The 70126-nt window shown below is 43.8% G+C and overlaps 1 protein-coding gene across 1 annotated transcript; it reads left to right on the forward strand.

Annotated features, from left to right (window-relative positions):
* Window positions 1-3478: 3478 nt before the first annotated feature.
* Window positions 3479-47277, forward strand: LOC126456635 (leukocyte elastase inhibitor-like). Its single transcript, XM_050092379.1, has 5 exons — window positions 3479-3556; window positions 15043-15222; window positions 26263-26385; window positions 32686-32824; window positions 47108-47277. Exons 1-5 carry the CDS (start codon window positions 3479-3481, stop codon window positions 47275-47277), a joined length of 690 nt encoding a protein of 229 aa, XP_049948336.1.
* Window positions 47278-70126: the final 22849 nt, after the last annotated feature.

The following is a 70126-nucleotide window of genomic DNA, read 5'->3' on the forward strand; positions in this document are numbered from 1 at the left end:
GGATATAAGAGCCGTCGTAAGAGCAGTTGAACGAAATGGACAGTGTGTTGAAAGGAGGATATAAGATGAACAACAACAAAAGCAAAACGAGGATGATGGTATTTAGTCGAATTAAATCAAGTGATGCTGAGGGACCTAGATTATGAAATGAGGCATTTAAAGTAGTAAAGGAGTTTTGGTATTTTTGCAGCAAAATAACTGATGATGGTAAAGACAGAGATTATATAAAATGTAGACTGGCAATGGGAAGGAAAGCGTTTCTGAAGAAGAGAAATTTGTTAACATCGAATATAGATTTAAGTATTAGGGAGTCTTTTCTGAAGGTATTTGTCTGGAGAGTAGCCATGCATGGACGTGAAACATGGACGATAAACAGTCTGGACAAAAAAGAATGGAAGCTTTCGAAATGTGGTGCTACAGAAGAATGCTGAAGATTAGGTGGGTAGATCAGGCAGCTTATTAGGAGGTACTGAATACAATTGGAGAGAAAAGAAATTTAGGGCACAACCTGACTAGAAGAAGGGATCGGTTGGTAAGACACGTTCTAAGACATCAAGGGATCACCAATTTAGTGTGGGGAGTAAAAATCGTAGAGCGAGACCATCGGATGAATACAGTAAGTAGGTTCAGAAGGACATAGGTTGCAGTAGTTACTCGGAGATGAAACATTTTCCACAGGATAGAGTCCCATGAAGAGCTGCATTGAACTAGTCTTCGGACTGCATGTCACAACAACAACAAAAAGATGGTTAGTGAGGGAAGTCGACCATTTTAAATTCTTATGACTGAGAATGGGTGAAAAGGTTTCCTGGAGGTATCGCGTTCAACATTTAGTGCAGAAACCGAAAGCTGATCTCTTCACCATAAGAATGATCTCCACTGTCTGAGTCGCTGAAACAGTGCAGATTGTCTACTTTGGTTATTCTCAGTCTAGTACCTCAAAGATTTCGGGGTAGCGGTGTGTACTCACCGAGCACATTCGTAGGCAAAAAAAGAGCGATCTGAATGGCCTGTGGCGTCAGACAGCAAACTCCCTGTAGGCCATTGTTAAAATATTTCGGAATTCTACTCCGCCATCCATGCACACAGATTGCCGGAACAAAAGTGAGTACATCCGGGAAGACGACATCGATTTTGATCCGACGACGGCATATGCCAGCTGGGGGGTAGTAGATGCAATGATAATGCTTTCAGCGCTGTCTGCCAACAGATAGCGTATTGATACAGCTACCAGAGCGCCATCTGCGTTTACGCTCAATAGGAAACGCTCACAGCCACAACACTCGGTGTAGTGCAAACGTGTGAAGCAAGCAGGCAGCCATGCCACACAGAGGCGCTAATGCTTCCTACAGCCAACTGAGCGAGTTTAAAAGAGGTCAAACCGTGGCCTTCCGAGTGACGGGACGGTCCTGCAGGAGAATTACTACACAAGTTGGGTGTGCTGTGACAGTTGTGCAACGATGCCGGTACCAGTGATCACGTGAATATCCCCATACCCATAGACAAGACTCTGGTCCACGCAGCACAGACGCCCGCCAGCAACGTCGCATTTGAAGGGCAGCGATGGCAAATCATACAGCTACCACAGCAAAGGTAAGAGGTCTTGTGAGCCCAGACGTAAAAACACGAACTGTTGCGAAACGGTTATTAGCAGTGAGACTACGAGCGCTCACATCTGTAGCCAGTCTTCCACTCATGCCACAGTGTCGATGGGCATGGCTCGACTGTTGGGGTCAGAGGATCATTTGGAATGGCGCGCCCTGGTCTTCAGCGATGAAAGCAGATGCTGCCTGTATGCATGCAATGGTCGTTTGCATGTACAGCGTAGAGCTGGTGAGCGCTGTCTCTTAGAGTACATTCGTCAAAAACGCACTGGCTCCACCGCAGGTCTTAAGGTCTGGCGCCGGCTGCGGTGATCTCGCGGTTCTAGGCGCGCAGTCTGGAACCGTGTGACTGCTGCGGTCGCAGGTTCGACTCCTGCCTCGGGCATGGATGTGTGTGATGTCCTTAGGTTAGTTAGGTTTAAGTAGTTCTAAGTTCTAGGGGACTGATGACCACAGCTGTTAAGTCCCATAGTGCTCAGAGCCATTTGAACCATTTTTTAAGGTCTGGCGGGATAAGGTATAACTCCCATTGGTGTTTCTGGGGAGGGGAGTGGGGCGCTAACCAGCGTTCGGTACGTGCAGAATGTTGTTTGACCCGTTCCTTTGTCGTTCTTGGAGCGGGAAGGTGATGTGTTGTTCCAACAGGATAACGTTTGCCCACACACTGCACGTGAAACTGGATGCCAGGTTCAGCGTATGTTTTGCTGCCCATGGAGGGTACACCATGTGTACTAAGATGGATGTTTCAGAATCGGTAGATACCTGATAACTCAGAACTGCTTGTGCTTGTTGGTCTCCATATGCACTGTTGCAACAATAAATCTCGAGTTAATTGGAAACCTCTAAACGAAATACTAACTTTTTCCAGCAGCGTAGCCGGCCAGTGTGGCCGTGCGGTTAAAGGCGCTTCAGTCTGGAACCGCGTGACCGCTACGGTCGCAGGTTCGAATCCTGCCTCGGGCATGGATGTGTGTGATGTCCTTAGGTTAGTTAGGTTTAATTAGTTCTAAGTTCTAGGCGACTGATGACCTCAGACGTTAAGTCGCATAGTGCTCAGAGCCATTTGAACCATTTTTCCAGCAGCGTACATTCTGTCATAAGATTAGACAGTACTGACTCATTCAGAAGAAACTGCAACATTAATTCACTCTACCGCAAAAGATCTGCACTTGGATAGCACTCCCTCATGCACTGTAGAACACCAGCAGAACTCAAGAAATAGTCATAAACTCCAAGTATTTAAAATTTTTCTTGTATCACACTCCTAATTTGTACTAAAGTTCCTCACAGTAGCTCAGAACTTTTCTCTGTAATGTGTTATTTATTCGTATACGCTCCCATTTTTTTATTAAATGTTTTGTATTTTCTAAACTATGTACTGACTTGTTCCATGAGAAAATAGCTTTGGTTCGCGTTGTCACACTGAAAAAAATGGTTCAAATGGCTCTGGGCGCTATGGGACTTAACAGCTAAGGTCATCAGTCCCCTAGAACTTAGAACTACTTAAACCTAACTAACCTAAGAACATCACACACATCCAAGCCCGAGGCAGGATTCGAACCTGCGAACGTAGCGGTCGCGCGGTTCCAGACTGAAGCGCCTAGAAGCGCTCGGCCACACCGGCCGGCTATCACACGGAACTTGATAAATAACTAAATATAGTAATTAAAATTCCAAGTGATGTTAGTAGTTTTATTCTGTTAGTAACTAAATATCTCCACCAGTTTCAGGTCGTTTCATTTTCAGGTACTTAAGCGTTATTGTTAGCCTGGATATACAAAACATTATTAAGATGAGTATTTTTAGGGAATCCCTCCTATTTACATGCAACTTTTTCTTGGCTTGTCTTAAGGTGGCTATTAACTGTAGACGCCATGGGTGACGCTCGCGCCGTAGCTGCTCTCGATGCCATATCCCATTCAAACACCGCCTTCTCTGTGGATCTGTACAAGGTGAGTATAAATTTTAAACGGACTACTCGTCGGATACAGACGCAACGTCATTTTCTGAAATTCGTGTAGTCTGAGTGCAAGACTCTCTGGCGCACATGGGTCATTACTCTGCAACAATGTTAATACCGCATTCTCACTTGAAAAATATAGTTGCTACCTCATGCAAAGCGTCACTGGCTGCACCGTCCCTTTTTGTTTTGCACTAGCAGTTCCGCAAAGCAGATGGAGTATCATGGAGTGAAAATTGACAGATATAACACATTTTCATAAACAGGAACTACAGGAACTGTAGTCATTATAAGTCCGATTCACGAACGATGGCGGTTCGCGCAGTTCGAGGCAATTGCATTGTTGCCGGTTCCAAGTTACAGTTGCCACACGCGCAAGCACGTGGTTTGTACATGGAGAAAGCGTGTATCCTGCAAATCACGTCTGTCGCTTACTCATGGAGCAATAAAAAGTCCCTAAATAACGCGCTAAGATCACTTTTAATAATCGCATTGGCTACAGCATTCACAGCACAGCGCTCAGAACAGTAATGAAAGTTAATTGGCTGTCGAAGAGAGCGTGACGTAGGTGCACAAAACAAGCGTAAACTCGACCGCCATCGTTCGTTATTCCAGCTTTTTTTTCTGTAGTCTGGTCATCGTAAGAAAGATTCTGATGTAAGCAAACGCAATGCGGCGATTGGTCAGCGGTCGTAGCACACGGGTGTTATTATGCCACTGGAAGTAGACCAATATTATGTAATGCTGTTTGTGGGTGAAGCTGGAGTTATGTTATGTTACCGCTAATTAAACTTTAAGACGCTCTGAAGCATTCACAAATAGCAGTGGTTTCGGTCATCACTATGCAAATTGCTTACTCTATGACGGCGGCCGAGCGATTCTAGGCGCTTCAGTCCGGAACCGCGCGACTGATACGGTCGCAGGTTCGAATCCTGCCTTGGGCATGGATATGTATGATGTCCCTAGGTTAGTTAGGTTTAAGTAGTTCTAACTTCTAGGGTACTGATGACCTCAGATGTTAAGTCCCATAGTGCTCAGAGCCATTTGAACCATTTTTTTTCTTATTCTATGTATTTCCTATTCCAAATCTCAGTGTACAGTCGCTTTCTCTGAACAGTTTCGTGCACGATGTTACTGCTAGTTCTGATCGGAACCTGACAGCTGGGTTTGTAAGTATTCTCTCAATTTCTCCTTTAAACATGAAACGTCGAAACGCTTAAGTTTTTAGCTTTTTAATTAATTTGGGAAATGTAGTTGTTGTGGTCTGCAGTCCTGAGACTGGTTTGATGCAACTCTCCATGCTACTCTATCCTGTGCAAGCTTCTTCATCTCCCAGTCCCTACTGCAACCTACATCCTTCTGAACCTGGTTTGCGTATTCATCTCTTGGTCTCCCTCTACGATTTTTACCCTCCACGCTGCCCTCCAATACTAAACTGGTGATCCCTTGATGCCTCAGAATATACACAACCAACCGATCCCTTCTTCTAGTCAAGTTGTGCCACAAACTTCTCTTCTCCCCAATCCTATTCAATACTTCCTCATTAATTATGTGATCTACCCATCTAATCTTCAGCATTCTTCTGTAGCACCACATTTCGAAAGATTCTATTCTCTTCTTGCCCAAACTATTTATCGTCCATGTTTCACTTCCATACATGGCTACACTCCATACAAATACTTTCAGAAACGACTTCCTGACACTTAAACCTATACTCGATGTTAACAAATTTCTCTTCTTCAGAAACGCTTTCCTTGCCATTGCCAGTCTACATTATATATCCTCTCTACTTCGACAATCATCAGTTATTTTGCTCCCCAAATAACAGAACTCCTTTACTACTTTAAGTGTCTCATTTCCTAATCTAATTCCCTCAGCATCACCCGATTGAATTCGACTACATTCCATTATCCTCGTTTGGCTTTTGTTGATGTTCATCTTATATCCTCCTTTCAAGACACTATCCATTCCGTTCAACTGCTCTTCCAAGTCATTTGCTGTCTCTGACAGAATTACAATGTCATCGGCGAACCTTAAAGTTATTATTTCTTCTCCATGGATTTTAATACCTACTTCGAATTTTTCTTTTGTTTCCTTTACTGCTTGTTCAATATACAGGTTGAACAACATCGGGGAGAGGCTACAACACTGTCTCACTCCCTTCCCAACCACTGCTTCTCTTTGATGTCCCTCGACTCTTGTAACTGCCATCTGGTTTCTGTACAAATTGTAAATAGCTTTTCGCTCCCTGTATTTTACCCCTGCCACCTTCAGAATTTGAAAGAGAGTATTCCAGTCAACATTGTCAATGGCTTTCTCTGAGTCTACAAATGCTAGGAACGTAGGTTTGCCTTTCCTTAATCTAGCTTCTAAGATAAGTCGTAGGGTCAGTATTGCCTCACGTGTTCCAATATTTCTACGGAATCCAAACTGATCTTCCTCGAGATCGGCTTCTACTAGTTTTTCCATTCGTCTGTAAAGAATTCGTGTTAGTATTTTGCAGCCGTGGCTTATTAAACTGATAGTTCGGTAATTTTCACACCTGTCAACACCTGCTTTCTTTGGGAATGGAATTATTATATTCTTCTAGAAGTCTGAAGGTATTTCGTCTGTCTCATACATCTTGCTCACCAGATGGTAGAGTTTTGTCAGGACATGCATTGGTATCATATAACTACAAAAATATCACCAAATCTACACAGTTGTAGTATCGTAGTAAACACACTAACGGACTTGTGTACGAAAGCTTGTGGGTTCGATGCCATTCCACGTTATCTTTTTTTTTTTTAATGTTTAGCGAAATGACATCCTGTGTTGTACACTTGAGAGAAAGAAAATCAACCTTTGTGTGTGACAGTGCAGTATTCACGATTTCTCAGTTTGTAAGTGGTGATTTTCCTATACAGGAGCGTTCAGTTGTTTACGTCATTCTGAAGAAAGATACGACGGCATGAGGGTGCAAAGAACCTCTCCTGTTGTGAGAATGAAGATGATGTCGGTAAGTCTCCCCCCACCTTCCCTCCCCTTCCCCAAATTGCTTCTCGACTAACATGCGGGCAGTCACTGTGGCGCTTCTCACTTGTTCGTGTATACGATGTGTATGGTGAAAATGGCTGACACTGCGTCGTGTTCTTGATGGACTGACACCCCTGTTAAAAGGTGCCGGTAAAGCGTTGTGCATTGGACTATCTCCACGGAGTAGTGTGGGCGAGTTACGCTGTCGCATAAAACGTAAGGTTATTATCGTGCCCGAGAATACACAGCTGAAACTCAACGGGAAATAAAATCCAATGACGTAACAGCAACAACCCCCCGCCCCCTCCCCCCATGAACCATGGACCTTGCCGTTGGTGGGGAGGCTTGCGTGCCTCAGCGATACAGATAGCCGTACCGTAGGTGCAACCACAACGGAGGGGTATCTGTTGAGAGGCCAGACAAACGTGTGGTTCCTGAAGAGGGGCAGCAGCCTTTTCAGTAGTTGCAGGGGCAACAGTCTGGATAATTGACTGATCTGGCCTTGTAACATTAACCAAAACGGCCTTGCTGTGCTGGTACTGCGAACGGCTGAAAGCAAGGGGAAACTACAGCCGTAATTTTTCCCGAGGGCATGCAGATTTACTGTATGATTAAATGATGATGGCGTCCTCTTGGGTAAAATATTCCGGAGGCAAAATAGTCCCCCATTCGGACCTCCGGGCGGGGACTACTCAAGAGGACGTCGTTATCAGGAGAATGAAAACTGGCGTTCTACGGATCGGAGTGTGGAATGTCAGATCCCTTAATCGGGCAGGTAGGTTAGAAAATTTAAAAAGGGAAATGGATAGGTTAAAGTTAGATATAGTGGGAATTAGTGATGTTCGGTGGCAGGAGGAACAAGACTTTTGGTCAGGCGAATACAGGGTTTTAAATACAATGCCAAATAGGGGTAATGCAGGAGTAGGTTTAATAATGAATAAAAAGATAGGAGTGCGGGTAAGCTACTACAAACAGCATAGTGAACGCATTATTGTGGCCAAGATAGACACGAAGCCCACACCTACTACAGTAGTACAAGTTTATATGCCAACTAGCTCTGCAGATTATGAAGAAATTGACGAAATGTATGATGAGATAAAAGAAATTATTCAGGTAGTGAAGGGAGACGAAAATTTAATAGTCATGGGTGACTGGAATTCGTCAGTAGGAAAAGGGAGAGAAGGAAGCATAGTAGGTGAATATGGATTGGGGGGAAGAAATGAAAGAGGAAGCCGTCTGGTAGAATTTTGCTCAGAGCATAATTTAATGTGTGCTCCCTGCCGCCGTTGGATAAGCAGCTGCAGCAGCAAGTCGTATACTCCTAGCTCACTCACTTGTTACATAGTTTAATTCTTAATTTCTTTGCATGTTTTTGGTACTTGCATTGTTTAATTCATAAACTTCGGGCGTATTATAGTATTTGAGAGTTGTAGCATCGTGTTTTAGTACCTGAATAGTGTAAATTCGCGTAGTCGTTTGTCTTCTGTTTTTCTTTTGAACGGCCAGTGTCGGTTGGTCACAGTCAGGGTACTACCTGCCGCCGTTGGATAAGCAGCTGCAGCAGCAAGTCGTATACTCTTAGCTCACTCATTTGTTACATAGTTTAATTCTTAATTTCTTTGGGTGTTTGTGGTACTTGCATTGTTTAATTCATAAATTTCGGGCTTATTATAGTATTTGAGAGTTGTAGCATCGCGTTTTAGTACCTGAATAGTGTAAAATCGCGTAGTCTCCTCCCGCTGCCGAGCAGTGCGTCAGCAGTGCGCAAGTAGCAGCATTACTGCATTTACTAGGCAATCTTGTATTTTAATAACCGTTTAAATTTTGTGTCGATTTGCTTGCGCTCTCTGTTGATTAGTTCAGACGTTCTTTGCACAACAGTTTTTAGCATGGATAGGGACTGCAACTGCTGTGTTCCGATGCAGGCTGAAATGGCATCCCTTCGCTCCCAGCTTCAGGCAGTGTTGGCTTTGGTCACACAGCTTGAGGCTGTTGCCAATGGGCATCACTGTGGGGGTCCGGATGGGGGTTTGTCGGGGACGGCCAGCTCGTCCCACGCATCCCCCGATCGGACTACGACTGTGGTTGCCTGGGATACTGCCCGCATTGAGGCTGATCCCTCACCTGTGGTAGAGTGGGAGGTCGTCTCAAGGTGTGGCAGGGGGAGTAAGACATTCCGGAGGGCTGAACGGAAGGCTTCTCCAGTTTGTCTGACGAACCGGTTTCAGGCTCTGTCTCAGGCTGACACTGATCTTCGGCCTGACATGGCTGCTTGTCCTGTTCCAGAGGTTGCCCCTCAGTCTGCAAGATCCGGGCGGTCGCAGAGGGTGGGCTTACTGGTAGTTGGGAGCTCCAACGTCAGGCGCGTAATGGGGCCCCTTAGGGAAATGGCAGCAAGAGAGGGGAAGAAAACAAATGTGCACTCCATGTGCATACCGGGGGGAGTCATTCCAGATGTGGAAAGGGTCCTTCCGGATGCCATGAAGGGTACAGGGTGCACCCATCTGCAGGTGGTCGCTCATGTCGGCACCAATGATGTGTGTCGCTATGGATCGGAGGAAATCCTCTCTGGCTTCCGGCGGCTATCTGACTTGGTGAAGATTGCCAGTCTCGCTAGCGGGATGAAAGCAGAGCTCACCATCTGCAGCATCGTCGACAGGACTGACTGCAGACCTTTGGTACAGAGCCGAGTGGAGGGTCTGAATCAGAGGCTGAGACGGTTCTGCGACCATGTGGGCTGCAGATTCCTCGACTTGCGCCATAGGATGGTGGGGTTTCGGGTTCCGCTGGATAGGTCAGGAGTCCACTACACGCAACAAGCGGCTACACGGGTAGCAGGGGTTGTGTGGCGTGGGCTGGGCGGTTTTTTAGGTTAGATGGCCTTGGGCAAGTACAGAAAGGGCAACAGCCTCAACGGGTGCGGGGCAAAGTCAGGACATGCGGGGATTAAGCAGCAATCGGTATTATAATTGTCAACTGTCGAAGCTACGTTGGTAAAGTACCGGAACTTCAAGCGCTGATAGAAAGCACCGAAGCTGAAATCGTTATAGGTACAGAAAGCTGGCTGAAGCCAGAGATAAATTCTGCCGAAATTTTTACAAAGGTACAGACGGTGTTTAGAAAGGATAGATTGCATGCAACCGGTGGTGGAGTGTTCGTCGCTGTTAGTAGTAGTTTATCCTGTAGTGAAGTAGAAGTGGATAGTTCCTGTGAATTATTATGGGTGGAGGTTACACTCAACAACCGAGCTAGGTTAATAATTGGCTCCTTTTACCGACCTCCCGACTCAGCAGCATTAGTGGCAGAACAACTGAGAGAAAATTTGGAATACATTTCACATAAATTTTCTCAGCATGTTATAGTCTTAGGTGGAGATTTCAATTTACCAGATATAGACTGGGACACTCAGATGTTTAGGACGGGTGGTAGGGACAGAGCATCGAGTGACATTATACTGAGTGCATTATCCGAAAATTACCTCGAGCAATTAAACAGAGAACCGACTCGTGGAGATAACATCTTGGACCTACTGATAACAAACAGACCCGAACTTTTCGACTCGGTATGTGCAGAACAGGGAGTCAGTGATCATAAGGCCGTTGCAGCATCCTTGAATATGGAAGTTAATAGGAATATAAAAAAAGGGAGGAAGGTTTATCTGTTTAGCAAGAGTAATAGAAGGCAGATTTCAGACTACCTAACAGATCAAAACGAAAATTTCTGTTCCGACACTGTCAATGTTGAGTGTTTATGGAAAAAGTTCAAGGCAATCGTAAAATGCGTTTTAGACAGGTACGTGCCGAGTAAAACTGTGAGGGACGGGAAAAACCCACCGTGGTACAACAACAAAGTTAGAAAACTACTGCGAAAGCAAAGAGAGCTTCACTCCAAGTTTAAACGCAGCCAAAACCTCTCAGACAAACAGCTAAACGATGTCAAAGTTAGCGTAAGGAGGGCTATGCGTGAAGCGTTCAGTGAATTCGAAAGTAAAATTCTATGTACCGACTTGACAGAAAATCCTAGGAAGTTCTGGTCTTACGTTAAATCAGTAAGTGGCTCGAAACAGCATATCCAGACACTACGGGATGATGATGGCATTGAAACAGAGGATGACACGCGTAAAGCTGAAATACTAAACATCTTTTTCCAAAGCTGTTTCACAGAGGAAGACCGCACTGCAGTTCCTTCTCTAAATCCTCGCACAAACGAAAAAATGGCTGACATCGAAATAAGTGTCCAAGGAATAGAAAAGCAACTGTAATCACTCGACAGAGGAAAGTCCACTGGAGCTGACGGGATACTAATTCGATTCTACACAGAGTACGCGAAAGAACTTGCCCCCCTTCTAACAGCCGTGTACCGCAATTCTCTAGACGAACGGAAGGTTCCGAATGATTGGAAAAGAGCACAGGTAGTCCCAGTCTTCAAGAAGGGTCGTCGAGCAGATGCGCAAAACTATAGACCTATACCTCTGACGTCGATCTGTTGTAGAATTTTAGAACATGTTTTCTGCTCGAGTATCATGTCGTTTTTGGAAACCCAGAATCTACTATGTAGGAATCAACATGGATTCCGGAAACAGCGATCGTGTGAGACCCAACTCGCTTTATTTGTTCATGAGACCCAGAAAATATTAAATACAGGCTCCCAGGTAGATGCTATTTTTCTTGACTCCCGGAAGGCGTTCGATGCAGTTCCGCACTGTCGCCTGATAAACAAGGTAAGAGCCTACGGAATATCAGACCAGCTGTGTGGCTGGATTGAAGAGTTTTTAGCAAACAGAACACAGCATGTTGTTATCAATGGAGAGACGTCTACAGACGTTAAGGTAACCTCTGGCGTGCCACAGGGGAGTGTTATGGGACCATTGCTTTTCACAATATATATAAATGACCTCGTAGATAGTGTCGGAAATTCCATGCGGCTTTTCGCGTATGATGCTGTAATATACAGAGAAGTTGCAGCATTAGAAAATTGTAGCGAAATGCAGGAAGATCTGCAGCGGATAGGCACTTGGTGCAGGGAGTGGCAACTGTCCCTTAACATAGACAAATGTAATGTATTGCGAATACATAGAAAGAAGGATCCTTTATTGTATGATTATATAATAGCGGAGCAAACACTGGTAGCAGTTACTTCTGTAAAATATCTGGGAGTATGCGTAGGGAACGATTTGAAGTGGAATGATCATATAAAATTAATTATTGGTAAGGCGGGTACCAGGTTGAGATTCATTGGGAGAGTGCCTAGAAAATGTAGTCCATCAACAAAGGAGGTGGCTTACAAAACACTCGTTCGACCTATACTTGAGTATTGCCCATCAGTGTGGGATCCGTACCAGATCGGGTTGACGGAGGAGATGGAGAAGATCCAAGAGCGGCGCGTTTCGTCACAGGGTTATTTGGTAAGCGTGATAGCGTTACGGAGATGTTTAGCAAACTCAAGTGGCAGACTCTGCAAGAGAGGCGCTCTGCATCGCGGTGTAGCTTGCTCGCCAGGTTTCGAGAGGGTGCGTTTCTGGATGAGGTATCAAATATATTGCTTCCCCCTACTTATACCTCCCGAGGAGATGCCGAATGTAAAATTAGAGATATTAGAGCGCGCACGGAGGCTTTCAGACAGTGGTTCTTCCCGCGCACCATACGCGACTGGAACAGGAAAGGGAGGTAATGACAGTGGCACATAAAGTGCCCTCCGCCGCACACCGTTGGGTGGCTTGCGGAGTATAAATGCAGATGTAGATGTAGATGTAATCATAGCTAATACTTGGTTCAAGAATCATAAAAGAAGGTTGTATACATGGAAGAATCCTGGAGATACTAAAAGGTATCAGATAGATTATATAATGGTAAGACAGAAATTTAGGAATCAGGTTTTAAATTGTAAGACATTTCGAGGGGCAGATGTGGACTCTGACCACAATCTATTGGTTTTGAACTGTAGATTAAAACTGAAGAAACTACAAAAAGGTGCTAATTTAAGGAAATGGGACCTGGAGAAACTGAAAGAACCAGAGGTTGTAGAGAGCTTCAGGGAGAGCATTAGGGAACGATTGACAAGAATGGGGGAAATAAATGCAGTAGAAGAAGAATGGGTAGCTCTGAGGGATGAAGTAGTGAAGGCAGCAGACGATCAAGTAGGTAAAAAGACGAGGGCTTATAGAAATCCTTGGGTAACGGAAGAAATATTGAATTTAATTGATGAAAGGAGAAAATATAAAAATGCAGTAAATGAAGCAGGGAAAAAGGAATACAAACGTCTCAAAAATGAGATCGACAGGAGGTCCAATAAGGCTAAGCAGGGATGGCTAGAGGACAAATGTAAGGATGTAGAGGCTTATCTCACTAGGGGTAAGATAGATACTGCCTACAGGAAAATTAAAGAGACCTTTGGAGAGAAGAGAACCACTTGTATAAATATCAAGAGCTCAGATGGAAACCCAGTTCTAAGCAAAGAAGGGAAGGCGGAAAGATGGAAGGAGTATATAGAGGGTTTATACAAGGGTGCTGTACTTGAGGACAATATTATGGAAATGGAAGAGGATGTAGATGAAGACGAAATGGGAGATAAGATACTGCGTGAAGAGTTTGACAGAGCACTGAAACACCTGAGTAGAAACAAGGCGCCGGGAGTAGACAACATTCCATTAGAACTACTGACAACCTTGGGAGAGCCAGTCCTGACAAAACTCTACCATCTGGTGAGAGACAGGCGAAATACCCTCAGACTTCAAGAAGAATATATTAATTTCAATCCCAAAGAAAGCAGGTGTTGACAGATGTGAAAATTACCGAACTGTCAGTTTAATAAGTCACAGCTGCAAAATACTAAGGCGAATTCTTTACAGACGTATGGAAAAACTGGTAGAAACGGACTTCGGGGAAGATCAGTTTGGATTCCGTCGAAATGTTGGAACACGTGAGGCAATACTTATCTTACGACTTATCTTAGATGAAAGATTAAGAAAAGGCAAATCTACGTTTTTAGCATTTGTAGACTTAGATAAAGCTTTTGGCAGTGTTGACTGGAATACTCTCTTTCAAATTCTGAAGGTGGCAGGGGTAAAATACAGGGAGCGTAAGGCTATTTACAATTTATACAGAAACCAGATGGCAGTTATAAGGGTCGAGGGGCATGAAAGGGAAGCAGTGGTCGGGAAGGGAGTGAGACAGGGTTGTAGCCTCTCCCCGATGTTATTCAAATGGTTCAAATGGCTCTGAGCACTATGGGATTCAACATCTGTGGTCATAAGTCCCCTAGAACTTAGAACTACTTAAACCTAACTAATCTAAGGACATCACACACATCCATGCCCGAGGCAGGATTCGAACCTGCGACCGTAGCAGTCGCGCGGTTCCAGACTGAGCGCCTAGAACCGCTAGACCACCGCGGCCGGCCCGATGTTATTCAATCTGTATATTGAGCAAGCAGTAAAGGAAACAAAAGAATAATACGGAGTAGGTATTAAAATTCATGAAGAGGAAATAAAAACTTTGAGGTTCGCCGATGACATTGTAATTCTGTCAGAGACAGCAAAGGACTTGGAAGAGCAGTTGAACGGAATGGATAGTGTCTTGAAAGGAGGATATAAGATGAACATCAACAAAAGCCAAACGAGGGTAATGGAATGTAGTCAAATTAAATCGGGTGATGCTGAGGGAATTAGATTAGGAAATGAGATACTTAAAGTAGTAAAGGAGTTTTGCTATTTAGGGAGTAAAATAACTGATGATGGTCGAAATAGAGAGGATATAAAATGTAGACTGGCAATGGCAAGGAAAGCGTTTCTGAAGAAAAGAAATTTGTTAACATCGAGTATAGATTTAAGTGTCAGGAAGTCGTTTCTGAAAGTATTTGTATGGAGTGTAGCCATGTATGGAAGTGAAACATGGACGATAAATAGTTTGGACAAGAAGAGAATAGAAGCTTTCGAAATGTGGTGCTACAAAAGAATGCTGAAGATTAGATGGGTAGATCACATAACTAATGAGGAGGTGTTGAATAGAAATGGGGAGAAGAGGAGTTTGTGGCACGACTTGACAAAAAGAAGGGATCGGTTGGTAGGACATGTTTTGAGGTATCAAGGGATCACAAATTTAGCATTGGAGGGCAGCGTGGAGGGTAAAAATCGTAGAGGGAGACCAAGAGACGAATACACTAAGCAGATTCAGAAGGATGTAGGTTGCAGTAAGTACTGGGAGATGAAGAAGCTTGCACAGGACAGAGTAGCATGGAGAGCTGCATCAAACCAGTCTCAGGACTGAAGACCACAACAACAACAACAATAGCAACACGGAAGAATAAGCTGTGTAATGTTTACATCAGGATAGGTCTTTCAATGAACAGACTATAATGCTGAAGGCTTCCAGAAAGACAATAGGTTTAGACAATTAGCATTACAGCAATGCAAACTCCAATATGTAACTGCATAATGCCATGAGAATCATGTGCGTATGATTTCAGGTGCTGGGGAATGAACCAGGGAATCTGTTTTTCTCGCCCCTAAGCATTCAAGTAGTTCTCGCTTTGGTATATTTCGGAGCAAAGGGCAACACAGCAAAGGAGTTACAGAGAGGTTTGCACCTGCCCAGCGACAAGATGATCACAGACAATGGAATTAATGCCCTTATGCACCGGCTAAATGTGAGTACAAAGCGCCAGTTTAGCTTCATTTCAGATTAAATCTGCGAAAATAATAATAATTAATATTTAGTACAGTAACAAATATTGCTGTCTGAAAGGCTGTGATTATTATTATTATTATTATTATTTCTATGATAACGTATTGGGTGACTCATTTTTATTCACGGTATTCGTATGACAGTAGTTTAGACAACATTGTTCCTAAGCTAACTATGTTTTCTGCAGGAGTTCTTCACAAATGCCTTCTGCAGGTGCCATCAAACAAGGTTACAGTTTTAGATCCAGTATGCTCTTTGGCTTGGTGGTAACCACAGTAGGAATCCGCACGTCTCGAGTTCGATCCTCGATTAAATATAGCATTTTTATGTGTCGGTTATCACTTTTTTCATCTCTGACAACGTCTGTTGATATGAAAAGTGCGGCATTACGCCATGGTTTGGAATACATGTTAAATTGGAGGTCCCTTCTTTAACAGTTAGTTAAAAGGCCGATGGATGGCAATGGCATACCACCTCCAACAGGACCATGCCTACTAAAACACTGTGGCGTTCAAACAATTTTTGGGTTGATGACAGCTTCACTTACTTTCTGCTCTTCAGTTCGTTTTCGGATAGCTTTGGTGTACGTTATTATCACTGGGGCGGCGTGTACAGACTTTTGTTTCCATGTAGCATTTAGGTCACCCGTCTCATCCCTGTATTTGGTCATCTTCTCATTACAGTTAACTTGCAAATTGTTGATGTAGAGAACAGTGAGGTATCATCGGAAAAGACTTAGTTACCTTGCTGAATTATATCATAGATCGATTAGAAGGAATTGTTTTATTGGTTATCATGATATGGTTCCACTATTTACTATTATTATTATTATTATTATTGTGGGCAATTCTCCTTTAGGAGAGCGCTAGCATCCAATAAGTTTTCTTGCCTATTTTCTGTGTCTGTCTTCTTTCTTCCCAACAACTGTTTGTACATTTGCTCAAATTTATGTTTTCTGATGTTTTCTCTGTATCTTTTCCAGTCTGTCATGTCTTTCGTAGAAATGTTCAGTCTCTTGAGACGTTCCATGGTTTCCTTTATCCAGTTGGCTTTCATGATACTAGCTACCACTACGTTAAAATATTGTTGGTCAGTCTGTTTCGTTCTGTGTCCGTACAACTTTGTCGCTCTGTTCATGATGTTTCAAATCGTCTCTGTCTGTTCGTAAAGTTCTTTCGTCCGTCTTTTTATGCGGATCCCATCTTTCTGTACTGACCTTTAGATATTTCTCAGTATTTTCCTCTCTTGTTTTTCTGGCTCTTAGATTTTCGCTCTTTCTTTGATTGCATATCCGAGTTTTGAGCTCATTTTCCGTGCTTGCAGAAAATAATAACGAATTATGGACGGGTCCGCCTTTTTGCAAGTATACAAAATTATTGTTTTAACACCCAAACATTTTTCGCCACTGTTGTAGCATCCTCAGTGGCTTTTTTTCTTTTATTCTCCTGACGTACATTCACACACATTATGTTTAGGTTAGGAAGTATGTTACATCGGATTATGTTGTTACTAGTATTTAAATTATATATGCATTTAAATTATATATGCTCCTTACCTTCATTTTTCATCGTGTCTGCCCTTGACTGCGAACTGAAACCAGACACAGATCTAGATTAATACATGTCATCTGGAAATATGAGAGATAATAGGAAGTCGTCTGCACTGAATTTTTGTGCGTAGTCCAATCTTTAAAATCTTTGGACTTAAACTGCAGTATTTGACTTGTCCTGATCTGTGAATAGTTTGCTTCTGTGTGCCAAACGTGGTTTTATGAAGCCAGGCTGGCCTGTGGACATTGGGAACAAATTTTGTGAACTTAAGTACGGAGAACTATTTCGTGTAGATTGTTATTCGTGGATTATGTTTCGCATTTTGACAGTGTTTACTCACGCTTTCTCTTGCTCGTTTGTGAATGCCGTGTCTCGCTTTGTTGCTATGGCCAAGACAGGACACCACCACAAATTCCTACCTCTTCATCTCAGAGTATCACTTGCAACCTACGTTTACAGGTATTTGTTGGGTATACTCGAGTCTTTTTCTTCATCTGCAGATTTGCCCTCTACAGCTGCCTCTAGTACAATAGGCGTTATTCCATGATGTCTTAATAAATGACTTATCGCCCTATCTCTTCTTTTACTTTGTGTTCTCCATATGGTTCTTTGATAGCCGATTCTACTAAGCACCACCTCATTCCTTATCACGCAACCTAATTTTCGTCATCCTTCTGCACTGAAGCGCCAAAGAAACTGGTATAGCCATGCGTATTCAAATACAGAGATATGTAAACAGGCAGAATACTGCACTGTGGTCGTGAACGCCTACATAAGACAAGTGTCTGGCGCAATTGTTACATCGGTTACTGCTGCTACAATGGCAGGTTATCAAGATGTAAGTGAGTTTGGACGTAGTGTCGGGACACATCATCTCCGAGGTAGCGATGAAGTGGCGATTTTCCCTCACGACCATATCACAAGCGTACCGTGAATATCAGGAATCCGTTAAAACATCAAATCTCCGACATCAGCGCTGCCGGAAAAAGATGCTGCAGGAACGGGACCAACAATGACTGAAGAGAATCGTTCAACGTGACAGAAGTGCAACCATTCCACAAATTGCTGCTGATTTCAAAGCTGCACCATCAACAAGTGTCAGCATGCCAACTATTCAACGAAACATCATCGATATGGGCTTTCGGAGCCGAAGGCCCACTCGTGTAGGCCTACCCTTGATGACTGCACGACACAAAGCCTTATGCCTCGCCTGGACACGTGAACACATTGGACTGTTGAGGACTGGAAACATGTTGCCTGGGCGGACGAGTCTCGTTTCAAATTGAATCGAGCGGTTGGACGTGTACGGGTATGGATACAACCTCATGAATGCGTGGACCCTGCATGTCAAAGGGGACTGTTCAGGCTGTTTGAGGCTCTGTAATGATGTGGGGCGTGTGTAGTTGGAGTGATATGGGACCCCTGATACGTCTAGATGCGACTCTGACAGGTGACACGTACCTAAGCATCCTGTCTGATCACCTTCATCCATTCATGTCCGTTGTGTGTTCCGACGGACTTGGGTAATTCCAGCAGGACAATGGACAGCCGATAAGTCCAGAATTGTTACAGTGTGAATCCAGGAACTCACTTCTGAGTTCAAACACTTCCGCTGCTCACCAAACTCCCCAGACATCAACATTATTGAGCGTATCTGGAATGTCTTGCAGCGTGCTGTTCAGAAGAGATCTCCATCCCCTCGTACTCTTACGGATTTATGGACAGCCCTTCAGGATTTATGGTGTGAGTTCCCTCCAGCACTACTTCAGACATTAGTCGAGTCCATGCCGCGTCGTGTTGCGATTCTTCTGCGTGGTCGCGGGGGCCCTACACGATATTAGGCAGATGTACCAGTTTCTTTGGCTCTTCACTGTATAACACCATATCTCAAACACTTCGATTCTTTTTTTCCTGTTTTACACAGTCCATGTTTTACTATCATACCGTGCTAGTCAAAACATAAGATCTCAGATATCTATTCCTCTAATTTGGGCCTTGTTTGATACGAGTAGTCTTGTTTTGCCAAGGAATGCCCTCTTGGCTTGTACTGGTATACATTTTATGTCCTCCTTGCTTCGTTCGCCATGTGTCATTGTGCTTCCAGGTATTCCTTCAATTCGCCTACTTGATGGTCCCTAATTGTATTGCCATGTTTATCACTAACCTCATTTCTGCAACTACTCCCCAGTACTTTCGTCTTTCTTCGGTTTAATCCATATCTCTATCTTGTGCTCAGTGGACTACTCATTCAGTTCAGTACGTCATGTCATTTTTGATCTATTTCACTGAGGATAATAATGTCATGAGCAAATCTTATCGCTGATGTTCTTTTATCCTAAATTTTAATCTCACTTCTGATTCCATCTTTTATATCCGTCATTGCTTCTTCGATGTACAATTTAAAGAGTATGGGAGAAAAACTGTACTTCCATCTTACATGCTACTTAAATCAGTCACTCCGTTCTTGATCTTTCACTCTTATTGTTCTATCTTGGTTCTTATACGCATTATATATGACCTGTCTTTCCCTATAAGCTTCTTCTAATTTTTCTGAATTTCGGACATCTCTTGCCATTTTATACCGTCCGAGGCTTTTCCTGTGTTGATAAAGCCTATTCTCGTTTCCGTATTTTCTTTAAGTCGTACTTCGATTATCAAGTGCAGCGTCAGGACTGTCTCATTTTTGCTTGTCTGAAAGTCATGCTGATAGTCATTTAATAATTACTACATTTTTCCGTTCTTCCGGTATAAAAGAACCGCGACTCATTAAAGCGCTAGATCTCAAAAAGAGTCCGTTTTGCTCCGTCGCGTAGAGTATGAAAGTTCCATTTGGAAATCTCCCTGTCCCACAACCATCTCAACTGGCATTTTATTTAGACTACAGGAACAGGAGTTAGCAGCAACGGGCCGTGTCACCAACAGTCTGTTCAGAAAGAAAAATACGCAATGAAAAATTTATCTTTTATTGTGCAGAACTTATGACAACAGTCAACATTATTACCGACATCAGTAGCTATTAATAATTTATTCACAGATGAAAGTAATCACAGGTTCCGATATCTTGCATCCAAGTTCAGTAAATAGGAGACCTAAATAAGTTTTACCTATTAATACTGAGTAATTTGTTTTTATAGTACTAAAGTGCAAACTTTTCTGCCAGGAATCTGAAAATGTATTACTTGACATCGCCAACAAAATGTATCTTATGCATGGTTTCGAAATCAAGAAGGAATTCCGACAAACGGCTGATAGGTTTCTTGCTAGAGTCGAGCAGCTAAACTTTGGTGATTTAGAACAGTCCAGGAAAACAATTAATGACTGGACTGAAGATAAAACTCATGGAAGGATAAAAGATATAATTGGAAAAGGTAATAGAGCTTTTAAAAACTGTACTTTTGTAAATTATTTTATTTTTTGCTACTTATCTGATTAAATGGAGATGATAAAGACCTAACTGTGCTTGTCACCTAGCAGCCAAAAGAAAATTAAGTCATTCATTATCCGATATTTTATTGTTTCATTGCTACATTATTCCTCGCAGGCGTATAATGGCTTCAAAGTTGACACTCGTTTTCCTGCAGTGTTAAAGCTTCTAAACTCAGTTTTGCAACGAGTGAAACGTAAGTACTAGTTTTAAACAAGACTTGTTGAAACTCTAAGTAAGTCAACATTGGAATGTACGGTATTAAACTCTAAGCGAGGAAAGGATTATAGCCCCATCCCAACCTCTGGTGGCCTGCACTGAGCTGCAGAACCACTCCTCCTCCCCTCGCCCCCCCCCCCCCCGCCCCACCACCGTCATAAAAAGTGCTAAGCCCTTAACTCGTCACGGTGAAATCTACCTATGTTTCAATATTTCAATATTGAGCCATATTTAGATCACCTAGTAGAGAGAGATGCCGACAGACTTCTAGAAATCCTTCATTGTTCCTATATCAAAGAAGGCAGCAGCTATAAAATGTGAGCAGTACCGAACTTTAAGCCTAATATAACATGCATATAAAATTCTCATAAAAATAATTCTGAAGAGAATTGAAGAGAAGGTGGAAGATATGCTGAGCGAAGATCAGTTTGGTTTGAGAAGGGGATTAGGTACAAGAGAAGCGATTCTGTCATTGAGACTCCTTATCGAAAAGCATTTACAGAAAAATAAACCAACTTATATTGCCATTGTAGACCTGGAGAAGACATTTGATAATTCTATCTGGCAAGAGATGTCCAGAGTGCTGAGGAAAATTGGAATGAAGTACAAAGAATGAGCTGGCACTGATTAGGAACTGTCACCAGGAAAAAGAAACAAATGTTAGAAAAGGGATGAGACAAGGATGTGCTCTCTCTTCTCTTATATTTAACCCCTACATTCAGGAAGCTATAGACCAAGCGCGAGAAACTACTCAGGTGGGGATCAAAATTAATGGGCAGAAGGTAGACATGCTACGTTATACAGATGATACTGCAATAGTCACTGAGACAAAAGAAGATCTAGAGGAAGTCTTTACAACGGAAAGGATTCTATGCAGTCAGCATGGAATGAGAATAAGTAAGAAAAGGACTTAAGTCATAGTCTGTAGTTCAGAAGCAGAATATGAACCTCTGAGAATGAGAATTGGAAGATAGGAACTGGAAGTGATAGAGAAATTTACCTAGCTGGGAAGTAAAATCACAAAGGATGGCAGAAGCTGGAAAGAAAATGTAAGCAGAACAGTACAGGTCAAAACTGCGTTTAATCTGAGGAGGAACTTAATCACCACCAAGAACATGTCTGAAAATAAGGAAACATATCATGAAAGCTTTCGGTTGAGGCCATATACGGATGTGAAACTTGGACAATGGGAAGAGATGAGAGAAGACGGCAAGAGACCCAGGAGACGTTATGCCATAGAAGAACGACGAATATCAGCTGGAGAGTCAAAGTAACAAGTGAAGAGGTGCTTAGAAGAGTACAGGAAACCAGATCTCTGTGCAGGCACATCCAAACAAGAAGAGAAAAACTTCCGGGGCACAGCAACATAATTGGAACAGTAACAGAAGGAGCTATTAAGGGATGGAATCGGCGGTGGCGACAAAGCATATCATAGATCCAACAGATCATGAATGATGTTGAATGTAATGCGTGCGTGGAAATGAAGAGGAAGGCAGACAGAAGAAAGGGATGGCGCTCTGCTGCAAACCAACCTCAGGTTTGAACACTAAAAGAAGAAGAAGTGTCTCAGATCAACAACTCTCGTAAATATACTTACTTTGTGGTCATTAATTTGTCCAGATTCGCATGTCGACGTCTTTATTTGATGTTTGAGGTGCTGTTGACATTCAGTGCAAGATAAAAAAATATTGCACGACTTCAATATGCAGTCCTCAGTGCTACTGCTTATCAGAATCGAAGATGCTCTGTGTCATCTGATACTGTCGCTCCTAGCTGACTTAATTCACAGAAAAATTCTGCCAGAACTTCCCACTTTAGTAGAGGCACCTTCTATTATTGTGTTGGCTGGTGACGCAATTCTTAAGGCGTCTACTAAGCTCTTCGTCTTCCGGGCGGGAAGGAGCGCCTGGTCCCCGGCACGAATCCGCCCGGCGGATTTGTGTCGAGGTCCGGTGAACAGGCCAGTGTGTGGATGGTTTTTAGGCGGTTTTCCATCTGCCTCCGCGAATGCGGTCTGGTTCCCCTTATTCCGCCTCAGTTACACTATGTCGGCGATTGCTGCGCAAAAAAGTTCTCCACGTACGCGTACACCACCATTACTCTACCACGCAAACATAGGAGTTACACTCGTCTGGTGTGAGACGTTCCCTGGGGGGGTCCACCGGGGGCCGAACCGCACAATAACCCTCGGTTCGGTGTGGGGCGGCGGAGGGGTGAAGCGGACTGCGGTAGTCGTCGTGGGGTTGCGGACCACTGCGGCTGCGGCGGGGACGGAGCCTCTCCGTCGTTTCTGGGTCCCCGGTTAACATACAATACAATACATACAAGCTCTTCGTCAGAATGCCTTGTACACCAAATTATCATTTAAACAATTTCTCTCGCTCCATATTGAGTGAATTGTCTGGTGACAGCGTCTAGAGGAAACGTGACGCCGGCGATTTCTTTCACCAGCCATGAGTTCCGTTCTCCCATCTGTCTGTGTGGAGGCTCGTGTAGTCTCTCTGGCCCTTTATCATATTTACTTTTGTTATGGAGTTGTGGGGAAATGTAGGACTGTGGTGATTACGTGCACTGTATTTTACAGTATTTATTAACCACAACATACCTTAAACATACGATAAATATCATGTGGCACAAATAATTAAAATATAGCCCGAATGACTGTCTCGCTCTGCAGCGCAGTGTCCAATGATATGAAGCTTCCTCACATCTTACAACTGAGTGCCGGACCAACAGTCGAACTCGAGACCTTTGCCTTTCGCAAGCAAATGCTCTACCATCTGAGATATTCATGCTCGACACCCACCCGTCCTCAATGCTATACTTCTGCCAGTACCTCGTCTCCTACCTTCTAAACTCCACATAAGTTCTCCTGCGTAAGTTGTGGGACTAGAACCCCTGGAAGAAAGTATATTCCCGAGACATGGCTTAGCCTTACCCTGGGGGACGTTTTGGAATGAAGTTCTCGGCGTTCTAATCTGCCAGGAAGTTGTTAGTTAGGCCATACTCCGGCGCAGATTGAGAAATTCGCTCTTGAAACATCCTGCAGGATGTGGCTAAGCCATGTCTCCGCAACGTACTTTGCTCCAGAAGTGCTAGTTTCGCAAGTTGCGCAGGAGAACTTCTGTGAATTTGGATAGTAGGAGAAGAGGTACTGGCGAAAGTAAAGGAAAGTAAAGCTGAGACGACGAGTCCTGAGTCGTGCTTGGGTAGCTCAGTTGGTAGAGCACTTGCACACGTAAGGCAAAGGTCCCGAGTTCGAATCTCTGTCTGGCCACGAAATTTGCTCTTGTTGTTATTTTTTGTCATCAGACTTCTGACTGGTTTGATGCGCTCCGCCACGAATTCCTCTCCTGTGCCAACCTCTTCATCTCAGAGTAGCACTTGCAACTTACGTCCTCAATTATTTGCTGGATGTATTCCAATCTCTGTCTTCCTCTACAGTTTTTGCCCTCAACAACTCCCTCTAGTACCATGGAACTCATTCCCTTGTGTCTTAACAGATGTTCTATCATCCTGTCCCTCCTTCTTATCAGTGTTTTCCACATGTTCCTTCCCTCTCCGATTCTGCGCAGAACCTCCTCATTCCTTACCTTATCATTCCAACTAATTTTCCACATTCGTCTGTAGCACCACATCTCAAGTGCTTCGATTCTCTTCTGTTCCGGTTTTACCACAGTCCATGTTTCACTACCGTACAATGCTGTACTCCAGACGTACATTCTCAGAAATTTCTTTCTCAAATTAAGGCCGATATTTGATATTAGTACACTTTTCTTGGCCAGAAATGCCTTTTTTTTCCATCGCTAGTCTGTTTCTGATGTCCTCCTTGCTCCGTCCGTCATTGGTTATTTTACTACCTAGGTAGCAGAATTCCTTAACTTCATCTTCTTCGTGAGCATCAATCCTGATGTTAAGTTTCTCGCTGTTCTCATTTCTGCTACTTCTCATTAGTTTCGTCTTTCTTCGATTTACTCTCAATCCATACTGTGTGCTCATTAGACTGTTCATTCTGTTCAGCAGTTCATCCAATTCTTGTTCTCTTTCACTCAAGATAGCAATGTCATCAGCGAATCGTATCATTGACATCCTCTCACCTTGAATTTTAATTCCACTCCTCAATCGTTCGTTTATTTCCATCATTGCTTCCTCGATGTACAGGTTGAACAGTAGGTGCGGAAGGCTACATCCTTGTCTTACACCCGTTTTCATATGAGTACTTCGCTCCTGGTCGTCCACTCTTATTATTCCCTCTTGGCAGTTGTACATGTTGTATATGACCCGTCTCTCCCTATAGCTTACCCCTACTTCTTTCAGAATTTCGAACATCTTGCACCATTTTACATTGTCAAACGCTTTTTCGAGATCGACAAATGCTATGAACATGTCTTGATTTTTCTTTAGTCTTGCTTCCATTATTAACCGCAACGTCAGAATTGCCTCTTTCGTGCCTTTTCCTTTCATGAAGCCAAACTGATCGTCATCTAGCGCATCCTCAATTTTCTTTTCCATTCTTCTGTATATTATTCTTGTAAGCAACTTGGATGCATGAGCTGTTAAGCTGATTGTGCGATAATTCTCGCACTTGTCAGCTGTTGCCGCCTTCGGAATTGGGTGGATGATGTTTTTCCGAAAGTCAGATGGTATGTCGCCAGACTCATACATTCTACACAGCAAAGTGAATAGTCGTTTTGTTGCCACTTCCCCCAATGATTTTAGAAATTCTGATTGGATGTTATCCTTTCCTTCTGTCTTATTTGATCTTATGTCGCCCAAAGCTGTCTTATATTCTGATTCTAATACTGGATCTCTTCTAAATCGAATCCTTTTTTTTTCTTTTATGACGTCAGACAAATCTTCCCCCTCATGGAGGCCTTGAGTGTACTCTTTCCAACTATCCGCTCTCTCCTCTACATTAAACAGTAGAATTCCCATAGCAGTCTTAATGTTGCCACCCTTGCTTTCAATTTCATCGAAGATTAGTTTGGCTTTCCTCTGTGGTGAGTCAGTCCTTCCACAATCACTTCTTTTTCGATTACATCATATTTCTCATGCAGCAGTTTCGTCTTAGCTTCTCTGCGCTTCCAGTTTTTTTTTCAGTCCTCAGCGACGTGTATTTCTGTATCCCTGAGTTTCCCGTAACATTTTTGCACTCCCTCCTTTCATCAGTCAATTAAAGTATTTCTTCTGTTACCCATGGTTTCTTCACAGTTACCTTCTTTGTACCTATGTTTTCCTTCCCAACTTCTGTGACAGACCTTTTTAGAGATGTCCATTTCTCTTCAACTATACTGCCTACTGATCTATTCCTTATTACTGTATTTATAGGCTTAGAGAACTTCAACCTTATCCCGTCATTCCTTAGCACTCCTTTGCGTATTGATTCTCCCTGACTAAAAGTTCCAATTTTTACACAATCCAATCTATCCACCGTCACGAATGATGATGGTGATGACGAAATGATGAGGACAACACACCCATTTCCTGGCCAGACAAAATCCCCAACCCGGCCGGGAATCAAACCCGGGACCCCATGATACAGAGGCCACAACGCTAGCCGCTAGACCACGAGCTGCGGACAGCAACTTTCAGTGAAAGTATATGTCTGTATTACAACATCTCAGCAAGTAACGGTCTTGACAAAACTGCAATTTGCATTCTACAGTAACTGTTCTAATAACGGAACTGCCTCTAAAATCCTTTGACAGCAACGTTGCTAGCAGCTACCTTTGCAAATGGTGACAACACCCGGCACGGGGTGCACAGAAAGGTCGCGCTGGAATCCAGTCACATTCGCTAACACTTGCAGGTCGATCTCCAGATAAAACCGGCGCCCTCGCCCAGATGCAGTCATGGCCACGACCTGGCTGTTGCCTTTCAGTTCAGTTCTGGCCCACTACTTCGGGGCCGCTTCGCGTATCCTTCCGACTCGGTCAGTGCAGGGAAAAACGCAACCTCAATGTGGCCCAGTGGAGTAATTCGACTCTGCCATCATACTTAAATAGTTTACGTGTAATGCGCGAAAAACCAAACATTGCCTCAAGCTGCGGTCCACGTGGCCGCCCGGCGGCGGAGACGTCCCACCGACCGTTGCAAGTCTCGCACGAGCGCACCACGCGCTTCCGCGAATCGCGCACCATGTGGCGCGCTCGCTCTCCACAAAGCAATCCTTGTATTCCAGAAATATTCATCTAGTAACGGGGGTTTGTAGCGTCACAGAGTGCGTCGTGGGTCGTGGTTGGACAGCTCAGACGGTAGAGCATTTGCCACTGAAAGGCGAAGGTTCCGGGTTCGGATCTCCGTCCGGCACAGAATTTTAATCTGTCAGGAAGTTTCAACGAGGAACCAGTCATATTGACGAAGGATAGATGTAATGCTCTTGTGATTCTGGGCCCAGTAGGGCATTAAGTGCTTCTCACAGCCCGTGCCCGCGCAGCCGAGTGTTGTTACTTTTGTGGGCTTTAGTCCAAAAACTGCTTTGATGCAGCTCTCCATGCTACTCTACCCTGTCCAAGCCTCTTCATGTTTTAGTAACTACTGCAAGCTGCATCCTCCTGAATCTGCTTAGTGTATTCATCTCTTGGTCTCCCTCTACGACTTTTACCCCCAACGCTCCACTCCAGTAGTAAACTGGTGATCCCTTGATGCCTCAGAACATGTACTACCAACCGATCCCTTCTTTTAGTCGGGTTGTACCAAAAGTTTCTCTTCTCCCCAAATCTAGTCAGTACCTCCTCGTTAGTTACGTGATCTACCCATTTGATCTTCAGAATTGTTCTATGGCACCACATTTCAAAAGCTTTTTTTCTCTTCTTGTGTAAATGTTTTATCATGCATGTTTCACTTCCATACATGGCTACACTCCATACAAATACTTTCACAAAATACTTCATAACACTTCGATGATAGCAAAATTCTCTTCTTCAGAAACTCTTTTCGTGCCATTAACATCCACTGTACTTCAGCCGTCATCAGATAATTTGCTTCCCAAAGAACAACATTCATCTACTTGTTTAAGTGTCTCCTTTCCTAATCTAATTCCTTCAGTATCACATGATTTAATTCGACTACATTCCATTATTCTCGTTTTGATTTTGTTGATGTTCATCTTATAACCTCCTTTCAAGACACTGTCCATTCCGTTCAACTGCTCTTCCAAGTCCTTGGCTGTTTCTGACAGGATTACTATGTCACCAGGAAACCTCAAAGTTTTTATTTCTACTCCCTGGACTTTAATTCCTATTCCAAATTTTATTTTGTTTCCGTTACTGCTTGCTCAATATACAGATTGAATAACATCGGGGATAGGGTACAACCCTGTCTCACTCCCTTCTCAACTACTACTTCTGTTTCGTGCCTCTCGAATCTTATAACTGCCTTCTGTTCTCTGTAGAAATTGTAAATAGCCTTTCCACCCCTGTATTTTACCTCTGACACCTTCAGAATTTGAAAGAGGGTGTTTCAATCAAAATTGTCAAAAGCTTTATCTAAGTCTACAAATGCTATATAGTTAGTTTTGCCTTTCCTTCAACTAACTTCTTTGAGAAGTTGTAGGGTCAGAATTGCACGGCGTGTTCCTACATTTCTCCGGAATCCGAACTGATCTTTCCGAGGTCGGCTTCTACCAGTTTCTTCTGCACAGGATTCATTTTAGTGTTTCGCAGCAGTGACTTATTAAACTGGTAGTTCGGTAATTTTCAAACCTGTTGCCTCCTGCTTTCTTTGGAATTGGAATTATTACATTCTTCAGCCGAGCACTGAAAGTTTATTTGGTGAGATTCGGCTAGCAGTGCTTTTCCGTTTAGTAGTTCAGGGGTGCAGTGTTTGCAAACGTTGTGGAGTTAATCGTTTCGGTAACTGATGACCGCATTTAGTTATTTGATTTGTAGGATGCACTTTGCATCTGTGAACAGTATTTGTTCTTCCGAGTTCACTTTTCATTGGCACTTTCCGACATGCTCTTCGCTTGACCATTGGCAATATTCATTTCGCGATCCTAAAATTGGTGCCAAGGTCGGAATTAAACATAATTGTCTCTTTAACTTAGCATTCATTGGTATCTTGTTGGACTTTTTTCCACTTGAATGCATATTAAGGAAAATAAATAACATCTTCTACAGGCGAACACTTTTAATCACCAGTTAGATGCCTCTCTTAACTAAAATTTGGTGTCGTGAAGCTGACGTGTTTATTTCCTATTCTACTATTAACTTTTAAGGTGGGCCTACCCTGTTCAGTTCAGATTGCGCGTCTTGTTCATTACCTCTCAAAAGTAAATTCGCATGATCGTATGTGGAGCTTCACTCCGTTTTCAGATTACGGGAACTTTAATTTTGCACCTCAGGGGTATGCACTAGTACAACCACAACAATACCACCTCACACTTGACTTCGCAGATTCGCATAAAAAAGCTTCTAAGTTAAATAAGCCTTCAGTTTTTTTCTTATACTGAAATACTCTGCAGTGTTGTATTTCTTGTACTGAGGTAGAACGTATTAAAATACGAAATGTAACGCCACAATCGCTCCTGCTAAATGCATCTCACTTCCAAAATTTTCATAGCATCACTAATCGTTTCCTCTGTGGCGTACAAGGAGACAGGACGAACTCTGTTCGCAAAACGAAGGACTATGCAAAGTTCGCAAAACGATAATTGCGCAGAAGATGGCGAAATTAAGTGTCCTTGATCCGGCATCCTTACAATTCTTGCAAAGTGGGACACGTTAAATATACTGTCTTTCACAGTATTACAATTGAAGTGTTCTCTCCCGACGACTTTTTCGCCGCAGTACCAGTGATGTGGGAAGAATTAAGATCTTGAGTAAAAATGTCACGCGGCAGAGAGAGAACATAACAAGTAGGAATTATTTTTCGTTTTTATCTCGTAAGAGTCGTTTCATATGCATTATATTTTGTAAAATAAACAATGTAGCTTTTCTTGTAATCCTGTATATGATAAGAAAAGTAAAAATCTTTTTCCCTTTTCTACATCTGCTGGTTCACTTTCACAGACACTTTGGATGCTTAAACACTCATGGTGATCGTCAACGCGATTTACTTTATGGGTGAATGACATAGGGTATTTTCCGAGGACACAACAAAGCCTGCACCTTTCCATTTACCGTCCGGAACGACGGAAGATGTTGACATGATGTTCGTCGAGGACTATTTCTCGTATGCTGATGTAAATGAACTAAATTCGCAGGCTCTTATGCTTCCTTACAAGGTAACTCATAATTCTTTGAGTTTTATTTCTTCACGTAACTTTAGGAATGAGAGGTACTACTCGTGAAACTTATTATTTAACTTAAATAATAAGAAGTTCCGTAAGTATGTCAAAGGACAGTACTGCTTCAAGTTAAAAATGGGTCAGCTTTCAAGGCTGGTGTCAGTCACATTAAAATCTTCCTTAGTCTACTATCGCGTCATCCTATAAAATACTAAAAATATTAAAACGTTAAAACAAGGGACGGTTCGCCGTGTTGCATCGTCTGTCCTCTGGGTCCTGAGGAATACCATTGCAACACGGCCGAAACATCACTTATTTTAGTGTTTCAATATTTTAAGTGTTTTATGATGTTACAGTACATCCAGAACGATTTTGATGAGGCTGTAGGGCAAGGTCTAGTTACCTTCTTACATTAGCATTGTAAGTTGCATAGCATTGTACGCATGTTCTTATAACATTAATGGAGCAGTTCTTCAATTTTAAATTCCGAATTATTTTTTCACCATGTTACAAATAAAAAAAATATCGTAAATATATTTTGCAATAACCTAATCAGTTTAAATTTTCTTTTGCAGGGTTGTCGGCTGAATATGATGATATTGCTGCCAAAGAAAGTGGACGGTTTGCAAGACCTCGAGAGAAATCTTGACAGATTTGATCCCATGCAAGTTGTGAAGAGAATGACCAGTAGGAAAGTCGAAGTGCATTTGCCGAAATTCAAAATGGACTATTCCAAGTCTTTAAACGAGACTCTGATAACAGTGAGTTCAACATTTTCAAACTTTATATTGAGTAAGACAAAATTCTAGAACAACACTTCATGCAAATTGTGGCTTTACGTCACAAAATCTTTCTAAAAGTTTTGTACCACCCTCGACCAGTAGAGCTGAAACATATGGGGATATAGCGCTCCCGGTAAGGTGGCGTAAGGGCGTCGCATTCATTGGAGATTTTGTTGAAAAATAGGGTTTTGTAGCCAAAAGAATGGCGAATAATATGTTATATTGGAATCCTGAATAGAACCAACCTGGTCTCAGAAAAAAATGTTGCATACTTACTGAACGCCCCTTGTATATTTGATGTTCGGACGGGAACTTCAACCACCATCCTTTCCAGTACGACCCGTTTTACCATTAGGCCATCTCCCTCGGTAATTCTCTCGGACTGAAACTGCAATGATAAGGTATCATCCTGCTGCTGTACGCCCACGTTTTTGTTGGTGTACGTATAGTCGAATGGTCAACCACTTAATCTAGCCTTATGATCAGTTTCATATCCACGGAACTGTGGTTACTGGTGAGATATGCCTACCATAATTTCCATATTTTTAAGATTATCACACACTTTGACGATGTAACGTTGAAGCCAACTCATCACCACCAAAAGTGGTTCAAATGGCTCTGAGCACTATGGGACTTAACATCTGTGGTGATCAGTCCCCTAGAACTTAGAACTACTTAAACCTAACTAACCTAAGGACATTACACACATCCATGCCCGAGGCAGGATTCGAACCTGCGACCGTAGCAGTCGCGCGGTTCCAGACTGAAGCGCCTAGAACCGCTAGACCACCGCGGCCGGCCATCACCACCCTCCTTCGGTTTACTGTGGTAGTTCCGTGTTTTCAGCATCTCCGTGACGCTCTCCTATGGACCAAACAAAGCGGTGACTATTCGTTCTGTCCTTGTTTGTATACTTCAAAATCCACTGTTAGTCCTGTTTTTTTATGGATCTCGCACACTTCAGCAATATTCTCTTAAGAGCGACACGAGTGATCTGTAAGCAATCTTGACGAGTTGCATTGGTTAGCGTCCTAACAATCAGTCGCTTTAACTACCACCGAGCCTGTATGATCGTTCCGTTCATGTGCCCACATATTGTGACACCCATATATTATAAGTAATTGACCGATTACAATTGCGACTCATTAATACTGCACCCATAGCACACTACATTTTTTATCGTATTGTGTAGAGTACACTTTTACATCTATGAACATTTAAAGCTACTTGCCAATCTTTGCAGTCCTGCGAAATCTTACTCGTATTAAGTTGTAACTGAATATTTGTATAGCTTTCATCAGGCGCTACTTCATTACAGACAACTTCGTCATATGCAAAGCAGTCTAAGATTGCTCTATTGATATTGTCTGTCAGGACATTTGTATAAAATAGGAACAGGAAGAATCACAACACACTCCTCTGGAGCAAGCCTGAAGTTACATCCACATCCGTCGATGACCCTACTTCCGAGATAAAATGTTGTGCCATCGCTACCAACAAATTCTCAGTCCAGTCACAATTTCGTTTGGTAACCACTTCATCATAGTTCAGATAACAAACGTAGTTGTGGTACTGAGTCAAGTGCTTTCTAGAAGACACGAAGTATTGCATCTGCCTCGCTACCTTGATCCGTGGCTTTCACGATGTCACGTGGTAAATGCTGAATTGCGATTCGCGCTTTGTAATGGATAATTGGTAATCCATGTTGTCTTGAGATCATTCGTTTAAAGATATCTCATTACGTTGTTTTCTCTCTCCCCCATCCCACTGTCTGTGTGTGTGTGTGTGTGTCTGTACTGTAAGTCAGAATCACATCAGGCATAAACGGCAATTTTTCTGAGCTGTATTATGTAACTCATGTATGCCAGCTATGGTTACTTCATAGACAATTTTTTTTAGAAAGTTTTGCTTTGTGTAAGTTTTCAATAACAGCTTGCAGGCAAAAATTTCTTTTATAAAATAAACACGTAAGAATGTAATTGCATTTCATTAAATTAATAAATTATCATAAATACTCTCACACAATGTGACAAACACAACTCACCGTTCCGTTCCATCGTTTGCTGCTTGACATAGTGCAAGATCAAGGAACATATTTCTTTGAAGACACAAAGCAATATATTAGTATCCGCCATGAAAATTCTGATTTAATGATTTGTAAATAATTTCTTGAACCAAGTCTTCATGTTGATTGATTTGGACTTCCAAATTTAAATTCCAGCTCGGGATGGGTTCCATGTTCGATGCGGGCGGAGCGAACTTGTCTGGCATTGGTGATCGACACCTTTTAGTAAGCAAGGTCATACACAAAGCTTTCATAGAGGTCAATGAGAGAGGTACCGAAGCAGCAGCCGCAACAAGTGAGTGATTTAAAAACTACTTACGAATTACAAGGATTCGCTAACTTCTTTTCTGGCTCCTCACGCTGTCGTAATGCAGAAACAGAGCGTTTTATCTGACGTCTGAAAAGGCATGATCACTGGCTTTAGGGCCAACGGTGGAAGCATTTTCGAAACGGCTAGATCTGTGAACATTCGAGTGCAGCCGCTTTTAAAGCATACCATGCATGACAAAATGACGCCATTCATTACAGGCTCCGAGGCAAATGTGAGGACCATCTCCACCCCTAAAAGCAATTTGATTTTCCCCCGTACGATGGCTTCTACCAGTATGCCAATGTAACGTGTCACACGGCTGGCAGTGTGCACGTGTGGTTCGAAGAGCATCTGGTTGAGTTTACCGTACTCCCTTGGCCGCCGTACTCCCAAGATTCATACCCACACGAGAATCTGTGGGACCATAGGGGTGTTCGGCATGTCTTGCGCTGCAAAAGATGGTAATTCGGGCTTCTGACAGGTGGCGACATTAATGTGACTGTACAATATACAGGGTGGTCCATTGATCGTGACAGGCCCAAATATCTCACGAAATAAGCGTCAAACGAAAAAACTACAAAGAACGAAAATCGTCTATCTTGAAGGGAGCAACCAGATGGCGCTATGGTTGGCCCACTGGATGAAGTTGCCATACGTCAAACAGATATCAACTGCGTTTTTTAAATAGAAACCCCCATTTTTATTACATATTCGTGTAGTACGTAAAGAAATATGAAGGTTTTAGTTGGATCACTTTTTTCGCTTTGTGATAGATGGTGCTGTAATAGTTACAAACACATGGATCACAATTTTAGACGAACAGTTGGTAACAGGTAGGTTTTTTAAATTAAAATACAGAACGTAGGCACGTTTGAACATTTTATTTCGGTTGTTCCAATTGGATACATGTACCTTTGTGAATTTACCATTTCTGAGAACGCATGCTGTTACAGCGTGATTACCTGTAAATACCACATTAATGCAATAAATGCTCAAAATGATGTCCGTCAACCTCAATGCATTTGGCAATAGGTGTAACGACATTCCTCTCAACAGCGAGTAGTTCGCCTTCCGTAATGTTCGCACATGCACTGACAATGCGCTGGCGCATGTTGTCAGGCGTTGTCGGTGGATCACGATAGCAAATATCCTTCAACTCTCCCCACAGAAAGAAATCCGGGGACGTCAGATCCGGTGAACGTGCGGGCCATGGAATGGTGCTTCGACGACCAATCCACCTGTCATGAAATATGCTGTTCAATACCGCTTCAACCGCACGCGAGCTATGTGCCGGACATCCAACATGTTGAAAGTACATCGCCATTCTGTCATGCAGTGAAACATCTTGTAGTAACATCGGTAGGGCATTACGTAGGAAATCAGCATACATTGCACCATTTAGATTGCCATCGACAAAATGGGGGCCAATTACCCTTCCTCTCACGATGCCGCACCATACATTAACCCGCCAAGGTCGCTGATGTTCCACTTGTTGCAGCCATCGTGGATTTTCCGTTGCCCAATAGTGCATATTATGCCGGTTTACGTTACCGCTGTTGGTGAATGACGCTTCGTCTCTAAATAGAACGCGTGCAAAATATTTGTCATCGTCCCGTAATTTCTCTCGTGCCCAGTGGCAGAGCTGTACACGACGTTCAAAGTCGTCGCCATGCAATTCCTGGTGCATAGAAATATGGCACGGGTGCAATCGATGTTGATGTAGCATTCTCAACACCGACGTTTTTGAGATTCCTGATTCTCGCGCAGTTTGTCAGCTACTGATGTGCGGATTAGCCGCGACAGCAGCTAAAATACCTACTTGGGCATCATCATTTGTTGCAGGTCGCGGTTGACGTTTCACATGTTGCTGAACACTTCCTGTTTCCTTAAATAACGTAACTATCTGGCGAACGGTCCGAACACTTGGATGATGTCGTCCAGGATACCGAGCAGCATACATAGCACACGTCCGTTGGGCATTTTGATCACAATAGCCATACATCAACACGATATCGACCTTTTCCGCAATTGGTAAACGGTCCATTTTAACACCGGTAATGTATCACGAAGCAAATACCGTCCGCACTGGCGGAATGTTACGTGACACCACGTAATTTTACGTTTGTGACTTCTATTGCGCCATCTATAACAAAGCGAAAAAAGTGATCCAACTAAAACATTCATATTTCTTTACGTACTACACGAATATGTAATAAAAATGGGGGTTCCCATTTTAAAAAACGCAGTTGACATCCGTTTGACCTATGGCAGCGTCATCTAGCGGGCCAACCATAGCGCCATCTGGTTTCCCCCTTCAAACTAGTCAAGTTTCGGTATTTGTAATTTTTTCGGTTGATGCTTATTTCGTGAGATATTTGTATATTTCTTAGCATAATCTCAAACAGCAATTTGGCACCTTAGTTCATACAAGCTACATGTTTTAAGCTAATATCAAAGCCTGTCAGACATAAGCATAGACATCATTTCTCAGAATTCTTCTAAATCGTTCCTTGTTTTGTTTCGTAAGTGTTTCGGTGTGTACCAGATGTGTGCTGGAATGTGAGTACGATTAACTGCTTAGCTACTTTTCTCGTGACTAGTACGGAGATACCTTCATATTTAAATAATTCTGTTCTATGTGCAGATTATTTATGTACATTTCATTTTCTGCTAGTTCCTTCTCCCTAAATGTCACTCTTCGTTCTGTCTAATTAGACACTAATATCAGTTTCATCTTCGCTAGTCAACAGAATTCTTCAATAAATGATCTTAGTTATCATCTATTACGGACTGCAAATTCCTTCTCTTTAATTCCTCTCCTACACTACTGGCCATTAAAATTGCTACACCAAGAAGGAATGCAGATGGCAAACGGGTATTCATTCGACAAATATATTACACTAGAACTGAAATGTGATTACATTTTCACGCAATTTGGGTGCATAGATACTGAGAAATCAGTATCCAGAACAAACACCTCTGGCCGTAATAACGGCCTTGATGCGCCTGGGCATTGAGTCAAAATGAGCTCCAACACGATACAACAGTTCAAGAGTAGTGACTGGCGTACAGTGACGAGCCAGTTGCTCGGCCACCATTGACCAGACGTTTTCAGTTGGTGAGAGATCTGGAGGATGTGCTGGCCAGGGCAGCAGTCGAACATTTTCTATATCCAGAATGGCCCGTACAGGACCTGTAACATGCGGTCGTGCATTATCCTGCTGAAATGTAGGGATTTGCAGGGATCGAATGAAGGGTAGAGCCACGGGTCGTAACACATCTGAAATGTAACGTCCACTGTTCAAAGTGTCGTCAATGCAAGCAAGAGGTGACCGAGACGTATAACCAATGGCACCCCATACCATCACGCCGGATGATACGCCAGTATGGCGATGACGATTACATGCTTCCAATGTGCGTTCACCGCGATGTCGCCAAACACGGATGCTACCATCATGATGCTGTAAACAGAACCTGGATTCATCCGAAAAAATGACGTTCTCCTACTCGAGCACCCACTTTCGTCCTTGAGTATACCGTCGGAGGCGCTCCTGTCTGTGATGCAGCGTCAAGGGTAACCGCAGCCATCGTCTCCGAGCTGATAGTCTATGCTGCTGCAAACGTCGTCGAACTGTTTGTGCAGATGGTTGTTGTCTTGCCAACATCCCCATCTGTTGACTCAGGAATCGAGACGTGGCTGCACCATCCGTTACAGCCATGCCGATAAGATGCCTGTCATCTCGACTGCTAGTGATACGAGGCCGTTGGGATCCAGCACGGCGTTCCGTATCACCATCCTGAACCCACCGATTCCATATTCTGCTAGCAGTCATTGGATGTCGACCAACGCGAACAGCAAACAGTCATTGGATCTCAACCAACGCGAGCAGCAATGTCGCGATACCATTAACCGCAATCGCGATAGGCTACAATCCGACCTTCATCAAAGTCGGGAACGTGATGGTACGCATTTCTCCTCCTTAGACGAGGCATCACAACAACGTTTCATCAGGCAACGCTGGTCAACTGCGGTTTGTGTATGAGAAATCGGTTGGAAACTTTCCTCATATAGGTGTCGCCACCGGCGCCAACCTTTTGTGAATGCTCTGAAAAGCTAGTCATTTGCATATCACAGCATCTTCTCCCTGTCGGTTAAATTTCGCATCTGTAGCACGTCATCTTCGTGGTGTAGCAATTTTAATGGTCAGTAGCGTACAACCTTCCACGACGTATTGCGCTCTGAACATTACCGGTTCCTTAGCCGAGAGAACTGACGCCCTCTCACGCTGCGCCACTCGACTCGGAGGTAACCGGCTGTAATCGTGACTGTGGATGAAATATCGGTGGAGAATGTTGGTTGACAGCGGTAGGAGGAGGGCTGATGGTGAAGTTTATGCTGACGAGGTCTCACACGAATGTCCTGGCTACCATTCCAAATCTTCTTCACGGAGAGAAGCTGTTGATGGTGTCCCGTTTCTGATATTTGATATTGAGGATATTAATTTCGGCGACCTTGTTTTTTCGATAGGCGTAGGCTTGCGTTTTGGCACAGCGTTTAAGCCTCTCCCTCCTTTCACCGTCATCATCATTATGAAATGAAATAGAAAACTACGGTAATGAAATAAAAGCAAAAAAAAAACACACACACCGTCTGAACAGACCTTGAAGGCCCATCGGTACAGTGCGCCCGCCGTGTCATCCTCAGACCTTAGGCGTTAACCGATCGGCATACGGATAGGCACTAGAGATGGGCAAACTCGTTCATCCTTGGGAACTAGTTCACTGCTGATCGTTCTTTTTTGGGAACTGTTCATTTTTACTCGTTCGCCGTTCATTTGTGCTTGGTATATGGTTCTTATGAAAAACTGAAAACTAGTAGTGTAGGTGACTCAAGGATGGAGGGCACCAAGAGGGGGCACTTGCCTTCCCCCCTGGAGTACAGAGTTTTTATTCATTACAGAATTCTCACACACTTTTAGAAGAAATTTCTGTGATTCTGCAGAGCCTCTAGTTTAACCAACTGAAGCGTTGTGTGGCTGATCGCAGGGAAATAACATAGGGTGGGGCACGGAAAACCGGCGTCGAGTACAGACTACTCGCCAATTACGGACGATGTGTTGCCCGTTGCGAGCAGATACAACAAACAGACAAACATGTAATAATTAGGCAGTGAAGAAACAACAAGTTAATGCAAGCAACAGTTGCGAAACAATCGATGACGATGTGTAGAGAGCTGGAGAAGAGAACATGAAAATCTCACGCGACGCGCATGGGCTGTAGCTAATGTAGTCTTGTAAACCTGTTGCTGCCCCTTTCCCAACTTAACAGACCACAAGTGTCTGGTATAAAATTCTTCGTTTCGACTTCCACTACATAGCTATGCTACGCTGTAAACCATAATCGTTTACACCCTATATACAGGGTGTGTCACCTAACGTTACCTGCATTCGGGAGGACGACGGTTCAATCCCGTCTCCGGCCATCCTGATTTAGGTTTTCCCTGATTTCGCTAAATCGTTTCAGGCAAATGCCGTGATGGTTCCTTTGAAAGGGCACGGCCGATTTCCTTCCCAATCCTTCCCTAACCCGAGCTTGCGCTCCGTCTCTAATGACCTCGTTGTCGATGGGACGTTAAACACTAACCACCACCACCACCTAACGTTACCGCTGGATATATTTCGTAAACCACACCAAATACTGACGAACCGATTCAACAGACCGAACATGAGGAGACGGGCTAGGGTAATAGTTTAATACAAACCATACAAAAATGCACGGAAGTATGTTTTTTAACACAAACCTACGTTTTTGTTAGCACATCTGAACATATAAACAAATACGTAATCAGTGCCGTTTGTTGCATTGTAAAATGTTAATTACATCCGGAGATATTGTAACCTAAAGTTGACGCTTGAAACCTCCGACGTTCAGCTGCGAGAGCCGGTGGACTGAGTCAAAGTAGTGTCATGCGCATACTGCATCGTCACCGCTTTCACCCGTTTCATGTGTCGCTACATCAGCAATTACATGGTGATGACTTTAATCATCGAGTGCAGTTCTGTCAATGGGCATTAACAGAGAATGCGTTGCAGTTCTACCTGTTTACCGATGAAGCGGGTTCCACAAACCACGGGGCAGTGAATCTACGGAACATGCATTACTGGTCCGTGGACAATCCTCGCTGGCTCAGACAGGTAGAGCGACAGCGACCGTGGACTGTAAATGTATGGTGCGGAATCATTGGCGACCACCTCATTGGTCCTCACTTCATTGCAGGGGCCCAAACAGCTGCAACATACTTCGCGTTTCTACAGAATGACCTGCCAACGTTGCTCGAAAATGTCCCACTGGAAACGCGTCGTCGTATGTGGTATCAGCATGATGGTGCACCTGCACATTCCGCAATTAACACTAAGCTGACTCTTGACAGGATGTTCGACGGGCGTTTCATAGGACGTGGAGGACGAATAAATTGGCCAGCCCGTTCTCCTGATCTTACACCTCTTGACTTCTTTCTGTGGGGTACGTTAAAGGACAATGTGTACCGTGATGTGCCTACAACCCCAGAGGATATGAAACAACGTATTGTGGCAGCCTGCGGCGACATTACACCAGATGTACTGCGGCGTGTACGACATTCATTACGCGAGAGATTGCAATTGTGCGCAGCAAATGATGGCCACCACATTGCATATCTATTGGCCTGACATGTCGGGACACACTCTATTCCACTCCGTAACCGAAAACGGAAACCACGTGTGTACGTGTACCTCACCCCCTCATGGTAATGTACGTGTGTGTCAGTGAAAAAGACCAATAAAAAGGTGTTAGCATGTGGACGTAATGTGCTGTTCCAGTCTCTTTGTACCTAAGGTCCATCACCGTTCACTTTGGATCCCTACGTAATTCGGTGCTCTCCGATACACACGATCGAACAGCGGAGGAGTGGTACTCAAGCGTCAACTTTAGGTTACAATATCTCCGGGTGTAATTAACATTTTACAATGCAACAAACGGCACTGATTACGTATTTGTTTATATGTTCAGATGTGCTAACAAAACTAACGGGGTTCCATTTAAAAAAAAACGTAGGTTTGTGTTACAAAACATACTTCCGTGAATTTTTTTATGGTTTGTATTAACCAATTACACTAGCCCCTCTCCTCACGTTCGGTCTGTGGAATCGATTCGTCAGTATTTGATGTGGTTTACGAAATATATCCAGCGGTAATGTTAGGTGACTCACCCTGTATACTTCACGTTGTCTCTGAGTTTGTAGGCGAAGTAGAGACTTTATGGAAGCATAAAATAAAATGTGGTTTTCTCATACTTGCGTCACACGCTTAGTAAAAATTAGGTTTTTATGTTGCATTATTAAAGTTAATGCAGCAATAATAATAATAATTAAGTTCGTAGTGATAAAGTTTTTGGTTTGAAAGCTCCTTCTGAACAAATATTTGAGATAATGAGTAAATACGATTTTATGGCAATCTATGTCTTTTCAAATGAAGAGGCACTGCTTTTCCTACTGAGCCAAAATGACCGACAGCCCACTTTTTTTTCATTTTTTTTTTTCAAAGAAACCAAACTAGCGGGTAATGCAAATTGGAAACAACCAAACTTAAAAATAATTAGAGCCTTGCTAAATGTAATGTTTTGTATATGAAAGATACACGAAAATAGTTTTATGTGAATTTTCTTACACTAAAAATTAAGCAAATTATTGAAAGTTAGCTGCTAAATCAATTCGATGAAACCAAAAAATATATGAATAACAAAAAAACTTGCCTTGCTATAAGTATGTCTTCTGCTGTTCATCGATATAATGAAGTGAGCTGATATGCCCTATCGTTACCTGAAAAGACGTACCTAATAGATACAACCTAATTTTATGTAATTTACATAACTATAAAATACTTTTTGACTACCGGTCGTGGACGCTGAATAGCCAGAACCAAGTCCAAGAACAGTTTGGAACACATGTCAAATGGGCGAGCGCAGTGAACGAAACGAACAACTGGATACTGAACTAACTAGGAGCAGTCGGCAGTGGAACTGAGACAGGTGGTCATGCGAAGAACGACGAGTGCGGCCAAGGGAGACCGAGACTGAGACGAGCACACGACCGAGGCTGGAACGAGAACTGCCGAAGTAACCGCCGCGACCGAAGTGAACTAGTGAACTATGAACCGATCGTTCTTCGTTCCCGGGAACTACAAGTAGACCGCCGCGACCGAAGTGAACTATGAACTGATCGTTCCTCGTTCCCGGGAACTATAAGTAGACCGCCTCGACCGAAGTGAACTATGAACCGATCGCTCCTTGGAATTCGTTCCTCGGTCTTTTCGTTCGCCTTGGTGAACCGTTCCTTTGCACCCGTTCGTTCTCGAACTACCTATCTTTAATGGGCACGTGGTGAGCATACCGCCCTCCTGGCCGTTGTAATTTTCGTGACTGGTGCCGCTGCTTCTCAATCAGGTAGGTCATGAATTGGCCTCACAAGGGTTGAGTCCACCCCGCTTGCCAGCAGCACCCGGGAGACTCCGACAGCGACCCATCCAAGTACTAGCCAAACACGGCAGTGCTTAACGTCGGTGATGTGACGGGATCAGTGTTACTACTTCGGTAATACCGTTGGATACGCTACTGAAACAACCTCTCACAATCAGTCATAGATGGTAAAGTTACTTACTTTACACGACGAGAGCCAAGCAGTAAGCTAATCGCAAAATACTGTCACCCCCAGACACCCAGGAGACATCTCGTTGATAACATGTAACACGGCCCCTAGCCTAGAAAATGGTCTCAATTCGGCGATGCAGAGAACCCACAAGTTCCTTCATGTATTCTATCTCCAATTGGAGCCAGAAATTGATAATTAGATCCTGTAGCGTTGTCAAGTTTTCGGTTATCCTGACTGCTACGTTTCACCCGTTTTTCCAAACAGTCCTTGACATTTTCTCTGTGAGTAAGATTTAGTGGCTCAGGTCTACATCTACGTGATTACTCTGCTATTCACAATAAAGTGCCTGGCAGAGGGTTCAATGAACCACCTTCAAGCTAATCCAAATATCCACGGGTGTGCTACCGGTGTATAGTGTCCAACGGGCACAATATTTCGGCGATCATACATGTCGCCATCATCAGGTGAACTGACGGACTGAGCTCCTGTGAACGTGCCGGCACGGAGATCCGTACGCTATGGCTGCTCAGAGGGAACTGGGTTCGGTCGCGGCGGCGGCAGATTTAAATACCCTCCGCCCGCGGCGCGCTCCCTCCGCCGTCCGCGCCCCGCGCCACGGTCGCGCGGTGGAACAGATTGAGACAGCGTCTGAGATGACGCCGGTGTGATGGCTCTGTCCGCTGGTTCCCAAGCCTTGCTAAGATTATAGCCACAGTCACGGTTTATGAGGTCGTCATTGGTGCGAATTTCGATGGCCTCTCTAACAACGCTGTCCCAGTATCTCGACGTCTGTACCAGAATCCTCGTGCGTTCATACTCCATAGCGTGATTTTCCGACAAACAATGTTCAGCGACCGCCGACTTGCTCGGATACATCAGTCGAGTGTGCCTCTGGTGTTCACGGCATCGATCCTCGACGGTACGCATCGTCTGACCAATATACGACTTGCCACATTGACACGGAATCTGGTACACGCCGGCCTTCCTCAAACGGAGGTCGTCTTTGGCGCTCCCCACCAGTGCACGAGTTTTATTCGGAGGACAAAACACAGTTCCGACCCGGTGTTTCTTCAAAATGCGGGCGATTTTCCCCGAGAGTGCGCATGTATATGGAATAAACGCAGTGCCTACCTCCTCCCTCGTGATTTCATCCATCTCCACAGGTTGTGCTGTAGTGGTTGGGCTGAGAGCACGTTGAATCTGCCACTCTGAGTACCCATTTTTTCGAAATACAGTTCTCAGATGTTCCAATTCCTGGGGTAGACTCTCTGCGTCAGAGGTAGTGCGCGCCCTACGTACTAGAGTTTTAAGTACCCCATTCCTCTGTGAAGGGTGGTGGCAGCTGTCTGCGTGCAAATACAGATCAGTGTGCGTAGCCTTCCGATACACCCCATGACCTAGGGTGCCGTCAGCCCTTCTCTTAACCAAGACGTCAAGGAAAGGTAATTTACCCTCCGTTTCAGTCTCCATAGTGAATTTGATGTTGGGGTGTATGGAGTTTACATGTGTAAGGAAGTCAAGGAGTTTATCCATACCATGTGGCCAGATGACGAACGTGTCGTCCACGTAACGGAAAAAGCAAGTAGGTTTCCATTCGGATGACGACAGGGCTTCCTCCTCAAAGTTCTCCATGTACAAATTCGCTACCACCGGTGAGAGTGGGCTACCCATGGCGACTCCCTCCGTTTGTTCATAGTATTCTCCATTAAAAAGAAAATACGTGGAAGTCAAGACAGGCCTAAAAAGTTAGTGGTCTTCTCGTCAAACTTCTGACTAATCAATTCTAGTGACTCTCGCAGGGGTACCCTCGTGAACAAGGAAATGACGTCAAAACTCACCATGATATCTGAGTCATCCAACCTGAAGTTATCAAGGCATTTAACAAAATCCATGGAATTACATATGTGATGAGGGCATTTACCCACATAAGGACTTAATATTCCCGTCAGGTATTTGGCCAACAAATATGTAGGTGCCCTGATGTTGCTGACAATGGGGCGTAATGGTACCCCCCCTTTGTGAACCTTCGGGAGTCCATATAGTCTAGGCGGTACCGGACCGTACAGCCGCACTCTCGGGGAAAATCGCCCGCATTCTGAAGAAACACCGGGTCGGAACTGTGTTTTGTCCTCCGAATAAAACTCGTGCACTGGTGGGGAGCGCCAAAGATGACCTCGGTTTGAGGAAGGCCGGCGTGTACCAGATTCCGTGTCAATGTGGCAAGTCGTATATTGGTCAGACGATGCGTACCATCGAGGATCGATGCCGTGAACACCAGAGGCACACTCGACTGATGTATCCGAGCAAGTCGGCGGCCGCTGAACATTGTTTGTCGGAAAATCACGCTATGGAGTATGAACGCACGAGGATTCTGGTACAGACGTCGAGATAATGACGACCTCATAAACCGTGACTGTGGCTATAATCTTAGCAAGGCTTGGGAACCAGCGATTGGGTTAATCAAGAGTAAATCGAGCAAACGTATAGTTGTCACGACCACGGCGGACAGAGCCATCACACCGACGTCATCTCAGACGCCGTCTCAATCTGTTCCACCGCGCGACCGTGGCGCGGGGCGCGGACGGCGGAGGGAGCGCGCCGCGGGCGGAGGGTATTTAAATCTGCCGCCGCCGCGACCGAACCCAGTTCCCTCTGAGCAGCCGTAACGTACGGATCTCCGTGCCGGCACGTTCACACGAGCTCAGTCCGTCAGTTCACCTGATGATGGCGACATGTAAATGGCCGAAATATTGTGCCCGTTGGACATTATACACCGGCAGCACACCCGTGGATATTTTGATTATCAAGTACGCCGGGAGAAACTCAAGAATCACACCTTCAAGCTGTCTCTCTACCGTTCCACTCTCGAACGGCACGCAGGAAAAACGAGCACTTAAATTTTTCTGTGCGAGCCCTGATTTCTCTTATTTTATCGTGATGATCATTTCTTCCAATGTAGGTGGGTGCCAACAGAATCAGAGGAGAAAACTGGTGATTGAAATTTCATGAGAAGATCCCGTCGCAACTAAAAACGCCCTTGTTTTAATGATTGCCACTCCAATTCACGTATCATGTCTGTGACACTATCTCCCCTATTTCGCGATAATACAAAACGAGCTGCCCTTCTTTGTACTTTTTGGATGTCATCCGTCAGTCCCACCTGACGCGGATCCCACACCGCACAGCAATACTCCAAAATAGGGCGGACAAGTGTGGTGTAAGCAGTCTCTTTAGTAGACCTGTTGCACCTTCTAAGTGTTCTGCCAATGAATCGCAGTCTTTGGTTTGCTCTACCCACAATATTATCTACGTGATCGTTCCAATTTACGTTATTTGTAATTGTAATCCCTAAGTATTTAGTTGAATTTACAGGCCTTAGATTTGTGTGACTTATTACGTGATCAAAATTTAGCTGATTTCTTTGAGTACTCGTGTGAATAACTTCACACTTTTCCTTATTCAGAGTCAATTGCCACTTTTCGCACCACACAGATATCTTATTTAAATCATTTTACAAGTCTTTTGATCATCTGATGACTTTACAAGACTGCAGACGGCTACTCAGATTGTCTCCTATGTTGTTAATATAGATCAGGAACAATAGAGGGCCTAAAGCGCTTCCTTGGGGAACGCCGGATATTACTTCTGTTTTACTCGATGACTTTCCATCTGTTACTACGAACTGTGACCTTTCTGACAGGAAATCACAAATCCACTCGCACAACTGAGGCGATACTCCGTAGGCATGCAGTTTGGTTAGAAGACGCTTGTGAGGAACGGTGTCGAAAGCCTTATGGAAATATAAAAATATGGAATCAATTTGACATCCCCTGTCGATAGCACTTCTTACTTCATGAGTATTTAGAGCTAGTCGTGTTTTGCAAGAACGATATTTTCTGAATCCGTGCTGACTATGTGTCAGATGAGCTGCGATTTGGTGCCTGAGCGTTCGCCAAACCAGAAAAGTGTGCCTGCAGCCCAGTGAACATAGCTGTTTTCATGTGGGAAGCCGGGAAGTCCACAATATCATCATCATGAAGATGTAGAAGAAAGGCCACACTTCGTTGCAGAGAAAGTTGAAGGAAGGATCCTAGTTCACGGTGACGGTGAACCGTGGATCCAAATCGTGGTACGAATATTATTCCCAAAACTTTACGGAACCAGCTGCGTCCTGAACTAAACACTCAACGCCTCACTGGGCTGTCGGTGCAATCGGAGCTTCGTCTCGATTCACTCGAAAAAAAATGAAATCGCTACTCGTTCGACCGCTCTAGATGTCTCCAGTTAGCTGCCGTCTAGCTTCTGTGTTCGGTGGCACACTGAAGACCTGTTACTATACAGGGTAAGACAGGAGGAAAGGTGCATTCTTTGAGGGCTGATAGTATTGGAGATTCTGAACAAAAAACTTCGGATCGACGTATGCCCTATTCTGAATGGTTTCCGAGACAGAACACCATTAATTTCATGCTATTTTGTCTAAACCTGACATCATGAGACCGTGGCTGTGTGATGTAGGTTAATTCTTACAAAGAAGAAGACAGCAACCAGCCACTGTTAATACTGCTATTTATTTATTTAAATAGCGCCGTTACCGGTTTCGAACTGGCTAGTTCATCATCAGGTGGCTGTTCATATGATTTTCAAGACACACTTTACATTATCGTCCGTTTTACATTTTTATTCTTCCACTGCGGCGAAGTATTTTTGATGTGTTGTTGCCGTCGAGAATTCCGCGCGATTTTGTTGAGAAGTTGCAGTATTGTATTTTTCGAATATTCCAAAATATATCCAGCACTTACGTAATTTCTACATCACCATATTGTACAAATACAACATACAACATATTTGTAAATCTGCAATCTTTGTGACAACTTCACATGTGGCAAATTCTTTTTGGTGTGTGTGTGTGTGTGTGTGTGTGTGTGTGTGTGTGCGTGCCTCTTCGACTGTCAGCGACCTCTGTCAGTCAACAGACGAGGTCGGTCTGTACGCTTTTGTGCTGTACGTGTCCCTTCACCATTTCTACTTCACTATTACATCGGAAACAGTGGACTTAGGGATGTTTAGTAGTGCGGAAATCTCACATACAGATGTATGTTACAAGTGACACCAAATCATCTGATCACGTTCGAAGTCCGTGAGTTCCGCGGAGCGGCCCATTCTGCTCTCTCACGATGTGTAATGACTACTGAGGTCGCTGATATGGAGTACCTGGCAGTAGGTGGCAGCAAAATGCACCTAATATGAAAAAACGTATGTTTTTGGGGGTGTCTGGATATTTTTTATCACATACTGTATGTATTTAAAGTCGCAAGTGGTAAGTCGTAAGTGGTATTGCAATAGATTTTGTTTCAGCACATGTCAGACTTTAAAGAAGTTCACGGAAGAGATGAACATAGTTCGAATAAAAGTGAATTTTGTACTCACTGCATATATATTCAGTGGAGTAAATGTATTGCACTGGGACTGTAACTAGGGGACCTAGATTTTGTGAGCAACGCTCTTCCTATCTGCCGCTGTCTGAATGCTCCAGAAATCTTATCTTTACACTGGTGTGTGAATAACATTGTTAGGTATATTAACAGGGATGAAGAATGCAAAGTTTATTCCTGATGTTTCAGTTCTCGTAGGAGGTGGTCTCGGTGGTTTCCCACCCATCGTCTTCAAGGCTGACCACCCCTACACGTTCTTCATAGTGGATGACTTCACCAAGACGGTCCTTTTCGCCGGACGACTAGCATCACCTTCTATGTAAATTTTGATGAAATTAATATTATTCTTGCTGGTGAAATATGTAAGACTAGTGATTTAATAAAAAAATTGCACATTCGAAGAGTGTAAAATGCGAGCGTAAGCAGCACACTACTTTTCTAACTTTTATCCTCTGAAAGTAACATGTAGCCCATTGTATCCTCTGAAAGTAACATGTAGCCCACTAGTTTATCAGACACAAATGTGAGCCCTACCCGGTTGCACTCTCCATGGCGGATTAACGACTTTGGCTGTACACTGGCCACATCGAGAATGGTTCGTTTAGATAAATGTTGGGCTGGTCTGCATTTTCCATATCAACACGTTATGCAGACAACGAGAATACTATCGCACACACAACAAAGATCACACAATCCTCAGACGGGGCGTGCACAAGCCTTCCTTCGCCAAATTAAATGACGACAGCGGCGACAGGAAGACAGTCGTGCTGCGTGGTTCATCGTCGTCGTAAACCGAATGAGTGGATCCAAGTTATGGCACGAAGATTACCCGCAGAACTTCACGGAACCAGCTGGGTGCTGAACTAAATCCCCAACACGCTGCAGATAAGATGCCTCACTGCGCCGACGGCACATTCGGAGCTTCTCCTAGATTCACTCGAAAAGAAGCGAAATAGCAACTTGTCTGACCACACTAGATGTCTCCAGTCAACTGCCGTCTAGTTTCTGTGTTGTGTGCACACTAATACCTGCTACTGTACATGGTAAATCAGTTTTTTGCGTTTTCTTGGATAAATCGAAAACAGCATCCTTAGCGAAAACGTGTTGCAGTGCAAAATAAAACCACGTTAAATTACCTACAGGAAAGGTCTTATTCATTTTTTTCTCCAGCACTATGAGTCAGCGCGAAGTGAGCAAGAGAATAGTGAAATTCTCGTGCAATGCTGATGCGCTGTAGCTTAGGCGGTTTTTGTAAGCCAATTTGACCGTGACTTGATAGATCACAGATGTCCCGATTCAAGTTGTTCATCTCAAATTCTTCTACACTGTGGTACGTTTTAAAAAAATGACAATGTACTGAATAAAAGGGAAAATAAATAAATATCCAAATTAAACGTGCACTATCTCAGAAACTATACGGTTTAGGTGTATGTCCATATTTAGTTTTTTATTCAGGATCACCAATACTATCACCCCTCAAAGCGTGTACCTCTCTTCCTGATTGGCCCTGTATGTGCCATTCTGAGATTAGAAACAGACAGTCATTGCCGTAGCGTAACATTGTGTCTGGTTACTGTCGGATAGGAAATTCTTACAACTGTTCTTATGCCTTCTTACATGGCTATGAGTGGTACGTCATTATTTCTACATCTGCATCAATGTTCTGCAAGCCACCTGACAGTGTATAGTGGAGGGTACTTTTTGTACCACTAACTGAGACCTCTTTCCTGTTCCACTTGTGAATGGCGCGTGGAAAGTATGATTGTCGGTAAGACACTGTACTTGCTCTAATTCCTCGCACTTTTTTGAGATGTATATGGGAGGAAAATATATGTTGTCCGAATCTTTCCAGAAAGTACTCGAAATTTCAGTCATAAACCTCTCTGTGATGCGTAACGCCTCTCTTGTAGCGGCTGCCTTTGGAGTTTGTTGAGCATCTCTGTAAAGGTCTCGCGTGACCATACGATCCAGTTACGAAATGCGCCGCTCTTCATTGGGTATTCTCTGTCTGTTCTACTAGTCTTGCCTGGTGCGGGTCCCAGAGTGATGTAGCTGTCACAGCCAAATGTAGATGTTGGCGTGCGGTGGGGGATTGTTGGACATGGATGGAAACTGTCAGGATGCTCCGTATTAAAACTCGGCTATGATCTTCAAGTGTTTTATTATTCCCGGCTACAGTGCCGCGTTCCTCTCTGTGTATGTCACAGGGTCCCAAGATGCCGAGGACACCACTTCGCTGTAGCAAAACAGCATGGCGCAGAAGGGCTACCTCAGTGACCCGTGCAACGTACTACGGCATGCCGGCCGTGTACAGCAGTGGAGCTCTGACGACGTCAGGATGCGCCGGCAGCCGATTCAGTGGCCTCCATCCCTGTTGCCTCAGCGCCGTTCCACTGGAAGCCGCAGGGCAGTCCGCTGACTGCTTCTTTGTCGTCATGGTTAAGATTGCGGCGACAACAAGCGCCTGCGATATGACAGCCGAATCTGCGAACTCGCCTCAGGATGCCTCCAGCGTGTGTTGTGAGCCAACAAGACTGCCCGTGGTAGCGAGCCATCAAGTGGCCCACTCATATATATATATATATATATATATATATATATATATATATATATATATATATATATCACTCTCTCCCTGAAGTCAAGCAGCATGGCATCAACCTGAGCGCCGTTGTCTACAGCGATATGGATCTCATGGAGGGACAGAGAGAGCTGAGTTTCGCAGGATCTCTGTTTGCGGCATCCACGCTGATTCTTACAGAGGAGAATTTCGTTCTTCAATAACGTAAGAATTCTAGAGCCTAAAACATGTTCCATAATTCTACAACAGATTTAGGTCAACTATATAGGCCTCTAATTACGTGCATCTAACTATATAGGCCTCTAATTACGTGCACCATCCGTCCTACGACCCTCCTTGAAGACGGGAACGGCCTGCGCTTTTTTACAGTCGCAAGGTACCCTTCGTTGCTCCCGCGAACTACACTCATGCTCATAAATTAAGGATAACTGCAGAGTGTGGTGCCACACAACGTGGCACTACACAAAACTGGCGCTAATAGCATAGGCACATGGGGAACACACACGACACAGATCTGTAAGTCCACGGTATTGGTGATAAGTTGAGAAAACCGTTACGAAACACATGTGCTGCAAAACGCCACTGTTTCATGCGCATGTACCCCGACATCAATATGGGATATGATCACCATGCACACATACACAGGCCGCACGACAGGTTGGCATACTCTGGATCAAGTGGTCGAGCAGCTGCTGGGGTACAGCCTCTCATTCTTGCACCAGTACCTGTCGGAGTTCCTGAAGCGTCGTAGGGGTTTGAAGACGTGCTGTGATACGTCGACCAAGAGCATTCCAGACGTGCTCGATGGGGTTCAAGTCATGAGAACAGGCAGGCCACTCCATTCGCCTGATATCTTCTGTTTCAAGGTACTCCTCCACGATGGCAGCTCGATGGGGCCGTGCATTATCATCCATTAGGAGGAAGGTGAGACCCACTGCACCCCTGAAAAAGTGGTCATACTGGTGCAAATTGACGTCCCGACACACCTGACCTGTTACAGTTCCTCTGTTAAAGACATGCAGGGTTGCACGTGCACCAATCATAATCCCACCCCACACCATCAAACCACGACCTCCATACAGATCCCTTTCAAGAGCATTAAGGGGTTGGTATTTGGCACCAGGTTCACGCCAGATGAAAACCGGACGACAATCACTGTTCAGACTATACCTGGACTCGTTCGTGAACATTACCTGGGACCACTGTTCCAGTGACCATGCACTGTGGTCTTGACACCAGGCTTTACGGCTCTCCTGTGACCCGGGGTCAGTGGAATGCACCTTGCAGGTCTCGGGGAGAATAAACCATGTCTGTTCAGTCGTCTGTAGACTGTGTGTATGGAGACAACTGTTCCAGTGACTGCGGTAAGGTCCCGAGTAAGGCTACCTGCAGTACTCTGTGGCCATCTGTGGGCACTGATGGTGAGATATCGGTCTTCTTGTCGTGTTGTACACTTTGGACATCCCGTAATGTAGCGCCTGGATACGTTTCCTGTCTGCTGGAATCGTTGCCATAATCTTGAGATCACACTTTGTGGCACACAGAGGGCCCGTGCTATGACCTTCTGTCATTTGACCAGCCTCCAGTCGCCCTAGTATTCTACCCCTCACAACGTCATCAATATGTGTTCTTTGAGAGATTTTTCAACACACAGTCATCATTAGCACGTCTGAAAACGTCTGCACACTTGCTCACTGCACCGTACTCTGACATGCATCAACACACCTCTGCGTATGTGGACTGCTGCCAGCGCCACCGTGCGACGACCGCAGGTCAAATGCACGGCTTGGTCATACCCCGAGGTGATTTAAACCCGCAAACTGCCCACCACAGCGTTGTTTCAACATGTATCACCATTATCCTTCATTTATGAGCATGAGTGTATCATAATCTGCTGCTAGCAGGGCAGCAAGTTCCGTGCATAATCCTTGTAGAATGTTGCAGCCTTCGAGTCTGAACCTGTTGCTTTCCTAATACTATGAGATTATTGCTTTTTTTCTATTTGCGATCGGTTATCTCAATATCTGCCATTGAGACGTTGGTACATTGATTGAAAGGAGGTGCCTTGTTACGACCGTCCGCGGTGAAACTAGTTTGGAAGACAGAATGCATTCATGCGGTCTTTTCTCTGTTATGTTCCATTTCAGTGTCAGAACGGTCACTGCGTGACTCAATGGGTGATTTCGAACCGTTTGCTGACATTATGAAGAACCAAAACCTCATAGGGTTTTTAGTCGGATCAACTGAAAAAAATATAGTTTTAAAGTCGTTGAACGCTCGTCTTATTGCGCCCATTTTCACCCTTTCATCTTTTGATTGTCAACTGGGTTTTTACTTCCCTTGAAAGTGTGATGAATCTCTCATTGGCATAGGTTTGAAATCTCTCTTTGTTTACGCAGCAGTTTTATAACACGGCTATTAAACAGTGGTGGGTCTTTCCCACTCCTTTAGACCTTTTTCGAAGCACACTTGTGTAAGGCATATCGAACGATGCTTTCGAGTTTCTTCCATTTGTGCTCCACGTCTTCGTTCTTAGGACTGAATATTTGATGCTGACTGCTCAGATCCTCTGCAATGTATATCCTGTCACTCTTGTTAAACAAGAAGATTTTCCTTCTAATACCCAAAGTCATAGTTACTATAACAGCCTTATGATTACTGAGACTTTCCCCTACCTTAATTGATTCGGTAAGTTGCTAGGATGTGTAGGACGTCAGCTTCTCAAGTTGGTTCCTTAATCAGCTGCTTGAAGTGAATTTCGGACAAGACATTAAGAATGGTGTCACAGGAATCCCTGTCTCTGGCACCAGTTTAGATAGCGTGACACTCCCAATTGGCAAGTTGATACACTGACACTTTGGACAGTCCGCGTGGATACACGATCAAATTGGGCAACTGCATTCAATATGCGATCAGAGGCAGGTCCAAGCGTGTTAGCTCCTTTTTGCCATTTGTAACGTCTCCACGTCGACTCACTCTATTGCGTTAATTCCGCACAACCTGCCAGCAACTACACACCACTTCAATGCGATGACGTCAGCAGTGGAGGATCATATCACCACGTGGAACCAGTTCTGCTTCACCTACAGCGCTCCAGAACTTTCTGTGAACTCTTTAAGGGATTTACTCATTTTTTCTTCAGTGAATTTAGTAAAATCAGCAAGGCTGAAATAAATACAGTATATCAGCCTTAGCTTCTTATCTAATCCCAAATGGATACACTATTACCAATACTGACAATAATCTTACGATTTTGCATGAAATAAGGAAGGCTACTCACACAGATATCCGGGAGGAGAGAGAAATTTGTATCCGTGTCCACGACAATAAGAATAAAATTTTTAACACACAGAAAAATTTTAAAAAATTTATTTTCTTTATTATTATTTAGGGAACGTATTTGCTCCTCCTCGTTGCGGGAGTCGTATAGCTGCCTCTGAAAGCAGCATCTCTGTTGCCAAATGCTTCGATCTCACCATTCTTCCTCATCCTCTTCCATTCTTCTTCTCTTTATAGCCTCTTGGATACCGCTAAGCCACACTTTACATGAGCTTCCCCTTATTCTCCTTTCAGGAAACTGCCATGTAGGTAGTATCTTATGCCATCTGTCTTCATCCGTTCTTTTGACATTCAAAAGCTAAGTTAGCTGTCTTCATTCTACTTTATCTGTAATACTATAATGAGCTGTGTTCTTTCTTTTATTTCCTCATTTCTTACGTGGCCAGTTCGGATAATTCTACAGGCTCTTCTCAGGTGGCCCATTTCTAAAGCTCTAAATCTCTTTCTCTGAGTTCCCAGCACTCACTCCCGTTGCTTGTTATTGGTTCAACGAAAGACTTGTATAAATTAATTTTAACCTTTAAACTCATTCTTCACGACCAAAGTGTAGGATTTAATTTTTGGATAGCCGCCCTTCCTTGAATGTTCCGTTGTTTGATACCTCTATCACATCATCCATCACGTGTAGGATACTACCAACGCACTTAAAATCTTTACTCACTTTTATCAGTTCTCCATCAATGTCACTGTTCCTTTCCTCTTCTCCGCAACATGGGTATTCCGTCTTGTCAAAATTAATTTTCAGTCTCCACTTTTTATACTCTTCCAACAACTTCCTAAGCATGTAAGACATGTCCTCTTCATCGTTTGCTGCAGCGTCCTGATCATCTGCATAGAGATGTGTGTACATACGCTGGTTCTCTACTTCAATGCCCATGACGACACACTTTCTGTTTCACAGATCCATTGCCTTCTACACACATACCTTAAAGAGTCTGGAAGACAAACAACACTCTTGCTTCAGTCCCTTATGTATTCTGAAGGTCTCCCTAGAAATTACTTTCCCTACTATAATGACACTTTCTGCTGAGTTGTAAAGGTTTATGATACTTCTTACATTAAGTTTTGTCATTTTCCCTGACCACAGCACCTCGAACAATAGCTTTAGTGGTATTTTGTCATATGCTTTATCAAGGCCTATGAAAACCAAATGACTGCTTAGACTCCTTTCTAGTCTCTTCTCCATGATCTATCTTATAGTAAAGATTTTATCTACACATGATCTACCTCTTCTAAAGGCACTTTGTTCTTCCACTTCATTTACAAACTCTTCCATTCTTGATTTTAAAATCCTACCATACTGCCTGCTGATTGTACGTGTGACACTTACACCCCGACAACTGCTACATACTTTGTAACCTCCCCGCAAATTTTTTAAAAGTCAATAATTAAATGTTAATGTGAATAGAGCCAAGTGTAACCTCCCCGTAAATAATTTAAAGGAAAATATAACCTCCCGTAAATAATGTTAATGACTATAATTGAATGTTAATCGGAATAAAGCCAAATGTTGTTGAGCTCCCACAAAACATTGTTAAATTGAAATAAAAGCAACTGTACCTTCGCTACAAAAATATTGAAAACAATGGCCCAATGTAAACTCGACACAAAAATTAAGAAATGAAGATTGATCATTAAACCCACAGTAATAGGGCAGCAGCGCTGACCTTAGGCCCTGTGAAATAATTAAACCATGGTAAATTGATTCTGGGAGGAAAAGCATATGAAATATTCTTTCAATTGTAATGAATCTTTTTCTTTAAAACGATTACTTTAAAACCAAAATTATTATTGGGGCATTTCTTGAACAAATTAATTACAATTAACATACATTATCAGATGTGCGCAATGCTGCTTCATTGCCTTCATTAACAATATACCTCGTCCCGAACCTTGACCAGAGATGTAAAGAGAGCACGCCGCCGACCCATGCCGACGCCCACTCAGTACTACCATCCACTCGCTACTACAGTCGGCTGATTACTACTTCTCCCGACTCCCTACACACAACAACTGTTCCTGCCGACTCGCTACGTGCTACTGCGATAAATAACTCTCTGGTCAGAGATTCTGTCATGCCTCGCCATCGCTGGTACTGAATACATGCGCGTTTCAACTTTCTTGCTTCCTTTTTTTATGCATGAGGCTTACATACGCAAAGTTTCCACTCTGCTGTAATTTTCGCTCCATCGCACATAGATTTATTAAGTAACATGCTTAGGAAATTTATATAGAATGCTGGGGCATTACCGCACTAATTCTACCGGTACATTTCCAGACAGGCCCTGGTGATTTCCTAATTTCAATTTATGTGACCGCCTTCTGTACCTCTTTCGTAGTTATTTTCTCTATCTGTGCATCTTCCTGGTTCTCCCATACCTTGCCGCTAGGGGTAGCCGCACGGTGTAAGGCGCCTTGTCACGGTCCGCTTGGCTCCCCCCGTCGGAGATTCGAGTCCTCCCTCTGGCATGGGTGTGTGTGTTATCCTTAGCGTAAGTTAGTTTAAATTAGATTAAGTAGTGGGTAAGCTTAGGGACCGATGACTCAGCAGTTTGGTCCTGTAAGACCTTACCACGAATTTCCAATTTCTCCCATATCTTCCACTTCCTTTCCGTGTACACTGCCCCTTTTTCTGTTAACAGGCCTTTAATATGCTTCTCAGACTCTATCAGATTGGTAATTAACGGTTTGCTCTTTCTTTTACTTCTTTCCTCAGGCCTGCAATCATTTTCCATGCTGCCGCCACTTCTGTGCTCTCCGTGTATCGATCGACTTCTTTGCATTTATCCTCCCAGGTTTTATTTTTCTTTTCCCACATGTTCTTTTTTACTTCTCTGTTCATTCTAACAAACAAGGCTCTACCATGTTTGTCCCGTGTTCTGAACCAGTTTACTTTTTCTTCAAAGCTTTGAGTCCTCCATTGTGAAAGCCACTTTCTGTCATCCTCTTGCGGTTCTAGTGCTCCAAGTGCAGGATCATGTATGCATTTGTTAATTACATGGTTTATATGCTCCACCATTTCTTCTTCTAAGTGCCTCAGTTTGTTTGACAACCGTAATTTATGAATAAGCTACCTAAGTTGCATTATATAGTATCCACTGTCCTCGAGGGCATATTTGCCTATTTAATTTGTCTTTGGCCCTTGGATGTCACTATCATCTTTGCACCTAACAGGAATTAGTCTGACACGTTCCGCACCCCTGTAGAATCTAACGATTGGTTCTTATGTTGGAATTTTTATTTTGAATAATGTAGTTTATTATTGACCTGGTATTTCTGGAAGTTCTCTCCCATGTACACTTGCGGATCAGCTTGTGAGGAAAAGAACCATTTAGAATAATCTAGGACAATGTCTCACACATACTCATTCCATTGTGATTTACTCTTCATATCCTCCCACTACTCCACCATCAGAGGCCATCACTGCTTTTCCATTAAAATCTACCGTTGAAATTATTTCTTTGCGGGCGTTTATGCTGTACAGTACAGTTGTTAATTTTTTATAAAAAAGCCTTGTTTTGAGAATTCTACGCCCATTATCCTATCATCAATTTCATCCCAGTATCTGATACTTCATCTGTGCTTCTTATGTATTTGACACGTTGTAATGGAAAAGCATCTAGTGCCGTCATTTAAGGTTACATAGCACGTCTGTCTTATTTCCTTAACGAACATGCCACGCTCAGTACCTAACTCTTCATGTTTTGTAAACATTTTGTCTGTGTGCAGAGATGCGTTTGCTGTTTTCACTCGTTTGTGATCGCTGGTTCCGAGGCTCTAAACGTCTGTCGCCTTCGGTTCTCTGAGCGTCATCTTTGGCTCTGAGCCCTATGGCACTTAACGTCTGAGGTCATCAGCCCCCTAGAACTTAGAACTACTTAAACCGAACTAACCTAAGGACATCACACACATCCATGCCCGAGGCAGGATTCGAACCTCCGACCCTAGCGGTTTTTTTAGTTACAGGCCACATTTCCTGTGGATACACATTACGTGTCGTCAGTGCAGTCGTTTTCGTTGCCTTCTGCATCCTCATGCATTCTTCCGCCTTCAGGGGCAGTTTCCCACCTCAAGGACAAGAGACTGTAGTGAACCTCTGTCCGTGCCTCCTCCCTCTTTGACAAGGCCGTTGGCAGAATAAGAGTGACTTCTTAGGCCGGAAGTCTTCTGTCACCAATGCTAGACTATTAATCGAAGCGGATTTCGAACCCGGAACCGAGGACGTTTTGTTTACTAATCATAGACGCACTGCTAGACCACTAGAATATGCGATCAAAAAAATCAGACTGCTTCCACAGGGCTGTGAAAGCTAGAAATGCCATACAGCGACCATCAGCTCTCTCGCCAATAGGTCCGTAAAGGAGTAAACCTCTTCGACCAAACTGCACTCCAGATAAGGCCTACCACTGCCCATAGTGCGAATCTCAGCACGTTAGGAGTAATATACGGTGTCTCCAAGTTCCATTAGGACTGCTTGTGCGGAATTCCTAACTAAAATGCTATCTCTTGGCAAACTGCATCGTTACGATCTTTGAAGTTTCAACAACAGCAGTGCTGAAGGTCAAAACGCTACCAGCATCGCTGCAGCAGGTGTGCTGGCCGCGAATGTAAGAGCATGTGCCCGGCGCTCGTCGGGTGATGACGGTGGAGCAGCGAAGCAACGTCAAGCTTTTGAAACCTCCGTCGATTGTGGTTGAGAATTCGTCGAACTGGACATGAATATCGAGAGGCAGGTTCCTGGTTCCTCCTTCACTAAGTACCCCAGCCCACAAATCAAAGATCGTGTGCGAGTCTTCGCCAGCAAACGAATCACAGTCTTGAATCGCCCGCAGTATTCGCCAGAGTTAGCTTCACCTGTCTTTTGATTGTTCCCCAAATTGAAGTTGGCAATAAAAGGACACTGTTTTGACGCAGTTACGGGCATTGAAGAAAATTGTATTGCAGTACTAAATGCAATTCAAAACAAGGACTGGAGACAGTTTCAAAACACATTTAAAACGATTTCATTTGTATATTAATTCATGGGGAGACTGTTTTGAATAAATAAAAAATTCTGGCCAGAGAGGCTGACAGGTAATGAAAAGTGCGTGTACATAATTTTATAGTAAAATATCTTAGGACGTGCATGTAGTATTTGTTTCGTTTAGTTATGTGGGTGTGTGCAGCCTCGTCAGAGACGCTGTGCTGACCGGAGACTAGTTAGGTCATCTTCGCTCTGCAGAGACGCGCGAGTATTAAGCGTTGACCGCGAGCAGGGGATAGGGAACTGTAGCGGGGTGCTGTGGCAGTGAGCTTGTACAGGAAGGGTGCAGAACATGACGCTCTTGGGAATTATTTCATTGATCTAGTGGAATACATTATTATTACAAAAGGAATATTGTTTTACGCACTGAATGAGAACAAAATACACATTTTACTTTATTGTGGCAGCATTCTTGGTTCAACACACACATTAAAGCGAGGAATTTGTTGCTATTTTTAGATGTTAATAGATGTGGAAAGACAAAAAAATTTAATCATTAGTATGAGGACTTTGTCTTAGAATAAATTTTCATGTTGAGTTACATATTTGTATTTCTCCACTGTTGGCCCTACATAAGTGTATTACGTAATTAAATATTTTGTTATTGCTTGCAAGGCCTTCAGTGGAGAAATTTTGTAATTGGAGTAGTGTCAAGAAATTTTTTCGAGGTGAATTTTTTTTAAATAGGGGAAGTGGTGGCAACATGGACTCCCAGTTTGTTGTTAAATAAAATATTGTACACTAATACAATAATAGTACCTTAATTGATATAGTGATACTCTACTGCCAGTTAACTAAGACATTATATTGATTAAATTCCTTAAAATGTCAAAATATATGTATTATTATTTTGTTTCCCAAAGACGATAAATTTGACTGCGAACAAGATGTGCAGTTAATATGGCTCCCATGGCGTTTGTAATATGGACCCCAGTATATTTTAAGGATTTTTTTGCTGTAAGAAAAACGAAGAATTGCTTTTTAATTAAAATATGTAGTTATTACGAAATATAAAACCATAAAAGTACAAAGAAGCTCAGTATTAGCGACAGAAGTCACAAACATAGTCCTCTTTTTCCGCCCCCGCACATTCATTGTGAGCCCATAAAGAGCACGTTAGGCATTGCACCCATAATTCGCCACGAACATCATTTGAAAACTTCTCGTCACAGTACAGGCAAAGAGCATCGTCTTTATCTGGCTGCAGTTCATCAACCGGAATGTTACATGGAGAATCACCAGAACCAGTTTAGAGCCCCAAGACGTCATCGTCAACAATATATGAGTCATCACCGTCCATTTCTTCTTGCTTAATCAAAGCTTTCTTTAACTGTCGACTATTCTTACTAACGCCTCTTCCACGACCAGATGCACCACGCCCTCTACTACGAGTTTCGGTTTGGGTTCCATAATAAGATGGCTGTGATGTACCATAAGTCACGTTTCTCTTGATAGCTGTTAAATTCCATCATCCGCGTCCACGGCGAAGAAGATTGGCTGCAGCTTTTTTCTCTTCTATGTAAGCTTCTAGTTCGTTTTTATATGGAGATCCTGTCGCAAGACTATCAACACACGGTTTTTGCCCTCGAGACGATGTTTTCATCTTCTCAGGTATGGGATGGATATCCCTTGGAGACACACTAAATGCACTTTTGATAGTCTCATGGACATCGATTTCAATAGCATCAAGGTCCTCTTCAGTCTGAACTCTCTTTTCGGGTTCCTGTTGTTTCGGTTGGTCGGCAGGCGCAGGGATCGGGACTTCTTCCCCAGCGATGAATTCATCTTCTTGAAACGTATTTATTTCTAAGGGATGAATTCGTGTTACCCTAAACCCATTTACTCCATTAATGCCGGTTGTACGCCGGAGGTAGACCTTGCCAAAGAGAGACGCTGTATCATAGGTTCCAATAGGCTTGCGTTCATGGAGCATCCACTGACAAATATTCTCGCTGTAGTGAGTCTTAGGTGCACCCGTGAAAGTACGATCCAGGGGTTGCAGTTTGTGTGTTGTGTGTGAAGGCAGTGACAAAATGATGATGAAGTTTTCTCTTGCCACATCAATCATCAATATTTCTTACATGGGAGAGGTGACCATCAAGGACGAGTAGAATAGGCGAAGTGTCTGCTGGATTTGTTTTTTCAACAAAATGTTTTAACCAGTGCGTGAATAGGTTTGGTTGAATCCAGCCAGATGGGTGGACTCTCGCAATTGACCGAGGAGGAGCCCCTTTCATAAGAACGTCTGCCATATTCGTTCTCGGGAATATGAACATCGGGGGAACATAAGAACATCCCGCACTCATCGAACAGATGTGTGTTACTAGAGACCCCACGCTCTGCAGCAGTCAGAGAACAAATTTGGCGTTTACCTCTGCTTGCAATTACTTGTGGTATCTACACAAAGGCTCGTTTCGTCGACGTTCCACACACAATCTTCTGGATATTTATGTTTGTGGTCTTCAGCTTGCAGCAAGTCGCGGAATGAGTTAACTCTCTCACTGGTAAAGCCTTTTGCTCGAGCATACGACGTTCCAGTTGGCTTTCTAATTGAAAGCTTATATTGATGCAGTCGGAGAAAATAGTCAAGCCAAGGCCTTCTAGCAAATTCATTTCCGAAGTTTGTTGCAAAACTATTACTAACTGCAAGTTGGTAGGCAATTTTTCGAACATCCATACGAATAAAACCATAAAATGTGGCCTCCATGTACTATAAGTAATCCACTAGTTCACTTTCTAGGGCTGCTGGTACAGCTGGATTTCTTCCAAGCTTTTTAGTTTCAACATGTGCCATCTGTGAGGTATTAGCCTCACACACATACCGGCGCAGAGTTGTTTTTGGGACAGCAAAATGTTTTGATGCTTTTTTAACTCTCATAGTTTTGCCTACTACAGCAGACACTGCCTCTCGCATTTTGTTTTTATCCCACATCTGCATTTTGGGGGTTGGTTTAGGTGCCAGATTAGTCCTAGGCATCTGAAAACAAAAATAAAAACATTTTACGGACTGCTTACAATATGGACCCTGGGGTCCAAATTACACTCCTGGAAATTGAAATAAGAACACCGTGAATTCATTGTCCCAGGAAGGGGAAACTTTATTGACACATTCCTGGGGTCAGATACATCACATGATCACACTGACAGAACCACGGGCACATAGACACAGGCAACAGAGCATGCACAATGTCGGCACTAGTACAGTGTATATCCACCTTTCGCAGCAATGCAGGCTGCTATTCTCCCATGGAGACGATCGTAGAGATGCTGGATGTAGTCCTGTGGAACGGCTTGCCATGCCATTTCCACCTGGCGCCTCAGTTGGACCAGCGTTCGTGCTGGACGTGCAGACCGCGTGAGACGACGCTTCATCCAGTCCCAAACATGCTCAATGGGGGACAGATCCGGAGATCTTGCTGGCCAGGGTAGTTGACTTACACCTTCTAGAACACGTTGGGTGGCACGGGATACATGTGGACGTGCATTGTCCTGTTGGAACAGCAAGTTCCCTTGCCGGTCTAGGAATGGTAGAACGATGGGTTCGATGACGGTTTGGATGTACCGTGCACTATTCAGTGTCCCCTCGACGATCACCAGTGGTGTACGGCCAGTGTAGGAGATCGCTCCCCACACCATGATGCCGGGTGTTGGCCATGTGTGCCTCGGTCGTATGCAGTCCTGATTGTGGCGCTCACCTGGACGGCGCCAAACGCGCATACGACCATCATTGGCACCAAGGCAGAAGCGACTCTCATCGCTGAAGACGACACGTCTCCATTCGTCCCTCCATTCACGCCTGTCGCGACACCACTGGAGGCGGGCTGCACGATGTTGGGGCGTGAGCGGAAGACGGCCTAACGGTGTGCGGGACCATAGCCCAGCTTCATGGAGACGGTTGCGAATGGTCCTCGCCGATACCCCAGGAGCAACAGTGTTCCTAATTTGCTGGGAAGTGGCGGTGCGGTCCCCTACGGCACTGCGTAGGATCCTACGGTCTTGGCGTGCATCCGTGCGTCGCTGCGGTCCGGTCCCAGGTCGACTGGCACGTGCACCTTCCGCCGACCACTGGCGACAACATCGATGTACTGTGAAGACCTCACGCCCCACGTGTTGAGCAATTCGGCGGTACGTCCACCCGGCCTCCCACATGCCCACTATACGCCCTCGCTCAAAGTCCGTCAACTGCACATACGGTTCACGTCCACGCTGTCGCGGCATGCTACCATTGTTAAAGACTGCGATGGAGCTCCGTATGCCACGGAAAACTGGCTGACACTGACGGCGGCGGTGCACAAATGCTGCGCAGCTAGCGCCATTCGACGGCCAACACAGCGGTTCCTGGTGTGTCCGCTGTGCCGTGCGTGTGATCATTGCTTGTACAGCTCTCTCGCAGTGTCCGGAGCAAGTATGGTGGGTCTGACACACCGGCGTCAATGTGTTCTTTTTTCCATTTCCAGGAGTGTACAAACACCAATGGGGGTCATATTACAGTCACGTACACCTTGTAAACTCGTGTAAACAACTTAAAAACGAAATAATACCACACCTTTTGAAACTATTGCCAGTACTTTCTAGGTTGTATGCATGGTGCTTACATCTAAGTATTAACCAAGAATGGTGCGTTAATAAAGTGAAAATCACGTACCTCTCAAAGTTTTGAACAGGAGCTTGAAAAATATAACCTCACGGTCAGTCAACCACAGTACTGACCTGCTTCCAGCGCTCACACAGGCCAGGGAGGATAGCAGTAGACTAGTTCCAGCTATCTCCACTAGAGTTCAGCTAAATGTTATTAAGATATTAACGGGGGGCATATTTGTTGCAGGGGCCATATTACCACCGCTTCCTCTACAGTTTCCTGAGAAGAATTCTTATCTAGAGAGTAACTCAGATTCTTCTACGTCATTGTCCAGCACCATTACGTGATGACCATTCCTTTTTATGAGAGATACATTTTATGAGAACCAAGTTTGCATAGCATGTGTTCAAGATTCCAAATTGCACTATCACAGTTCTCTGTAGTTAGTAGCAGTTCAGAAACTGAGACGCGCCATTTCTTCTTTTTCTACGAGAGCGTCTGAACGGCGTTTTCCACTGCGACACAGGTAAGCCAGGTACAAGAGATAAGAGTTTTGAATTTCACAGGGACAATTAACAGTACTGAGTTTAATTATTTTCATTAAAGTTCAGAGTCTCTTTTTTGTAACAAAGTGTCGATTGCGACAGGGAATATTTCAGATACATTCTTGTAGTCAGATTTGCTTCTCATGCTCGCAAACAGATTCATTTCTTAACTGAAAAAGTGAGGTTAGATTATGTACATATTCCTTTTCCATGAATGGAATTTGTTGGTATGCCACAGCATACCTTCATAAAGAGACTATACATTTAGAAGGAGACATTCCAGAACTAAAGCAAACCGGTGCACATTAACATAATCGTCTTTAACTTTTTTATTTATTAAGATATCTTTCAAGACTAAACACGTTTCGATTTACTTTAAAACATCTTCAGTGGTCACTGTAACGATATGGTTACAATAGGATCGTGAACAGTTCTCATGCTGTAACTTACTACTACAAACAGTATAAAATTATTATCGTTTCTCACGGATGTTTTTGTTTCTAACATCTTTCTTAACATTCTTCTACCCATATGTTTCAAATTTTTTGCACATAGCATTTTCACTGAGACTAAATACTCGTATATTCACATTTTTATGTTGTGTAGCTCCACTGCTATCTCGCCATTTCGTGTACTTTGTTTCGATATTGCGGGTCCGTCAGTCTTTTACTTGTTTTGGTGCTAGTGGAAGCGTTTGTTGTCGCTCTCTATGTGTGTGTGTATTTTATATCATATTTCCATGATGTTTTATGTATTATATGCCTTATAGCGACGTTTTGTTGCTAATGCTTTTTTAGTTTTGGTTGTTGTGTGTCTCTTTTTTATTATAGCGTTTTGGATTTTGGAGTTCCTTTGTACGGATAGAAGGCGTTTTCAGTTACTGAATGTGACTATATCATTGTCTGTTTGTGTTGTGGAAAGATGGTGGATTTCTTGTCGGAGGTGTTCTCCAAATGTTGAACGGTTGGTACCGTATTCCCAATCTCTTTTATGTTTTTTGAATCTTACTTCAAATATTCCGCTGGTATGCTCCAAATATACCGCATCACAACTGTTAGAACGGAGCTGGTAAATACCAGACGTTTTGTGTACGTCGGCGTCATTTTACTTTCTTAGACATTTCTGTATTGAGACAGTGCTTTGATATGCTACTTTTATTCTTTGTCTCTTGACGATGTTCCGGATTCTGTATGTCAGTTTGTTTCCATATGCAAGTGTGCTAGCTTGTCTGTAGAATTTCGGTGCTGTGTTCTTGTTGTGTGTTATTGTTGCTGGTGGTGTGTTTGTGGAGGGTATTTTGAGTGGTAGCTGTGTTTTTTCATACTTTAGATCGGTGTCAGATTTATGAGGCGTGTGTAGAATTGATTTTTGTATCGCTGCTTGTTTGAGGTGATTGACTGTATTTATTGGTCCAAAGATGATTTTGGATCTCATTCTGTCCTTACTGTTCAATGATATTACAAATGTGAAATTAAAGTTCATCCAGTGTGTAGCATAAAAGGGTGGTGTGTGCAAAAATCTACCACATATTTGTCAAAGAAAGTTAAGAATGACGTAAGAAACAAAAACCTGTGAGTAATGATAGTAATTCTATTTACAGCAGTAAGTGAGAATTTTTCATGATACTAGCAAACAAAATTGTAATAAAAAAGCGTATTGTTACAGTCACCACTGAAAATGCTTTAAAATAAAGCGAAACATGTTTAGTCTTATTGAAATTTTTATTAATGTCTCGAAAGACGATATTTACCTGTACAGTATGTATAACTGTGACTGCAGAAAAGTGGGGCTGAAAAACAAAGTTAACAGTAATTGAGTTCAAGTTTTTACAGAAAATTTCCTTAACGCTAAGTTGATACATTGTTTGAAGTACTTTTAGGGGTAAATTAGGGAAATTTTACAGAAAAATAGCAACTGTGACAGAACATAGTTTTTCTTCAAATAAGAATTGCATGTGTATTGCAAGAAAGTGAACATATGATATTTATTTTAACGTCATGATTTGCTCAGATGTTTTGCAAATGAAAGTGATCTGCCAAATTCTTCATTAAATTGTATACATAATAAATGAAACGCAAGATGCAATTGCAATTTAAAAAATATAGACTGCTCTCATCATTCGACGTTTATATCTCCAGTAAAAGTACTCCATTAATGACGTGTTTGAAGGGTTTCAGACATACAGATACATGTTCTATCATTTTTAAATGAAAATGAGGTGCAATTTATCATGTTTTCCCCTGTCTCTTCTGATGACCATCAAATACTTTACCGCCAATTACATGTAGTCAGTTAATGTTAAGGACATTTCATTTGCATGAAATTTTATGAAGAGAACAAGATATAAGGACGGATTTTAAGATTTGGATGTGGGTGTTCACCAGTAATTCACTTAATTCTTCGGGAGTGTATTTTGTGAGAATTATCAAGCTGCTTCGAGGATCCTAGGACTGCAAGGGGAAAAGTGACTTATCTAGCAATACCTGCGCGGGAGTGGTACAGCTTGGTTGTGGCAGCTGCCACAGAGATAGCTCGTGATTTACTGTTTTCAAGATATAAGGACGGATTTTAAGATTTGGATGTGGATGTGGGTGTTCACCAGTAATTCACTTAATTCATTGGGAGTGTATTTTGTAAGAATTATCAAGCTGCTTCGAGGATCCTAGGACTGCAAGGGGAAAAGTGACTTATCTAGCAATACCTGCGCAGGAGTGGTACAGCTTGGTTGTGGCAGCTGCCACAGAGATAGCTCGTGATTTACTGTTTTCAATCCTATAGCCATCCCGATTTTTAATGGGTGAGGGAGCAGGCTGTCGTATCTCCTTTTCTCGCTCTTTGCTCTCGTAGATACACAATATCTCCTGTCAGGTCCCTGAAGGTAATTGAAGCACACCCAGAGTTTTTAGTAACAGAAAACTAGTGATGCTGACCAAATGCGCGTGTAAACAGGGTTGGCTGATTACCCTGAGGTACTTCTTCACGTAAGAGTCCGATGCACTTCACAGAACGCATAAAGGGAGAAACAATTTTATCCACGGACATGATGATCAGCTCCGACCTGAAGTCGTTGTTCACAAACTTGTCAGTAGACGAAAATGTTCGCATCCTACAAAAACATGTACTGTCAGATATACACTGAATACCCAATCAAACTGGTACACCTGCCTAATGTCGTGTAGGGCCCCAAGAGCACGCAGAAGTGCCGCAACACGACGTGGCATGGACTCGACTAATGTCTGAAGTAGTGCTGGAGGGAACTGACACCATGAAACCTGCAGGGCTGTCCATAAATCCGTAAGAGTACGCGAGGGTGGAGATCTCTTCTGAAAAGGACGTTGCAAGGCATCCCAGATATGCTCAATAATGTTCTGGGGAGTTTGGTGGTTAGCGGAAGTGTTTAAGCTCAGAAGAGTGTTCCTCGAGCCACTCTGTAGCAAATTTGGACGTGTGGAGTGCCGCATTATTCTTCTGGAATTGCTCAAGTCCGTCGGAATGCACAATGGACACGAATGGATGCAGGTGATCAGACAGGATGCCTACGTACATATCAACTGTCTGAGTCGTACCTAGAAAGCACACGCCCCACACCATACAGAGCCTTCACCAGCTTAAACAGTCTCCTGATAATATGCAGGGACCATGGATTCATGAGTTTGTCTCCAGACTCGTACACGTCCATCCGCTCGATACAATTTGAAATGAGACTCGTTCGACGAGGCAACATGTTTCCGGTCATCAACAGTCCAATGTCGGTGTTGACGGCCCCAAGCCAGGCGTCAAGCTTAGCGTCATGCAGTCATCAAGGGTACACGAGTGGACCATCGGCTCCAAAAGCCCATATCGATGATGTTTGGTTCAATGGTTCGAAAGCTGACACTTGATGATGGCCCAGCATTGAAATGTGCAGCAATTTGCGGAAGGGGTGCATTCTGTCACGCTGACCGACTCTTCTTCAGTCGTCGTTGGTCCTGTTCTTGCAGGATCTTCCTCCGGCTGCAACGATGTGGGAGATTTTATGTTTTACCGTGTTCCTCATATTCGCGGTACACTCCTATAATGGTCGTACTGGACTTCGGAGATGCTGTGTCGCATCGCTCGTGCGCCGACTATAGCACTACGTTCAGACTCAGTGAAATCTTGACAACCTGCCATTGTACCGCCAGTAACCGATCTAACAACTGAGCCAGACCCTTGTTGGCTTACATAGGGGGTTAGCGACCGCAGCGCCGTATTCTGCCTGTCTACATGTCTCTGTATTTGACTATGCATGTCTATTCCAGTTTCTTTGGCGCTTCACTATATGTGACGTCATTGAGCAATGTTACTCTTCAACATACTTCAAATGGTAAGGAAAATATTACGAGCAGACAGACGGTGTAGCAATTGGGTCTCCCATATCTCCGTTGCATATATATATTCATAGGGTCCTTCGAAGCAACGGCACTTTGCTCCGCTCCTTTACGCGCACGATGCTGGTTCAGATACGTGTGCGATAGGTTCGCTGTATGGAGTCATGATGAAACGGCGATACACAGGTTTCACGAATATTTGAATGAAATGCACAAGAAGATACAGTTCGGACGGCACACTTGGACACGGTGTATACTGCGACGCTCAAAACATTACGCTTGGGCTCAAAAAGCTGCGTACAACGTTAATGGCCAATGGCTACAAACAAGAATCAATCCAAACAGCCATGGCAAAAAGCAGAAGGAAGCGAGAGAGGGAAGAAATCGGCATACTGCAACCAGCAGCGCGCTTACCTTACGTCAGGCTGTTCCAACCGAGCTCCAGGGAGCCGGAGCATCCCGGAGCGCTCACTGCGGCAGCTCGGAGCCCGCTTGGAGGGGGAAAGCGAACTCACTGCCCCCCTGGCCGCATGCAGCCGCAACTGACGCAATAATCCGTGTTCAATGACAGCTATGACTAGCCGCCGGAGCGCTGTGCCTCTATTCATTGAGAGGGATGGTCGTCCTCAGTGTCTTGTATGTCAGAAAGTATTCAATTCTGCGAAGAGGTACAATATACAACGACATTATACACGTCTTCACGCAGCGCACTACGATCAGGTAGAAGGCGTTGTACGCAGAGAACTGGAAGCCAGGCTTAAGAACGACATACCAGGAGACGTAAGTTTAAAAACGGTTTCGTAATACGGAGGGTATCAAAACATGCGACATAGTTCGTGTTCTGTAATGCGTTTATAATTTTCAGGTGAGTGAGAGCGGAGAAAACAAGACTGAATCTGCAATTCGAGCAAGCTACAGGGTCGATCACATCATTGCGACGAGTGGCAAGCCGTTTTCGGTGGGACCACTCGTAAAATCGTGCGTGGTAGCAGTTGCAGAATGTTTGTTTCCCAGGGAAGTGCAGGCAATTGAAGGGGTTTGCCTGTCGAAACAAACAATGTCTCGTCGAATCCCGGACTTGGCAGCGGATTTGGAGACCCAGCTTAGGAAAAAAGGCGGAGAGCTTTGTTGCATTTTCGCTAGCGTTTGACGAAAGCACCAACATATCGGACTGTGCTCAGCTTGCAGTCTTTGTGCGTGGTGTCGACATGGAGCTGCAAGTAACTGAAGAACTCTTGGATGTGGTACCACTCGATTACACCGCAACAGGACGTGCCACGTGCCGGCGTGCCGGCCCACTTGAATGGTCACGGAGCCGACGAGCTGGAACAGCCTGCCTTACGTGAACAATGTCACTGGCCGGATTGGGAAACTCCTGCGTCGGGTTGGTGTCCAGCCTGTCTACCACAACAGCCGCAAGATCGAGGATGTGCTCGGCTCCACAAAGGACAAGATAGATGCTTTACGCACAGCAGGTATGTAGAAGGGTGAAGTCAGTGTGGGAAAGTACACATCGGTGAGAGCAACAGGCCGATAGCAACGCGCGTTCGAGAACTTGTGCGATACATTTGTCTGGGGCAGCACAGCAACTCTGCAGTGGCTGAACACAGGCAAGACTGCGGCAAGGAAATCAAGTTTAACGAAACCTACGTACTGGCTAAAAAGCGGGTTTTGACGAAACGGATGATCAGAGAAGCGAAAGAAATAATAGAACACCCTAACAGCATGATGAATACACTAAGCAGATTCAGAAGGATGTAGGTTGCAGTAGGTACCGGGAGATGAAGAAGCTTGCACAGGATAGAGTAGCATGGAGAGCTGCATCAAACCAGTCTCAGGACTGAAGACCACAACAACAACAACAACAGCATGAACAGAGAGAACGGATGCAGGCTTGCCCCGTCCTGGGCGCCAGACCTCGGAGTCCTACAGGCCGCACAAACAACATTAGATGTGAGCGCTACCAGCGAGTAACTGCCGCCGCACGGCCCGTGTCCAGGAGCCCACGCCTTCATTTGCCGATGACCACCATTCGTAACAATCAATGTAAGATGCAATAACCGACAGCAGATGCCCATTCCCTCCACCCTAGCACTCTATTATAAGTTCCCCACTGCTTTCGCCGCAAGTGACCAATCACATCCGCGACCTTTCAAAAGTATAACGTAACGTCTTGCTCAGTGAGCAACAATGACAAAATACAAGCGATTCTTCACAGTTATAACATATCAGTAGACCCAGAAGAAAGCCACTGTAACCGTTTCCTAAACGTTTTGTTTCTCCAGTAAAGTGTTTTACATCATGACACGGCAAGGTACTCAGAAAACTTTTAAGTCTACTGGCGTGGCCGCGTAAATTAAGCAATTATACCCTAGTCACTCACCATTTTGGAAGATCTAGCGTACATATGCACCTTCATGAAAATAATAATCACGTGATCAGCATTACCCTTCCATCTCCTTCCATTTCCGGTAGGGAACTTATGGAATCATATTGCTTGATTCCATTGGGTGATAATGGTTTGGTCACTTTCACCGCTATAGCCTGTTCTTAAAATCTACCTTTTTTAAAAGCCGTTTTACAACATGAACTTCACGATGAATGTTGTCTGTGCAGTTCCCTTTGCACTGCTCTCGTTGGTACTGTGTAATGTAGTCCTATATCAATCCCAGTAGTCACTGTCCTGTCAGTGGTCGTCTTATTAGAGGTAACAATCCTCTTTAACGTCATTTTACATTTGAGCAGGCTGAGCGAGA

This window comes from Schistocerca serialis, chromosome 2 (assembly GCF_023864345.2).
Source record: "Schistocerca serialis cubense isolate TAMUIC-IGC-003099 chromosome 2, iqSchSeri2.2, whole genome shotgun sequence".
In the NCBI taxonomy this organism is placed as follows: domain Eukaryota; kingdom Metazoa; phylum Arthropoda; class Insecta; order Orthoptera; family Acrididae; genus Schistocerca; species Schistocerca serialis.

What these genes read in the sequence shown, in the direction of transcription:
- LOC126456635 (XM_050092379.1), top strand. Translation starts at nt 3,479, where the DNA reads ATGGGTGACGCTCGCGCCGTAGCTGCTCTCGATGCCATATCCCATTCA. An exon ending in CCCTTATGCACCGGCTAAAT is followed by an intron (nt 15,223 to 26,262) that starts GTGAGTACAAAG and finishes TAACACTTGCAG; the next exon opens with GTCGATCTCCAGATAAAACC. An exon ending in TCGCGTATCCTTCCGACTCG is followed by an intron (nt 26,386 to 32,685) that starts GTCAGTGCAGGG and finishes TTTAAATTCCAG; the next exon opens with CTCGGGATGGGTTCCATGTT.